The sequence below is a fragment of the Lactuca saligna genome, chromosome 4, assembly GCF_052625555.1.
Source record: "Lactuca saligna cultivar CGN05327 chromosome 4, ASM5262555v1, whole genome shotgun sequence".
Taxonomy (NCBI): Eukaryota; Viridiplantae; Streptophyta; class Magnoliopsida; order Asterales; family Asteraceae; genus Lactuca; species Lactuca saligna.
The window spans coordinates 294,262,072-294,334,160 of NC_136420.1; the positions used below are offsets into that span (position 1 = coordinate 294,262,072).

The 72,089-nt window shown below is 38.0% G+C and overlaps 3 protein-coding genes and 2 non-coding genes across 6 annotated transcripts; 4 read left to right on the forward strand and 1 right to left on the reverse strand.

The window, feature by feature from the left end:
- The first annotated feature begins 8,496 nt into the window (after positions 1-8,496).
- LOC145039209 (transcription factor bHLH18-like) lies at positions 8,497-10,660 on the forward strand. Of its 2 annotated transcripts, none has more exons than XM_078987301.1 (5): positions 8,497-8,551; positions 8,768-8,842; positions 8,951-9,376; positions 9,491-9,883; positions 10,202-10,660. In XM_078987301.1, the coding sequence occupies exons 2-5, from the start codon at positions 8,810-8,812 to the stop codon at positions 10,262-10,264; spliced, it is 915 nt and encodes a 304-aa protein (XP_078843427.1). In that variant the 5' UTR covers positions 8,497-8,551; positions 8,768-8,809; the 3' UTR covers positions 10,265-10,660. The 2 variants fall into 2 exon arrangements, with proteins under 2 accessions (XP_078843427.1, XP_078843428.1); XM_078987302.1 differs by having other exon boundaries at positions 8,527-8,667.
- Positions 10,661-11,298: 638 nt separating this feature from the next.
- On the forward strand, positions 11,299-11,401 carry LOC145044393 (U6 spliceosomal RNA). The gene has a single exon (XR_013681348.1). It is a non-coding gene; the product is annotated as a U6 spliceosomal RNA (small nuclear RNA).
- An 11,248-nt stretch (positions 11,402-22,649) lies between these two features.
- Positions 22,650-23,234, forward strand: LOC145040780 (uncharacterized). The gene has a single exon (XM_078988676.1). The coding sequence runs from the start codon at positions 22,650-22,652 to the stop codon at positions 23,232-23,234; it is 585 nt and encodes a 194-aa protein (XP_078844802.1).
- An 11,048-nt stretch (positions 23,235-34,282) lies between these two features.
- Positions 34,283-34,389, reverse strand: LOC145044446 (small nucleolar RNA R71). The gene has a single exon (XR_013681397.1). It is a non-coding gene; the product is annotated as a small nucleolar RNA R71 (small nucleolar RNA).
- A 15,337-nt stretch (positions 34,390-49,726) lies between these two features.
- Positions 49,727-51,650, forward strand: LOC145043813 (transcription factor bHLH18-like). Its single transcript, XM_078992572.1, has 5 exons — positions 49,727-49,807; positions 49,927-49,997; positions 50,104-50,532; positions 50,647-51,039; positions 51,231-51,650. Exons 2-5 carry the CDS (start codon positions 49,965-49,967, stop codon positions 51,291-51,293), a joined length of 918 nt encoding a protein of 305 aa, XP_078848698.1. The 5' UTR covers positions 49,727-49,807; positions 49,927-49,964; the 3' UTR covers positions 51,294-51,650.
- Positions 51,651-72,089: the final 20,439 nt, after the last annotated feature.

Here is a 72,089-nt window from a genome sequence, read left to right on the forward strand (position 1 = left end):
CACTAAAATTCTTGTGATCTCACCAGCTTTAAAGCGGATACTCACTTTCAAAATAACTTGTATCCTCAGGTCAACAATAGACAGGTACCGATGCAAGGTTCTGAGAAGATGATGCTCGTTCGAGACTCATCTTTCATTTTGATTTATACTTTAGTGTCTATTATAATTTGACAGAACACTCTTGTATTAAAATTATATTATTAATGCAATGGATGATGTTGTTGATTGTTTACTACTTTTCATTGTTGTGATATTGTACATGACGTCCTCCGCCCTAGAACGTTTCCACCGTTCATGGTTTTGGGGTGTGACAAACCTTGCCTGTAAAACCCCAACAAACAATTCATTGTGTGAATTATTCATAAATACAAGAAGAATCATCTTCTTGGTTAGAGTACATCAAAGACAAAAAAAAAAGGTCGCTCTCAATTCACCTCCCCCGGTCACCTAACAAATCAACAATCACCTGATCTAACTTAACTCACAGAAAACAGACAGATGATCTCATCTCAAGGAAATCATACCACAAAAATCCGCTTATGTATTCCCAAACTACCATACTTGCTGCTAAAAACCGAAACTATCTAGCCACATGATGGGTCTACATCTCAACTATGAAAATCACATGTATGCCCACTCTTTCATTCGAACACGAAAAACAGGAAGAACATAACCCCCGTAATTGATGGGGCATCCCAATTCATCTGTCAATCACTCAACCGCTGGGACATAACTGTCACTACATTGAGCAAGGCCCTAGAGACCTCCAAAATCAACTAACTCACCTAGGTATGGACCATTCAATCCCATAATAACATGGCCAACAAGGCCCAAACAATCAGTAGATCGATTCCTCCTTCTGAATAACCAAAACCAAAAGGTTGATAAAGACAGGAGCACACTTTAATGAACCATGGTAACGAACCATGCAATCTTCCCTCAAATAGCTCCATAGAATCCCAAAAATTTCCTTGATTCATGTACGGATCTTGGACTTTCAGCAGTATGGGCCAAATACTACCTTCTACAACTATTCGTACTTTCCTCAAGAATCGTTCTCGATCCTCTAAGTAACTACTCATGTCTACTACCACCCGATCCAACCAAAAATACCTGACCTCAAATGAGTACACACTAATAATCCTCCTACTTTATCATTCTAGTATCCATCTTCCAAGAATGCTCACACAAGCACATTCTAACATTCCTTATAGGTTTGTCCCACGGTTTCCTTCACACCACTTTCCTCCATCAGCTGCAAATGAGACTCCCTCTAATACCTTCTAATTACCTTACAAATATAATTACATGATAAATGCACTACAAAATTCTTCGACTGTAAAGTCTCACGCTACAACAGTTGGACTCAAAGAAGAGTTTCGCAATAGTGTGAAACCTAACCTACTAAAATTATCTAATCCGCACGACATGTAACCTAATGTATTCGCTTAATAGTTAGTCGATACTGTTGGAGGTCCCTACAAGAGAAACCAAATCAACATTCAAGCATCAAGTAATCTAACCAGTGCCTCACTTAATCAGGCAATTCTATCCAACAATCTGAGATCCTTACTAGCATGCATTTCTAAAAGCACAACCAACTTATATATAAATGCATCTCTCTTAGAATTCTATCATGCAATATTGAGCAGACCCTTAGCCTTAATCTAGCATGGAATTATCATATGCTCATATGATAATAATAAGTATAACACATGTATGGTAATTTTGGGAAATACTTACTCGAGCTCAGCTGATTACACGCATCGTACCCATTTTCTTAGAAAACCTTTTTATAAATTCATTTTTTTTAATATTTTAGAAATCTTTTGTTTGAGTTTATACACACCCGAGAGTGTGCCCGAATCCCTCAAACCAAGGCTCTAATACCAACTTGTAACGCCGGAAAAATACTAAGTAAATTTTCCATTTTAAAGTAATTCAAACCATTTGTTCATTATCTCAATGATAATCAAAATAAAACTATTCCGAAAACATCAGTGTAATTTGGAAACATTCGGTGCATAATAAATCTCCATTGGTTGCAGTGCGATCAAGTCGGGTCATTCCTTTTGGAACCAGAAGTACCTGAAAACATTTTAAACAAAAATCATAAGCACGAAGCTTAGTGAGTTCCCTAAAATACCACATACCATACATACATCGGACCCCACCAGACATTCATCGGGCCCCGACCGTTATTCATAATGAGTCGTACCCAACATGGTGTGATTTTAACCCCATAATCCTAACTAATTACTTTTTTCTTAAAACATACCGAACTAAAATCCTTATTTCATTAATGATGTCTGAAACATTAGTTTTCCCTTTTTACCCTTTCCCTCCAAAACACAAACCGAGGGCTTAAATCTTATAACCAATATTATTAACATCGAATAGGGTCTAAACCGTATTCCCTTGAAGCCTAATATAAATTCCATGTAATACATATCACCTAATTCCTATTAGGTTACAAGAAGTCACATAAATAAGGCAATTATATCATATAAGAAAATATTAATCATAATACTCAGGTATATGTATTTTGGGAATGACATACTTGAGCTCGACTGATTGCACGCATCCTACCCCTTTCTTTGTAAAATCTTTTTAGAAAAATTTTGTTTTCCTTTTTAGAAAATATTACATTTCCTCAATTTAAGTTTAGTTAGACCTAAAAGTGTGCGCAAATCCCTCAAACCAAGGCTATGATACCAACTTGTAACATCAGAAAAACAGTAACAAATTTTTTTATTTTTAAAACATTAAACAATATATCATGTTTTTGAAAACCAATCAGAGTACAACGTATCAAATTCATAAGAGTAAAGTAATCATCGACGCTGTAATCAGAAGGGGATGGTATGAAGTCAAGCCGGGCCATTCCCTCTTCAACTGGAAGTACCAAAAAATGTTTAAACCACAAAACCGTAAGCACAAATCCTAATAAGTTCCCAAAAATACCACATACCATATGTACATTGCAATGGGCTACCCCCATGGTTTTGCATATAAGTGATATGTACTACCCTATGGTCTTTCATACCATTGCGATGGGCTGCTCCTATAGACTTCCCTTGCAGTAGCTTGGTTACCCCAAGGTCTTATATCGAATTTCCATGGGCCACTCATATGGTCTTTCATACAAATGTCACGGGTGACAACTGGGGTCTTCCATGAAAGTATATAAAAAAAAAGACACCGAGAATCCTACATAGTATAGTGAGAAGACTCACTTTGCAAAAGCAATCAAAAGTCAATAGCTCAGACAATCAAGAAATTGGTGCTATGCACTGCCTAGATAACCACACAAGACGATTCCTTCGTCTACCCATCAAAACTAGCAATTTGATCAAAAGTCAACTAGGTCAAAGTTCAATCCACGAAGTAAATGGTCAAAGTTAGGGTTAATATTGTCAAAACCAAACGCCTATGTCATGGCCTTACATTGGCTATGTCGTGGGCATAAAATGAAACAATAGTCGATTAGTCCCTCACTCGCCACTTCGTGTCAACGAAGGGCCACGCTGTGGGAACCGATCTGAACAGCTTAATCTGGTTAAGCAGCTTCTACCCATTTCCAAGGGTTCCAAAGCCCAAGTTTGATCCCTCACAAGGTGTTGATGGATAAAGTTTCCAACTTTATCTATTAAGACATCTCAAGAAGACAAGATCTCTAAACCTATGTCCTTAAATGATTTAAGAAGCAAGCCCTATCCATAAAGCTCTTAATCACTAAAGATACTCCTCCAAACTTTCCATAAGGTTTTATTTCACCTAATGGATCATAAATATTAGTGCTTTATGGAGATTCGTGTCCAATGCATGTCACTTCTATTTTAGCTCAAAAATATGGATGAATAGGACTCAAATTTATGCATAATTTCCAAAAGACAAAAAACTCCTAGATCTATGAGATATAATGTTCTTGGGATTCATAGAAATCAGAAAGTTGCAAACTTTATTTTTTTGCTTCACTCAAAATCCACCAAAGGGTTATAACATGCAATACAACCTTAGATCCATTAAGAAGAAAGAAAAAAATTAGGTCAAGAATCCATATAAATGGTCAAGCAAGGTGCTTCCAGAGTTTGGGGAGTGTTGCTTGCTATCTTCCTGCTCCAAACCTTCCTCTAATTCCTTCAAAATGAAACAAAATACCAAAGAGAGCTTACAAATCACCAATATGAACTCAAAGATCACCAAAAGAAATTATGGTTAAGGTTCTGAGGTTTAAGGGTGATGGAGGTTGAGGGTAAACAAAACCCCATCCCATACTTTCTTTTAAATACCAAAAAATTAGTGTTTTCTCATCATATGATCGCCATGCCTTGGCCAACATGCGGCCACGCCATGGGAACCAGTTAAAAGCCGCAAATATTCCAGATATGACATGTCGTGGAAGTGCCTCCACCACGTTGTAGCATCTCAGGCTCAACATTTTGAAATACATTTATAAAAGAGAAATACCTCAAGAAATCCAGATATTACATTAAAATTAGGGACAAATGATGAAAAATATGTCAAAACCCTATGCAAGATTCAAAACTCCACCAATCTTCCAATATAGCACATTTAACTACAATAGGACTCTAATTATCTATAAAGTTGTCAACTTTATGGAATCCTAACATTCCAACTCACCTAAACATGGAGAATTATATATAGAAGTCTAGATCTAACAACAAGGAATCATAAAGCTTGATGTTTGAATACTCACAATGGTCTAGAGAAATTACTAGAAGATGAAAATGCAGCTTTCAAGATGGATTTAAGCACCAAGGATGATCTATTCTCCTTTTAGTCACCAAATCACCACCAAAAGCTCAAGCATTCATCAATAGAGGCAAGGGTTCGTTGAGAGGGGTTAAAGGTTGAATAGGATATCCTAGGTCACGAGTTAATGACTTTAAATACGGGAGAAACCCTAAAAATTCTTAGGTTTGGGCTGCAACTACAGTTATGTTGTGAAATTATATGTGTCACGTCATGACAACCATTCTGAAACACAAATCATCCAATTGGCACGTCACGTTGTGACACCGCATTCATCAGTCAGTGATACTAGGTGTTTCCCAAAAACCTTACCTTTAGTACTCCTGAACCCGCAATGAAAGTTATAATAGACTGAATACAAACCAATGGATATAAAGATATCTAAAATCCTTGATCATATGAAGAAGTTATGATGGTTAGAACACAAGACCTAAGCCAAACTACCAGATCATCGGAACCAAACAGTCGAGGTTGCAGTGACCATAAACATAAACAGTTCTGAACACCTTATTAATAATTGTACTAAATAGGATTTCATGAGAAAACCTAATGAAATCGGTCATAAATATTAATTGTATACAAAAAAACACAACAAGAATGTAACACCCCGAGTTCAGAAGTGCAAGTTCAGGGTTCTTAGTGTAAATGAGGAAGGTCGACTCGGCGAGTCGAGTCGCAATTCTGGTCAAGTGTTAAGTGACCGACTCGGCGAATCGGCGGCTGGACTCGGCGAGTTTGTGCTGAAGGAAGAAAACCTAATCCTGGGGTTGTGCCCTATATAAATCACCTTATAACCCACCCCAGCCTCTTTAGCACTCCCTTTAACGTCCATAAGCTTTCCCCATCGATTTCAATCCCTAATTTGAGAGTGAGAAGGATCTAAGTGTGTTTTGGAGCTTGGAAAAGAACGATACTTAAAGCAATAGTTGGTGGAATCATAGAGGAGAAAAGTGGATCTGGTTTCCTTGCTTGTTGGCATCAGATTGAAGGAAAAAAACTGTTTCCTTGACCTTGTTGTGCTTAGATTGTTCATGGATGAAGTTTAGGGCCAAATTGTCATATATGAGTCTCTTTTCGAGTATTGGGCTCAGATCTGTGGTTGCTACTACAGATCTAGATTGGTCTTGACTCATGAACCTGGGAAGTGATAGCTTTGGGGCTTGATTAAGAGTGTCCTTGCCTTAAACCTCCATTTTAGTTTGATTAGAGCTTGTTGAGCCTTGCATGCACCTAAAGTTGAAACTTTACGTGTGAATGTCTGGCCCTAGGAGTCTAGATCTATGTATTAGAAGCAATGGAATGCCCTGTGATTGTCTGAATGAAGATATTACGTATGGACTCGGCGAGTCTGGGAGATGACTCGGCGAGTCGGGCTTGATATCAATCTTGAGTCGGATAGTAACTCGGCGAGTCACATGGGTAGACGCGGCGAGTTGTATGAAGATGGGCATGAACTCAAAGAGTTGGAAGAACAACTCGGTGAGTCTGTTGAATATTGCTTTGGACTCAGCGAGTCTATTCTTGGACTCAGTGAGTCTGGTCGAGGAGTCCTAACCTTTTTCTGTTGAACGGTGAATCGGCAAGTTATGGGGCGACTCGGCGAGTTGAGTCGCGATATGGGAGTTTTCAGAGCATCGGGACTCGAAGAGTCAACGGGTGGATTCGGCGAGTAGAGGCAGTCAAGGAGTTTGACTTTGACTGAGGACTTTGACTTTGACCAAGAGTTGACCAGTTGATTTCCAAGGGTATTTTGGTAATTATTGATATTTATTGAGTTCAGTCATTTGGTATTGATCAGTGGTGGAGTTCGTGTCGGAGGTTGGAGCAGTGTAATCTTATCTTTTCAGTCAGCAGTTGTGAGGTGAGTTATCCTCACTATATCGACAGGGTCTAAGGCACTAAGGTCAGCCCTTTATCGGATGGAAATCCGGGTAGTTGTTATGTTATTGCTTTGCTATATGTTTCCATCCTGGTAGTTAGGATGGTATATGTTAGAGACCCGGTTAAGGTCGGAATCCTGGTATATAGGATGATGCTATGTTAGTGACCGGTTAGGTCAGTATCCTGGTTAGAGTTTGCTATATATGTGATCTGTTAGATCGGTTGATTAGTGATGAATTGCTATATGATTATATGTTTATGTGCACATGGTTGACTGGGGTTGGGTTGAGGCGGGTCCTGCTTTGTGCTGTAGGCCAACATACCCAGGGTGGACCGGATATCTCGAAGGCCCAGCGAGCGGTTCGGATAGGCTCTAGGCCCCATGAGGGCGGACCAGACGTGTCGAGGCTCGGAGAGTAGACCAGACCGACTGAAGGCCCGGTGCGGGCAGAGCAGTCATACTATAGACTCAGAGAGTGGACCAGGTGGGTTGAAGGCCCGGTGCGGGCAGACCAACCACACTGCAGACTCGATGTATATGGTTACACTCGGAAGGTGGACCATGTGGACTGAAGGCTCGGTCCGGCGGACCAGTCACGTAGTAGACACGAAGCGCATGGTTGTTCTGTTTATGATATGATATGTTATGTGTGTGGTATATGTGGTTGGTATTTTAGGGTAACTCACTAAGCTTTCGGGCTTACAGTTTTTAGTGTATTGTTTCAGGTACTTCAGGAGATCGTGGCAAGGCAAAGGCGTGATCGTACCGCTCCTCATGTTTTATGTATTTACGATGTGGTTCTGGGAAATACTCTGATAATAAATTAATTGAAAATCTTTTTGTAATGAATTAATGAATACGGGTTGTTTTTGAAAAGTTTAAATTGGTTGAAAAATTTTGGACGTTACAAAGAACTTATTTTGCAACAAAAATATATTACTAATTAAACGTGCAAAAAAATATTAAGGAGTAAATGTTCACAAACTGAGAAATATATTACCCTACTAAGTTATTTTTTCAGCTTACCTGGAGTACTCAACCGTAAGGACTGAATATGTACAATTTAAACAAATTTAATGGATAAATGTGAACCAAAAAAACCTTAGTTGTTGTTTGTTTTTCTAAAGCAAAATGTTTACAGTCTGCAGACCAAATCTGCACACATCTGTTGAAGAGGAATTGGACCAAACGGCTGCAATCTGAACCAAATGCGCATACCTTTTAAGGTTTGCAATCTTTAAAAAAAAAAAAAAAAAAAAAAAAAAAAAAAAAAAAAAAAAAAACAGTCTGTGAAAACTAATATCTGCGTGCTTGGTCTCCGTTGCATAAACACAAGAGGTCAACAAGATTGCGGATAAAAAACAAACATCTTAGTGACCAAATGTATAAGAATAGAAAAGTATATTACCATTTTTAAGTAATTATCCGCTTGTTGTGCCTGCCTTTATGTAATTAGCGAAGCTTGGTTTGGTTATTCCAAAAAAAAAGCATGAGTAACTTTAAGCTTTCGTTGCAGGTTTTAGTATTTAATAAACAAGTAATCATTTTTGGTTAAATATAAACCATGTTTCTAGTTCTTATGTCACCCAAGATAGCTACTCACGGCCATGTGCTTCAAAGTTATCACCCCCATAACGTGTGATTGGCTTTCTTTGACCGTAAATCTAAGGCATAGGATTAAAATATGTATATGGATATAGCACGTTTTTTTGGAATCAAGTGATCAGAGCTTCAGAAGAAATAATATTTTTAGCAAGACTGAGTTTGCCTTTGCACATGCCCGAGTTGAATAAACAACATTATCAAGGCTTCTAGCTACAATATAAAAGTAAATGAATTTCTTCTCTTTGTCACTGAATTGACAAGAAAATTAACTCGCTCCTTCTTCCAACGGTAAACCTTTCTCCCATCTGATCACTCTAGCTCACGAAATTAAGAATGATCCGTCAAGATCGTTCTTTTAACCAGCTCCGTACATGGGTGTTTCTTGAAGTTTTAAGAGCTTCAACGTATAGATCCATATCATCAAGTTCTTGATTAATTTTATATATAAGTAATTCATAGCTTTTGGGATAGATGTAAAAAGTTTGGTTGTATATGTAACTGCAGGTTATACACCTGGACTTCAACTTATTAATCTCGCAAGTATTAATGGATTCGTCACCGGCATGGTTATCAGAAATGGTAAGAAACTTAACACATTCATATCGTTTTGCGTATTGGAGAGTTGTCGTGAAATAAAATATAATCTTCATGAACATATACTAATGGAATTTCGGATTTCTATTGTAGGAAATGGAAGATTCAAGATTCTTGAAATATGATCACATGAGCACACTTTATGACACTATTGATAACTTCAGTGTTGATTCGTTGTCCTCTCAAAGCTATAAAGAAAACATGACGTCTGTCGTCCAATCTTTTCAGAAAATATCCACAACTAATAAGAAGCATTCTTCAAACCCAGAACCCCTTATTGCTACTAATCTTCCTTCATCCAACACTTTCACCATATCTTTTGGAGATCTAAAATGTAAAAATAAGATCCTCCAGATTAACGATTCACTTGCATATGAATCTGCTAATGCTACAAAGATTCCAACGATTGCCCGGAATCAGATTCAGGCACAAGATCATGTTTTGGCAGAGAGAAAAAGAAGAGAGAAGTTGAATAAACACTTCATTTCTTTATCTTCGCTACTCCCAAGCCTTAAGAAGGTGCTTATTTGTTTCTTATTTTTTCTACTTAAGTTTCTTAATCATCTTGAGTTTATCCATTTTACTACACTAGAAACTACTCTTAAATCATATTTGATGAAATGTCTTTTTTAGATGGATAAAGCATCTGTGCTAGAAGATGCATGCAATTACATAAAAGAACTTCATGGTCGGGTGAAGGAATTGGAGGGATTATCAAGCCCTAAGAGAAAGAATCTTCAATCATCTGTTATATCCATGAAAAGATCTAAGCTTAGTACTAGTGATGATGAATACTACTCAACTGATGACACGAATTCTTGTGATACTACTAATCCTTTCAAATTATCTCCTGAGATTGAAGTTCGGATGTCAGGAAGCAGTGTTCTTGTAAAAATCGAGTGCGAAAAAAACTTCTCTTCCTTTGTGAAAGCATTAAACCAGATGCAGAAGCTTGGATTGACGAACATCAGTAGCAGTGCCATGCCGTTTGCGAAGACCAGACTTCTAATCAATATCGTTTCTCAGGTACATAAATTCCGAAACCCTAATCAAGATTCTTGATACCATGAAAAAGATTAGTCTACACCTCTCGTTATCAATCATTCAGATTGAAGTAGTTGACTATTGTTATTACTTGTTGGGAAGTAATACCTATTTGATAATTTGAGATGTTAACACACCACTTGGATCTTTTAATATTGGAGTACTCTTTCGATTCTGATATTATATAATTTAGCTTTAAAGAATATTTCTACGTCAAGTTTTTGCACTCAAAAGTTATTGCAAATAGAATTTGTATCAACGTCTAAATCTCATCAGTTGCCTTTACTTCTATTTGTGCAGATTGAGGATGGTTTTTGCATGACGCCAACAGAACTTGTAAAGCACCTGCAACTAGCTATATGAACACTCATGAAACGCAATTAAAAGTTCAAAATTTCCGTGTAGTTGTGATGGTTAATTAGTCGGTTTCATGGTTTCCGTTTATAGTTCAGAAGGAGGAGGTTTATGGCAATCAAGAGACCATTCGTACCCATTGTTGGGTTTTTCAAGTACTCCTGAAGAATTAATAGCATACCTTACCTTGAAATGTGTGACAGTTTTTTCGTGGATTATTTCCTCTTTTTGATAGGTTGAAGCTAGGTTTCGTGAGTTTTCACAATGGGTTTTTGTTATCTTTTTTCGTGGTTTGTGTACCACGTTCATTAATTTACCCTTGTGATTATATGCATGTGAAACCGCCAGCTATTTTGCTTTTGTTTTACATGAATTTGATGATTTGTGTTTCTTGTGGAAGGTTGACGAAGATTTGCACTAGATCTCATACATTTTAATAAGTTTATTTAATAATGTACAGATAAAACATCACAACTTTAGGAAGGATTATATATATTAATCTCTCTCTCTCTCTCTCTCTCTCTCTCTCTCTCTCTCTCTCTCTCTCTCTCTCTCTCTCTCTCTCTCTCTCTCTCTCTCTCTCTCTCTATATATATATATATATATATATATATATATATATATATATATATATATTAAAAAAAGACATACAATCACTTTTTTAGAGCCCAAGTGTTGCCATAGGGATAATGATTTGGGAGGGTAATAAGGTTTCCAACTTGTTCGTATTAGGTCACTAAGGTTTTTTTTGTGCGTATTAAACCAATATGGTTGTTATTACCGTTTAGAAATAGTCCTTTTAACGGGTAAAAAGGACTATTTATAAACGGTAATAACAACCATATTGGTCTAATACGCACAAAAAAACCTTAGTGACCTAATACGGACAAATTGGAAACCTTATTACCCTCCTAAGTCATTAACCCTAATTTTAAAGACATTGAGAATATATGACCATCAACAGTAAACTACTTCGTTTAGAACTCGCGTCGTCCCATATAACCTGCTACTCCTCTATATGGCGAAACTCTTCATCTATAGTCGTCCCTTTGGGGACATCCGATAAAATTGGAACGATACAGAGAAGATTATCATGGCCCCTGCGCAATGATGACACACACAAATCAAGAAATGGTCCAAATTTTTTTTAACACTAATTCCCTTTTCAAATGCTAATAGAGTTCAATTGCAATTCTTACGTTTTAGTAGTTCATCTACTGAAGTCATAATCAGACAACATGTGGATTCTATGATCAGATTGATCTTCTTGTTGATGTCCTCAACCATTTGTGGCAAGTAAAAGTGATCTTTCTTTCTATAAAGTCTCCTTTAAGTTTTTTACTTTTCCTGTCATTAAGTTTCATGCTTTATAAACTTCTGTTTATGTGTTGTATATAGTCTGTATATGTTTGTTTATGTGTTGATTTTGATTAATTTTGCAACTTTAGTTTCTTAGTTCATGTTGTGGTTTTGCTTTTTATAAAATAATTGATAATAGACATCATCTGCAAGTCCCTGTTTGTTTTACATTTCCATTCGTTATCAAATGTAGACATTGATGGGAGGTATCAAAGTGAGATTTTGTTTTTGTACATATCGATGTGTTCATGTAAACATTTAAATGACAAAAAAGAAGTTATTGATAAAAATGTTGCATATTTATGTAATGAAGATCATCAATCATATGTGTTTCTGGACTTAGAAGTTCTGGAAGGGTTGTGAGATAAGTTTAAATGGAAGCAACTATTTTCAGTCAAACAAATCAGTCACATTGATTAGTAAGCATGTTTTCTAAATAATTAGGGTTAATGACTTAGGAGGGTAATAAGGTTTCCAGTTTGTCCGTATTAGGTCACTAAGGTTTTTTTGTGCGTATTAGACCAATATGGTTGTTATTACCGTTTATAAATAGTCCTTTTTACCCGTTAAAACCGGTAAAAGGACTATTTCTAAACGGTAATAACAACCATATTGGTCTAATACGCAAAAAAAAAACCTTAGTGACCTAATACGGACAAGCTGGAAACCTTATTACCCTCCCAAGTCATTATCCCGTTGCCATAGACATCTTGTGGTCACATGAAAATTTAGTATGGAAAAATAAGATCATAGCATAAAACAGTGTCAAGTTTTGTGTGGATTTTGGTTATTGTAATCAAGAATTCACTACAAGACTAACCGGAAATAGCAGCGACGGAGACTTTTAGCGGCGACAAAAACAAACGTGTTTTTTGTCGTTGCTAAAAGTCTTCATTGCCGCTAAATGCTTATTTTGGCGATCCGTGTCATTTAAATCTCATCCGTCGATTTAAGAGACGATCCAACGATGCAGAAAACCCCGTATTGTTTTCCCTCTCATGTGTCGCTGCTAACGAGTCCTTGTCGCCGTTAAAGGTCATCGATAATAAAACCCCTATCTGCTCCATTTTTCTGTGTTCTCCCTTCTTCTTTCTCACCATTGTCGAAGACCTCATCGGAATTTCACAAAAATCTTGGCAATTTCACCCATCTCTGTTTCATTATCTCCTTTATCTTTTCCTTTTCACTTTTTCTTACTAAATTTCTAGCATTGATGTATATTTATATGTTTTGTGTCTTTACATATGGATGTGTATTTGTATGTGCATTTGTATGTATATGTATATTTTGAATGTATTTTATGTATGTATATGTGTTTTTATATATGCAATCCTATGTATATATGTATTTTTATGTATAAGTATGTGTATTATGTATATGTATGTATTTTCGTATGTATATGTGTATTATGTATGTGTATGTATTTTCGTATGTATATGTGATTTTTGTATGTGTATTATATATGTATATATGTATTTGTATGAATAGAAATACATATTAATAGCAGTAACGCCTTTAGCAACGACAAATAAAACATCATCAGCGACGAATGAAGCATCTGCGACGACCCTTTAGCGGCAACATGTTGGACCTTTAACGGTAATACTCTTATTTCTTATAGTGATTTTATTGAATATGTAGCCATAATTATTTTTAAGATAAAAAAGTTTCATTATTTTAATGGATTTTGTTTTTGTTGAACGTATGACGACATGAAAGTATTTTTATTGTGACGTTTCCTATTATTTTGTGTAACATAAAATTGATAAACATAACTATAACATACATTTTACTGACATAGACATATATAAATTATAGCAAAAAGCAATTTAAAGTGACACAATGTTATTTTTAACCATGACTAAAAGGTTAGTGTTTAACGCAGAGTCACACAAATGGTAATTAGCATGATGGTTGGTATATGTGTAAAGATTTTATATATTTTTGACACCCAAAAAATAATTAAGCAATAAATGTAATTGATTTAGAGTAACTTTTATGTCTATAAATGTGGTAAATATTCACTTTAAGACCAAAAATTGTTTTTCAATGAGACCTACTATAAAATTTAGAAATGCATAAGTAAATGAGTGTGACTATTTGAAGAAAAATCTAGGTTTTTTCTGCCTAAAATGCAGAAAAACCCCAAAATACTATACCTAAAATTACATCCATATTCAACCATAAAAATAACATTCATTACAAAAATTGTCTAATACATTAAATAAGTCAAATACATTAAAGAAGTCAAATATATTTCAAACCTTTAACAAAAACCTAGAGCTAAGAATTATTTAGCAGATTATCTAGTGGTGTTCTCAAATGTCTCAAAATGGTGATCGTTTTTTCGTTTAGTTATGTTTGTTGCACATCTATTTTATGTTGTCTTATCTACAATCCACTACAAGAAGATTGGGCAACAGCGGCGACACGTGTCGCCACTAAATGTTAGGCGTGTCGCCGCTAATACCGTTAGCGGTGATATGTCGCTGCAAATGCGTGGCCAATATTGTTTCGTCGCTAATACGCTTAATGTCGCTGCTAATACAACGCATCGTCGCTAATACTACTCGTCGCCGCTAATAGATTGTCGCCGCTAATGATTTAGTGTTGCCACAAAAGCTCTCGCCGCTAATACTCTTTTGATTTTTTTTTAACATTAAATTTATAATCAATCCAACTATTAATCCATATAGCATTTGAAAAATCTGATAAGTTTTTCTAGAAATATTAATACATATTATACAATCAATCCAAAGTTGTAATGACCAACATTAAGTCACTAAAATTATATTGCTATTAAGTTGGACAAACATTAAGTCACTAACAAAATTAAGCACTTTGAAACCATATACAATACATTACTAGAAGTAAGTTGCTATTAATAACCTAATTAAGCCAAATGTATACATCCAGTTTGCATATTTCAATTTCATCCAGTTTCATACAATTAAGCCAAATGTATATATCCAATTTCATACAATTTGCATATTTCAATTTAATCCAATTTGCATATTCCAATTTCATACACTTAAGTCAAATGTATACATCCAATTTGCATATTCCAATTTCATCCAATTTCATACACTTAAGTCAAATGTATACATCCAATTTGAATATTCCAATTTCATCCAATTGCATACAAATATATACATCTAAATTTCATTTTAAGGCAATGTGGTATAAACATAAATTTCAATCCGACAAATGTATATATTCATGTCAATTTTTTTTTCTTTTATACATCAATGTAATCTAAACATAAATTTCAAAATATACGCAAAATGCATAATTAAATTCCCACAAATCTAAAAAAAGCACACAAACCAACAAAATAGTCCAACAAAATACATACAATCCAACAAATGCATAACCACTTCATATCTCAGAATACAAACATAATCACTCAATAAAATTGAAAAATACTCACAATTTATCATCTATATTAACACCAAAACAGAAAAATCATAAAAAAGATGAGAAATTCGACCTTGGTTGGGGCAATTTCGGAATTTGGCTAAATGTCTCCAATTTATGGTTGTCTTGGGGGAAGGAGGGGCTAGCACCGGTCCAAGAAGCACTTCCTAGTCCACCAAGTTGGAAAAAATTCGTGATATTGAAGAAAGAAAGAGAGAAAAACGAGAGGAATGTGGAAGGTAAGGGAAAAAATGGCAGAAAGGTAATCTGTGAAGGGGATATCTGCGTTTAGCATTAACGGCGACGCTAGGGCAATAGCGGTGACACTAGGGCATTAGCGGCGACAAGCGGAGGGAAAAGTCAGCGCGTCTTTCCGCTTTCCTCAACAGCCGTTAGATCGAAAACAAATCGGACGGATGGGGTGAAAATGATGCGAATCGCTAAATCAAAGCATTAGCGGCGACACGTAGCAATAGCGGCGACATGTAACGCGTCATTTACATGTCGCCGCTATTGCTAGGTGTCGCCAATAATGCTTTGTTTTCTTGTAGTAATCACTCATCCATTTCACCTTGTCTTTTCTTGTAATTGCAAATCAAATTAAGTTCTTCCATTTTATGAGATGATTCAACCCTAAAGGATGTAAATTTCGTCATGCTTTATATACATAATAATTAAGTAATAGAGGTCTTTGAATAATAAGCCTTTTAAAAAAGCGTATGTGTGATTATGATACCTAGTAAAATGTGTCATATGTTGGAGTTTTTAGAAAAGCCTTTTAAAAAAGCATATGTTATGACACATAAAATGTGTCGGTTGAAGATGAAAAACATAAAAACTATTGTTTCTTCTTTACCTAACGAAACAAAATTTATCATTCAACACTTTATCCCAACCAAGTACATATAGAGTTTTTAGAAGCCAAGACCTTTAGCAACGCCTTCACATCGATCTGAAATCCTGAAGAACCCATGATGCTTTTGTCTGTTCTATAAATAAAGAATTAAAGAATGATGATTTTCATTGAGAAAGTCGTTGAATATGTAAATATTTGATAAGTCTAAGCCCTAAAATGGATCAAACTACCACGGATTAACAGTTAATTAAGATATGGATTTGGATACCAAAGAAGTAGACATTTAAAAATATAATCATGTATGGAGAAAAAGGAAGATAATTTAGGGGATAACTAGAATACCATCCATTGTTGTCATAAGGATACCATTTTCCTTGTTCCTTTGATATGATTACCAAGACTGGGTAATCAACCTCTTCCCATCACCATTCCCTTTCATTCTTCTTTTCTTCAGATCGCCCTATCTCTTGGCACCAATCCTCTACTTTCTCTTAATTTTCATACTCTCATCGATCTCTCTTCCCACCATTTTTGATTCACAATCGAGGACTTACAAAGTAATTAGTTTCCTCCTCCTCATTTCCCGTTAGTCAGGGTGTTGGTTGTAAGAACCCAAAAGTCTGAGAAGGTGTAACTTCATGAAATGAGTCAATATAAGTTTAAGTCACTTTAATAAGATGAAATAAATGAGTTAAAGAGAAAAAATGCAAGAGATTGCACAATTAAGCCATAAAGGGTAAAATAAGAATTTTATGATTTTTTTGGCCGTGTTTGTGACTTAGTAGATTAAGACCCATATGTAGTCTGTCAAAAATGACTTAATAGATTTGTACAACTCATCCCCACCTTCGCATGAATAAATAGATTATTGAAAATGGGTTTAAAAAGAAGAAGTTGTCTGTGTTAGAAGACTGGAAGATTGGAAGAAAATTGTTCCCAACTTTACCACAACACGGTTTGTGAAGGAGTAATATCGAATGACATTTTATCATAAATTGAGGGAAATGTATGTTGCACTGCAACATGGTATATGGGTACCGTCACGTGGTAAAGAAAATAGGATGCTATAAAGGAAATGAATTGTGGCTCGGTCAGAGGGAGACCATAGCCTAATAGGATGCACTACAACCCATTAGGCATGTTGCCATGAAGCAGTTTTATAGATCAGTAAGCATATTTAATATCTTAAGGGTTCATTCTTGACCCAAAAAACTCCTCTAATCAATTTGGAGATGCAATATGGAGATTTTAAAAACTAGAGCATGCCAAGATGAGCTAGAGATGGAGGCTTGAAACATCCTCTTCCTCTCGAGGTAATGATTTTTCATTTTTTTTAAGCTTTGAGCTTTAATAGTGAAAGTTTCAGTTTGGTAGATTGTTTAAGTTAGTAGAATTATAACTCAATTTGTATGTTATTGAGAGCTTTTAGAAGCTTTGAATAAGCCTTGTATATGATTTTGGTTGTGAAATCCATATATGGAAAATTAGGGTTTGAAACCCTAACTAATTAGAGGGATGAATTAATGCAATAAATTTTAGAGTGTAGTGAATTATGTAGTGTGATATGCTTTAGCGTAAAATAGATTTAGAGGTAAAATATGACCTTGCCTCTCGGAATATCATATTTATCGACACATCATTTTTGGCGAGTTATTATTTTCGTTCAGATCCATGTCTCCCAGTTAGGATCCATCTTCTGAGTTTCTAGACCCTTCTGAGTCCACTTCTCAACTACTAGAAAAACATGAATTTGTTAGGGAAAGACGCTATGGAACGTATTTCTGTTATTAATCTGCAATGTATCATGCTATGGAATGTCGTTCCATAGCAAGGTTGCTACCACATTGTCTACGGATTTTTTTCCGGTAACGAGCATCGGAATTGCTATGGAAACTGCTACCGACTTCATATTTGTTGGTATTATGCTACCGATATTTCAATGGAAAAAATATTCTTAGAAATTTTCCAAAATTTTTTTTTACAAAATCACTTTCCATTGTACTGATGCTATGGAATTAAGGCTTAAATCATTTTTTACGAAATGTTTGATTCATAACTCTTTCCATTTTGACCAACTAAATTAAGGTTTAAATCATTCATGTTACACAATTTATGAAATACATAAATGTTTTGTAAATTGGAATTAAGTAACAAAACCTTAATATGTTCTTGGTAAAATTAAATTCAGTGTTAATCAAATATTAGCTACTTTAACACTCTTGAGCATGTGAGGAGTATTAAGTATTATTGGTAATATTTGCACAAAGATTAAAACAATCTATCTGATGATGTTCCTTAGCCAGCACAGAAGAGGCGCACCCGGCCAAGGAACCCGACACACTAGCTGAGCTAAGCCAAGCGGGCTCAGCGCCCGCCAGCGCCTTAAGAGCAAGGTGCCCCAGTAAAAGGCTCGCACCCACCAGAGCCACTCTCAGTGCCAAGACAAAAGATACGCTCAAGCGACAAGCTAAATGCTCAGGTAATTACCGTCGGAACCAATAGTAGTATTCTGACAGACATAGGCACATTATTCTCTAATCAGTGCCTGTCACCTTGTCCCCCAAAAGCGATCTTGTCTCGTACGGACGTGCAGGTTCACTAAGTATAAAAGGGCACGCTTAGGAGCCCGACAGGTAAGCAATTCTCTTCTAAATCAACACTTAAAACCCTAAAGAACTTCACATGACTTGACCGTTTGAGCGTTTTTCCAAGGGCCTCCTCCCGAGAAACGGCTGACGGTCCTTCTTTCTTGTGATCTTGCAGAACTCATCCACGAATCACCAGAAGAGCTCAGAAGGGATCAAAGCAAGGTCGCATCATTTGGCGCCATCTATTCGTGTGATGAATAACGAAACTAAAAGCATTGTTCAACGAAATCAATGGCGTTCAACGGCAATAACAGAGCCGACGGATTTCAGAACAGCCCCATATGCTTGATGACACCGTTTGACGAGGTACCACCACCCATGGCAAACAATAGAGAACCTATAGTTGAGGGAAGCTCTATGGTAACCATAGTATCTCCGAGGAGTCAGCAGCTAGCCCGACCGCCACTTGCATCACCGAAAACAACCGTGGGCACTACCGTTCAACCACCACCCCAACATCCATGGCCAACTGTGGCGACGGTACCATTGGTCACACCACTTCAGATGCCGGTATCATTATAGCCAATGATGACACAATTCTTAGTAACCCAAGCGTCATAAGTTTTCACTCCGATGGTGCAGCATCAACCGCCAATTCTCCCGACGATGTTGCTGGTAAGCCAAATGCCAAACGCTCAACCACCATCCCACATACCATCGCCAAGCCAAACACTGATGAGTATACCTCCGACGCTCCCACCACTCGCGCAAGCGATAATAACCCCATCATCGGCCTTCTGCCATTCCCACAACAAGCCTTCTATGGCCCAATCCCAAGATACCAAGCATTCTATGGTCCTCACGGGGCACAACCGTACAACATGTCTTACCAATATAACGCACAAGGATCGCTAGCCATCCCGAACCAAGGCTACCTATCGTGAAGCATCACATCTCTGTTCGCTAGGGAACTACTGGACTATGAAATCCCGAACACAGCAAAACTCCCAAACCTAAAAACTTACAATGGCACCACTGATCCAGATAGCCATATTGATACGTACGAATGGACGATGATGTCACTAAAGCTGGACGAGCGTTTTCAATGCACGTATTTCCCGACAACCGTTGATGGAAATGCAGGGACATGGTTCAAGACACTTCGACCGGGTAGCATTTACAACTTTGGCTAACTCAAATATTTATTTCTCACGAATTTCATGCAACTGCGAAAGTATAAAGGCGACTCCCACTCCATCATCGGATGCAAGCAAAAGGAAGGGGAAAGCGTAAGAGAATACTTCACAAGTTTCATAAGTGCCACGTTGGATGTACCAAGGCACGATGAGGGTCTCATAGCAGGAGCTTTCACGTGGGGACTCCTACCAGTTCCTTTGTTACAAAAACTCATGGGCAAAAAACCGCAGACGAGAGCGGGATTAAAGGAAAGGGTGGAACGCTATTTGAGGCAAGAGGTAGGCGAAGCAGCAAAACAGGCGTATCTGAACGCCATGAAGACCAATCACTATAGCCCAACCCACATAGAAATGTAAGGGGGGAGCATATACTTTAGGCGAGGGAAAAGACCACTGGTTCGCTTCAGGCCATTTGCTAAGAATGACAGGCGAGGCCGCCGACTGGATGTATGCATGGTCACAGATAAGCCACAACCGACAAAAAGCACCCAAAGGGCGATACTGTGACTACCACAAAAGCAAAACGTGTGACACTACCAATTACTCAGTTCTTAAGAATGAAATAGAGGAGAAAAAACTCAAAGGAGGCCTCGTGGAGATAGCATGCAGCATGCGCGCCAGGTTTAACGCCGAGAATGATAAAGGAGCATCACGGGAAGGCATCCAACCCAGAGAACTATTCATGATACGAGGCAAGAGGAGCAGACAAGAAGGGATAGTCGACCAAGGAAACCTCGTAGCCACGACGCAAGCGCTTACATTCTCAGCACAAGATCCCAGGCCAGAAGGATGGAGAGGTGATAACGTACTCATAATCCAAGCCTCTATCAAGAACCTGGTCATATACAGAGTGTACATCGACACAGTCAGCTCAGTGGACATCATCTTTGAGCATTGCTTTCGTCACCTTCCACATAAATGGAAGGATATCCTAAAACCCACTACGGGAAGGCTGGTAGGATTTACAGGGCGCAACCTATGGCCGCTAGGCATAATTCATTCGCCTCTTACACTGATCATCCACGACAAGAAACGAAATAAAATGGTCTTAGTCGATTTCTTCATAATTTGACACCCAGCTGAGCACAATATCATCCTGGGAAGGACGGCTCTGCTTTATCTAGGAACAATTCCATCAACAATGCACCAAATTGTGAAGTTCAGCACTAGAGAAGGCCTGGCTACGATCCTAGCAACACCACCGAAGCAATTGCAATGTTTCACGATCATGCAACCAAAAGAAATAACAAGTGAAAACAAAAAGGAATGGGACAAATTAGCAAATGAGAAGGAGGAGGTCAATGGAGAATACCCGGATCAGCCAATTAGCATTGGTCGTAACCTCCCGGAGCACACAAGACGGGCACTCATCGATCTCCTCAGGCAACACGAAAACATGTTTTCATGGGCTCCCATAGACATGGTTGGTATAGATCGACAAATTATAGAGCACAAACTCATGATTAAGCCGGGTACAAAGGAGGTCAAGTAGAAGAAAAGGGTCGAAGGAGGAGACCGTAACAGGGCAATCAATGCAGAGGTAGCCAAACTCATAAAGGCGGGAATCCTGATAAGAAGAAGTCTTCCCAACTTGGATAGCTAACCCCGTCATGGTACGAAAACATGATGGTTCATGGTGTATGTGCATTGATTTCTCTAATCTTAACAAGGCGTGCCCCAAAGACTACTATCCTCTACCGGAAATCGACCAGAAGGTGAAGTTACTACACGGTTTCAAGCTAAAATGCTTCCTGGATGCGTATAAGGGTTATCATCAGATCCAGATGAGCAAGGAGGACAAGGAAAAGACGAATTTTTACACCGACCATGGTATGTTTTGCTACACCAAAATGGCGTTTGGATTAAAGAATGCGGGCAACATATCAACGCCTAGTCGACTCGATATTCTCCCACCAAATTAGGAGGAATATCGAGGTGTATGTCGACGACATGGATATTAAAAGCGAAGACGGGGCAAAAATGTTGCGAGACATTGAGGAGACTCTTACGACGTTGGAGAAAGTGAAGATGGAGTTGAACCCAAATAAATGCACCTTCGGAGTAGAAGAAGGACAGTTTCTGGGATACTATGTTACCAGACAGGGCATCCAGTCAAGCCCAGTAAAAGTGGATGAGTTCATCGAAACCCCGCCTCCAAGCACCTTAAGGGATGCACAAGGACTGGATGGAAACTCACAACACTCAGTAGGTTCATATCAAAGTCAGATGACAAGGCCATGCCGCTGTTTCACACCTTAAAGGGTTGTGTCAAGAAAAGCAACTTCCAATGGACAGCGGCAGCAGAGTCAGCACTCCAAAATATCAAAGAAGCCCTACATAAGTTGCCCATAGTGGGTAGCCGCATTCCAGGCGAAATGCTGCAGGTATACCTCTTGACTTCAAACGAGGCCATATCCTCTGAGTTAGTTGTGGAAAGGGAGGGAGAGCAAAAGCCAATATACTTTGTTAGTCAAGTGCTATAGGGACCCAAACTTAACTACCCCAAGTTGGAGAAGCTGGTGCTAGCGCTCATATACGTCGTGCGACGGTTGAGATGATATTTTTAGGCTTACCAAATCAAGGTCTTGACAAAATTCCTGATCAAACAAATATTGCTCAAACCAAAGACATCATGCCGACTCGCAAAGTGGGCCATCGAGTTAGGCGAACATGACATTAGTTACCTCCCAAGGACAAGCATAAAGGGCCAAGCATTAGCAGATTTTCTGCTGGAAATGCCCGATGGAGGAGACGTAACCAAAGAAGGAACCATGGCAATGAAACAAATCCCAGAAAACAACCAAAGGTTGACATTATACACGGATGGGGCATCTAGCATGGAGGGCTCAAGAGCCGGACTAATATTAATCAGCCTAGAGGGATAAGAAGTTACGTACGCCCTTCGCTTCGATTTTCATACTTCAAACAATGAGTTGGAATACGAGGCATTGCTTGCTGGCCTGCGGCTGGCTAAATAGATGGGAGCGGAGGTCATAGCGGCGCTGACAGACTCAAGACTAGCTGCTAATCAGATCAACGGAAGCTTCGAGACAAAGGACAAAAGAATGGAGAGATACGTCAAAATAATGCAATATCTTACTAAGTCTTTCAAAGAGTTCACGATCAAGCAAATCCCAAGGAGCAAGAACAGAAGGGCGGATTCCCTAAGCAAGTTAGCGTCAACATGCTTTGATCACTTGTCAAAGAAAGTTTTGGTTGAGGTACTTAGAGAAAGAAGCGTAGAAGAGTGGCAGGTAAGCACTCTCATAACAGCCGGACCCATATGGATGACCCCACTGGTCGAATACTTACAACCAGGAATCCTACCTGATAGTCATGATGAATCCAAAAAGACACGCATAAAGGCGCCCTCATATGCATTAATAAATGGGGAGTTGTATCGGAAGGGGTTCACAACCCCGTGGCTAACGTGTATAGACGAAGCCAGAGGGAAAGAAGCACTACGAGATGCCCATGCGGGCCAAGCAGGCACACATGAGGGTGCACGTGCTTTAATAGGAAAGGTGTTGCGGATGGGGATCTACTGGCCCACCGTGTATTAGGATGCAATAGAGCTGACAAAAAGGTGTGGAGAATGTCAAGCATTTTCCCCAGTCCAAGCAAGCCTATCGGTGTCACACCTCGGGCGTCGGCGGAAACACCGGGCACTTTAATGTCATTTCTCGTATCATAGTTATCAACTTCCTAAAAACACATGCATTTAAAAAATATGTCAACATAAAGTTGGTGAGTTCACAGGTTTTGACTTCATTTAAAAATAACACTTTTTCTCAAGTTCAAAACTATAGTTTTCAAAGTATCATTTTGACTCTCCAACATTTAGTATATATATTATGTATAATTGTTTACTTACCAAATAATTAGTTTACCTATAAGTCTCATATACTATGAATATAAGTGTTTGTAATTCCATACAAACGAAAGTTACTACATATAAATCTTATTCCAATTCTATACGAGTAAAAACACTACGTATAAATCTATTTAAATTCTATACGAGTATGTGTGCTAGGTATAATTATCTACTTAATATAAGTAGTACCTAGGGTTATAAGTAGGGGAAACTTATACTTAACATTAATACTTGTATAACGACGAAATATAATGTTTCTAACAAGTTGCTACCATAAATCTGTAACCGCTGCTTGACAACAAAACCTCTGACAAAACACACTCATGATTTACCATGAGAAACAATACACTCATGATTTACCATGAGAAACAATATCGCGCGCTTCATCGACGCCGGAACAATAACAAATAAAAGGAACGGATCGTCACTCGCTTGTCTTGGGTTGTAATTAACAACCACAAGTGGGTTCGTCAACTCGTATCTTATTCATACACAACTTCCTCGCTCAGACGGGATTAATGGTTACAGAATAGAGGACTTCCACTAAGATCCCCAATCTTAGTTGATGAATGAGGTAGCTCATGTAGACTTTGACGGCGTTCTATAGTCCTAACAACAAAAGCATTTCCATGTCTAAAACCCTAAGTTATTAGACTATGCTTTTAACATTACTCCTAATATTTATACTACTTAGGTAGTACAACAGCTATAATTAGAATTAAAACTAGGTTTCATCTTGACATAAAATCAATAATAGCAACATATAACGTTCCTAGTTTTATCTTGACATAAAACGATCAATAACAATATAAACATACTAAGTTTTATCTTGACATAAAACTAACAATAACAACATATAACATACCAAGTTTTATCTTGAGATAAAACCAATAATAGCAACATACTTTATAACTTAACATATAGAACTTCCGAATATAACTTTGGAACTATATCACACCCATATATATATATATATATATATATATATATATATATATATATATATATATATATATATATATATATATATATATATATAATCCTAAGTATAACTCAAGATCTACATTAGTATACTACTGTGACAATAACATGCTAACAACTTTACGATAGTTGTATACTTTCAGATACGAAACAACTAAATCTCATTTATTATAACTATCTATGTTGAGACTAATATACTATCATATAGACATAATAGTAACGTATATACAATATTTAGCATGCGTTTTCCCCCAAAAATATTAGAAAGTGGGGCCGTGAAACTCACCTTAGTAACGTGATTTTATGTAATCTAAGCAGAAACGGTCGGCGGTACGAGGTCGTCGACGCTCGAGATGCAAGAGGGCTTCAGCAAATGAGAGAAAGGAAAGAAGTAAAGGTGTAAGAATGGCTGGGGTCAATCTTGCTATTTATAGTAAGATTTTTTTCCCTCAAGACATGAAAAACTCATTGTTCGCGTCGTGAGTTTGGATCTTATCTCTTCGTAGACTTGCCATCTGTCTTCTAGCTTCCGAAGGTGGCAAAATAACTCCTCATGTTGTGAAATATCATTGTTCACGTCGTGAGTTTGGATCTTATCCCCTCGCAGCCTCGACACACCTTCTAGATCCGAAATATTGCGGTTTGACTCCTCACGTTGTGAGTGTTTATGCTCACGTCGTGAGTTCCGTGAAATTAGGGTTTCTGACAGTGACATTTTCGGAAGGACATAACTTTTGCATACGAACTCCGTTTTTTGACGTTCTTTATATGCACGCATAGGTAATTCCGAGTACTATAACTCTCTAATAGATTACAATAGCTAACTCTAAGCCTATTTTAAATTCCTCTTGTTATAAAGATTTTATAGTGTTCATTTTATCATAACTTCTTCACGCGAAGTCAGATTTAGGCGTTCTCTATATTTTCGGAATCGTATGGATGTATACTTTAATTTAACTTATAAAGTATGTATCAAAGTTCATATTTATATTAGAATTATCATGAAATACATAGTGAGTTTACTACATTACTAGTTTAACAAAATCACATTAAATGATTGGTATAATCACATGTGATTGTTATTGACCTATTTTGACTAGTGTTACAGTCGGCATCCCTATCTAGCGTATCCATCCCCGGGCCATTTTATCAGTGGGAGATAGACATTGTGGGACCATTCCCAGAGGCACCAAGAAGATTGAAATTGGATCAATAAGTGGTATCACCAGGAAGGGGATTGGTCAGCAATTCACATTGGTATCACATCTACAAGTAAACGGACAGACGAGAGTATCTAACCGAACCATCGTGAATTGGATCAACAAGCGGTTAGGAAAGGCCAAAGGAAATTGGGCCGAAGAGATATCGGCAGTACTATGGTCATACAGGACCACCCCACGGACAAGCACACGGGATACCTCATTTAGCCTAACATACGGAGTGGAGGCGATGCTTCCAGTAGAGATGACGATAGGCACGATGAGGAAAACCCGCACCGACGAAGAAGCTAACTCTCATAACCTAAGGTTGAACCTAGATATCCTCGAAAAAAGATGAGAAAATTCAAGCATTCGCCAGGTTGCATATAAACACGCGGTGGAAAAGTATTACAACCAGACGGTCAGAGAGAAGGCATTCAGGATTAGACAATACGTGTTAAGAAAGAATGAGGCAAGTCGTGCCCATCCATAGGGCAAGTTGGGTCCCGTATGGGAAGGCCCATATAGGGATATCGAAGAACACCAAAGCGGGGTTTAGAGGATCAATTGCTCTTCTTAGCCATACAAGTGCACTTTAGAGGATCAATTGCGATATGGTTCCACAATCGCTAAGATGATCATAAAACACGATACTCAAGTACTCTCCTTTCGTTTCAGATTATAGAAACTTTTATCTTTCTGCCTAATTTGATTCATCTTATTCATTCTACTATCTATCGAAACCTTTTCAAGGATTTAGAATTATACTTAATTTTGTAAGTACAACCATGTTTACTAAAATTTTAGTAAACCATAAAGAATAGTCTTATCGTTCTTTGTAGTAGACCTGATCAGTGCATAACCAAGGGTACTGATCCCCTAATCCTTCACTTGACTCACATATACATGTGAAACAATGAATTAGTCTTAATTTCCCAAAGACGAATGTTCTAATATATCATACAATACAAGTTGCATGATTCCAACTTTTTATCTAACTGAAACTTAGGTGATGAGAATCTTTTCTTATTTGGTAAATCTTGAAACTACCACAAACGAAAGAATCAATTTCATTCTCAACATTGCTAACAAAAGAAACATACAAACATCAATTTTCACAAATGGCATTGCAAGGAAATATAAAATAAGATAAAATCAAATTTTTCTATGTTTATAACATGAGGAAAACCTTTCCATACAATGCAAGTACATATGAAAGCTATGTTTCTAAGTATTCCTAAGCAATCTATCATAACTCCTAAGTAGTTACTCAAAAATCCGATCATCGAACCATGCGACCGAAATCCATCTCTTCGCGATCAGACTCAGCATGCTTTTCATTTAAGCTTCCTTTGATCCTATAAAACAACATACTATAATTACATTAATGTATTAAGAATGTACAAATAGGGACTTAATAGAGTCAGATAGTTGACTTACCTGAAGTAGAACCATACAATTTCATTCTACCCTCTCTTAGATCTCTTAGGTAGTTAGGGCAGCTTCGCTTCTAATGTCCGTTTTCTTGGCAATAGAAACAAACAGACTATTTTGGAATGGTACACATGACAATCTCAGACTTAGCCTTTCCCTTTCCCTTGGAAAGAGAAATCTTTTCTGGACTTTGAATGTTTCTGTTGTCAATGTCCATGAAAGGTTAGGAAGTAGATCTTCCAATAAAATTTGCATTACCAGTACGCCAAATCATTGCAGATTCAACGGCAATAAGAAAATAGGTAAGAACAATAAAGGTTACGTCACAGTATGCCATATAGTAGTCTTTAACAAACTAACTATACGACTCGGGAAGTGACTGAAGAGCTAAGTCAACAGCCAACTTCCTTGACACAACGACTCCTAACATTCCTAGACTATCCATGTGTGACTTCATCTCCAAGACATGTGCACACACGGACCTTCTATCTTGGTGTTTGCTTGCCAATAGGATTGAGAGACCTTGAACTTTTCAAGTCTTTGAACTTGTGGGTTAGGGAGAATTATTACAGGAGGTGGAGGAAGTGAAGTATGATTTCCATTTCCACGATCCATCCGTGGGACGTCATCTTCCTAAGGAAAGCTTATTCCAAAAGATTTGGAAAGACCATAGTTGTCTGACCTAGACATCTATAATGGGAGAAATTCAATCTAGTTGATTTAAGTACTTAATATAACACCCAAAGTGAAATATTAAGGCTAGAACCCAATACAATATTCTACAATTCGGAAAGAAGGATGCCTTAATCCAATTGTAAAATATTTGAAGGTAGGTAAATGATGATTTACTAATTTCCACCATGAAAAACGAAATTGATTATTAAGTTTTAAATGAATTAAAATTCATAGATTCTTTGTGATTCATTGAACTTTTCAATGGCATGTTTTAATCTCGATTATACCCTTCAAGTTTGTTACTGGGATGCCGAGGACCACAAACAACGTGTGAATAACCATGCAAATTAACTTGGTACACTAAATGTTACAAATCACCTAATCAATGTGTCGGTTAACTACACACGCTCCATTGATCCATGATTAACATCGAGCTACCCATTGCCATCCTTAATTAGTCACAGATTAGTGTGTCGGTTAACCACACATGCTCCACTAACGACTAATAAGGTGCAATGTGCAATTTCATTGGTTAGCATCAAATTCACATTTTTCCTAATGTAACTAAGATTGGGAATTTATAAATGTTTAGTTACTTTATGTTTCATTATACTTTTAATGATGATTTAAATGTCTTGTCAAACCCATTCGGCTAATGACCCTCCATCAGTCAAGGAAGCGGTAGGTGAGAGTGGACACCCATTAAACCACGGTTTTATAGGAAGTAATCTTATACCCCCCCCCCCCCTTTTATAGATTGGCTTTGTGAATGAGGCCTACTAACGGTAAGACTGGCCTTTTACTTATACATATATAATATATTAAACTTTTAATTTTATATTGTACTTTTTAAACTTTTAAAATACTTGATGGTTTAGTCTATTAATAAATTAAACACTTTAATTAAGTTAATAAAGTCCATAAGGTGTTATTGAACTATTCAAAGCATCTAGGTTATTAAATATTCAAAATTAAAACTATTTAATTAATTTTTAAGTTATGAACTCAAGAGATACGTCTTTTCAAACCTTTTAATTACTAGATGTTTTAGAATTCAATATTATAAATTTAAAACTTTTTATTTAAACATTTCAAATTCCAAAACTTGAGGTCAAGTTTTGAAACTCTTCAAAACTCTTTGTTTCCATAACTTATGAGTTTAATGTTATTTTAATGGATGAGGCTTTTCATGTTCCATAACTTGAGGATAACTTATGGAATTCATTAAAAAAACATTTAGATAAATTTCAACAAATAAAATTATCATATAATTAATGATTGATCTAACTAAACTTATATGGCAAGATAATATCAAATCAATAATTTACAAGTAACCTTGTTTATCATATAAAGCAACAATTATCTTAAAACTTTGACAATTATCTTTTTATTGGATACGTATAATCACTACCATATCAGAAAAAATAGATTTTATGATACAAAATAGTTTGTGGTAGTGATTCCAATCCAAATCCAGGCCAAAAATCCCAAAAATCAGCCATCTGCAAGTGCAACTCATCGAGCCAGACTTTATACTCGTCAAGTTCATCAATGCACTCGGCGAGTTCAGTCTGGCTGAAGGGAATTTTCATTTTGCTTCAACTTTAAACAATGAACAACGCAACTACATAACAGAAAACTATCCATGGCTCTGATACAACTATTGGTTTTTGTGTAATATAACACTCTTATGGTGTACATACAACCATAATTGCTTTTGGATCTAAGTTTTCTCTCGTTATACATGCAATAAAATTTCCAAAGCATGAAGCCTACAACAAGCATACAATTTTGGTACATGAATCATAAAATAATATTAGAAGAATACCTCTTTGTTGTCGCTTGTAGTTTTGGCCTTTCAAGAGCTTAGCACAAGTGTGATGCTTTAAATGGTTCACAAACACCATGAACAAAGGATGACTTTGAGAGAGAGGTTAAGCATCACTAAACTCGGCTAGGGTTCTCTTAGAAATCATTAGGACCGATTTTTAGCCTTAGGGAAATACATATATAGTGTAGGATTCCAAGATTCATGGGTAAACCCTAATCCATACACTTAGGTTATGATCCATATCTCATGTGGGCTAACTCTTCATGGATACTTACATAAACTTAGTCCAACATGGATCAATAGCTCAAACTATATACACACACACACACACACACACACACATATATATATATATATATATATATATATATAATTTACATAATGAATCCCTATTAATTTAATTAGTCTCTTTTGATCACTAAATTAATTCCAAATTAATTCTTGATCAATACTAATTAAATAACTTGATTTCACAATTAATATATTATACTTATAATATATTAATAAATAATAAATAACCTCTTTCTCAAATATCTATCCTATCAGACTGTTCTGGTGAAGGTAACCTAAATGGACCATGATACTTTCGGGTCAAGTATATACTAATTATAGTTATGGGCTTAGACACCTAATCCAACAATCTTGGTGTATTCCAAGACCAAAGAGCAGCTTAAGGAGCACCTCTAAGAGCTTTCAAGAGTGTTGAGACAAGAACGACTGTATGTCAAGTTCTCGAAGTGTGAGTTTTGGTTACGATAGGTGTAGTTACCGGGACATCTCATTAACCAAAATGGAGATTTTATCGATACGGCCAAGCTTGATGCTATAATGCAGTGGGAGGTTCCGAAATCTCCCTTGGACATCTGGAGTTTCTTGGGTTTCCCAAGATATTATCGGATGTTTATGCAAGATTTATTCAAGATTACTATCCCATCACTCATCTGACGGCGAAGGGAGTGGATTTTTGATGGGGCACAGAGTAGCAGATGGTATTTGAGACACTACAGCAAAGGTTATTAAAGACCCCAGTATTAACCCTTCCAAAGGGTGTCGAGGATTTTGTCATATTTTGTGATGCATCCATCACTGGTTTGGGGGCAGTCCTTATTCAGAGGGGACTAGTGATTGTTTATGCTTCTTGGCAGCTGAATCCGCATGAGGCAAGATATCCTACTCATGACCTGGAGTTGGGGCCAATGCTATTTCCCTTAATATTTCGAAACATTATCTGTATGGGGTTTGTTGTATCGTTTACACGGATCACAAGAGTTTACGATATCTTATGGACCAGCCAAACCTAGACATGAGGCAGCATAGGTAGCTTGACATGGTCAAGGATTAATACTATGACATCCTATACCATCCAGGTAAAGCGAATGTAGTCGCAAACGCTTTGAGCCGCGAGTCAGCGGGATCCTCAGTCGGAGAGATATGTATGAGGATATCTATTGATTCCCCACTTTTGGATTTAATAAAAGGGGATCAGAAAGAAGGGGTCAACAAGGAGAAATGGAAATAAGATAGGATTACGGGCGAGATCGGTAGGTTTGTCATCGATAGTCAGAGATTGTTGACCTAGTGTGGTCGGGTTTGTGTTCTAGTTTTTGGTCGGATCAGTAAGATAGTTATAGAGGAGGCTCATAACTCTATCTTTTTAATACACCTGGGAGCCACCAAGATGTATAGGGATTTGTGGCTAAGTTACTGGTGGTCATGTATGAAGGGGGAGATAGCCTAGTATGTTGAGAGGTGATTGACCTGTAGAATGTTCAAGGCTGAGCATCTGAGGCCACATGGCAAGCTAAAGCCCTTTGAGGTTCTCATGTGGAACTGGGAATAGATTCCCATGGATTTCATCACCAAGCTACCGAAGACTGCCAAGGGTTTTGAGGCTATCTGGGTCATCGTGGATCGATTGAAAAAGAGTGGCCACTTTTTAGCCATCAGGGAGAGCTCATCACCCAAAAAGTTGGTCGATATGTATGTTCAGGAGATTGTTGCTCATCATGGAGTTTTGTCTCCATTATATCAGACCTACATGTGCGGTTCACTTCCCTATTCTGGCAGAAGTTACACGAGGAACTGGGTACGAAACTGTATTTCAGTACTGCTTATCATCCGCAGACCGATGACCAGAGTGAGCAGACCATTCAGACGCTTAAGGATATGTTAGGAGCTTGTGTTCTAAGCTATCAATTTTGCGCTATAGCGTTTTGCAGAGGTCAAGAACCGCTATTTTCAATTTAGCGTTTTCATTTAGTGGTATCGTTATTAGCAGCGCTATTCATCGCTGATATGTGCATAATTAGTTAATTATTTAGCATATATTCTTAGTTATTTTTGATTAATTATGTGAATAATATGGACAAAAGGTACTTAAAATGTTGTGAATTTTGTTTTCAGTCCAAAAGATATGCTTGGAAGCAAAAAGGAGAAAAGGAAAGCAATTGAAGATTAAAGAGTGAAAGAAGGTGATACTCGGCGAGTAGATCGACCCTACTCGGTGAGTACACGAGGATATTCCAGAAGATAAATACGACTACTGATTCAAGACGGATATGTATGGATCTACTCGGCGAGTTGATTCTGCTACTCGCCGAGTACACCCTGTTTTGGGATATCTATAAAAGACGAATCCTTATCTCATGGGAGGGGACTCCTGGCGATTTTTGAAGAATTAGCTACGATTAAGAGATTCAGAAGGCGCTAAGGAACCCTAGGCTTCAATAGTTGGAAGAATTCAAGCAATTAGGTTAATTCTACCACTTAGACTTAGGAATTGAACATATTTGCTTTAGTAAACTTTGTTCTATGTTTGTTTCTACTGCAATTATGAGCTAAATTCGTTTTTGTTTTTGTTTGGGGAATACCAAAGAACTCCTATGGTTTAATTATTGATTCTTTCTTAATTGTCTATTGGTGATCTATTAAATTAAGTTTGTTAAAGAACCTTATGTATTAATCACTACTATTTTCTGTTAATTGGAAGGCAATTAGGTTGCATGAACATCACTTAATTGTTAACCTCATATGTCTATGTGAATGCTAAACCATATGCTTAGAAGTAATGATTATGAAACTAAGATTAATGAGAAAATAGGAAGATTAATGTGTGAGCTTGTTTGAGAAACCATCAACAAGAGTTTAATTGAATTAATAACTTAATTGACCATTACAAATCTTATTTAATCCAAATAATTAATCTAAGGAATTAATTAGTTTAAACACTTGATCAACGCTTAAATTAGTTAATTGTCTAAGGGTTAGGAGTAATGAATATGAACCTAACTATTATAATTGGTAACCAATAGCAATTAATCTACCTTAAACTTAAATAACCATATGAGTGAATTGGTTGAACCTAAATAGAAACATCTTTATCAAATATGGTGAATAGTTGTTGCTTTAGTTAATTAGTTAATTTAGTTTGTCTAAGTTTCTAGTCCTGCAAAACTAGAGAAAAACCCTTTACTTTTATTATTTTTTTTAGTTAAAATTAGCTATTAGTTTAATTTTCCGTTCCCTGAGTTCGATACCTTACTTATCAATCTATACCACTTAAAGACAGGTTCACTGCCTTTGTGTGCTCAATTTATTAATAAAAAGTAGGGATAAAACTAGTTGATTTTACACACATCAAGTTTTTTGGCGCCGTTGTCGGGTAACGGTTCTAAATAATTAAGCTAATTCCTAATTTTTTCGATCCTTTGTGTGAGTTTACTTGCATAAAGTTCATTTATTGCAATTTAGTAATTAGTAATTAGGTTTTAGTATCTGTTTTAGTTAGTTTAAAACTTAGAATTTTTTTTTGAAATATCACTGATACTCGCCGAGTGCAATCGCACCTACTCGGCGAGTAGCAGTTTACTCAGCAGTAGATTTTCTTTATTTTTACAATTTTTTTGTTCTTTTTACGCTTTTTATTTGATTGATTTCAGGAGTTTCATGACCAGAGGAGCAAACACACCACTGGTACCCCCGTTTGAAGACCCCAAATCCTCATTGAAAAGAAACAAAGGGAAGGACGTGGAGAGTTCAAGCACACCAAAGAAATCACCATTGTCCAACTTGAAGACTGTTTTTGGGAAAAAGAAGAGTAGTAAATCAGGAGCTTCTAGCGCTTCTTTGATAAGTAAGGAGCCAATTCAAGAAGATATTGGATACGAGATCGAGGAAGAAGAGGAGGCAACGTACGAGCAAGAAACCGAGTTGGAGGAAGAGTTAGCGTTCACTATGGCTAACATTGATGAAATCCCCATGGGAGAATGGAAGAAGAGGATGCGCGACAACCATGGCCCGGGACTTGTGCAACCCGCAATTCCCGCGACTGCTACCTTCGAGCTAAAAGGTCATATCCTAGCTTCACTCAAGGAAATACCTTTCTATGGGAAAGATCATGAAGATGCCTACAAACATTTGGATGAAGTAAATGATGTTGCTGATTACATCAATATTCCAAATGTAACCCGCGAAACGCAACTACTTCGTATGCTTCCGGTAACCTTCAAGGGTGCTGCTAAAGACTGACTCAAGTCACTTCCTCCCGGATCAGTCACTACTTGGGCCAGAATGAAGGAAGAATTTATTGATCACTTTTGCCCACCATCCAAGATAGCCAAACTGAGGAAGGCCATTGCAAACTTTGAACAACAAGCTGGAGAGTCTTTATATGAAGCATGGGAGAGGTACAAAGGTCTGCTCAGAAACTACCCACACCATGATCTAAACAGCCAGCAAGAAGTTTCCATCTTCTATGATGGAGTCAATGTTACAACCCGACAGTTGCTAGACTCACAAGGCCCACTTACAAAGAAGCCACCCCCGGTGATTAAAGAATTGATTGAAGAATTCTCTAAACACTCTAGAGAATACCACAACCCTAGGAATGATGTCACGAGGGGAGCCACGTACGCTGCTACTGAAGATTTATCCGCGGTTATGGCCATGTTAAAAACCATGGATAGGAGAATGGACAAAATGGATCAAACTATCCATGCTAATCGGGTGGGTTGTGAAAACTGCAATGGACCTCACCTCACTAGAGATTGCGATTTGGATGAGAATGGCAACAAAAAGGCACAAGCATGTTATTCGAGCGGTGACCGGTATGATGAGGACTGGCGCAAACAAAAGAAAGAGTGGCTGCCTTACGAAGAGTACAAGAAGGCCAAGGAGGAGAAGTATAGACAAAAAGGGAGAGGCTTTTATCAAAAGGAGGAGCCGGTGCAAGAGAGGAAGCCAAGCTTGGAAGATATGCTTACTAAATTTGTGGCCGCTTCCGAGAAAAGACATAGTGACCATGATGTTGCTATCCAAGAAACAAGAACAATGCTCAGGAACCAGCAAGCATCCATCCACAACATAGAAACGCAACTTGGGCAACTTGCTCAACAACTAAACCAAAGGTCACCGGGCGAGCTTCCTAGCAAAACCGAGAACAACCCACGAGGCGCGCAAGTAAACATTGTCACAACAAGAAGTGGGAAGATCATTACTCCCCTAGCCCCCATTCGAACTGAAGCAACCAGGGACTCACAGAAGGAAGGAACGGAAGAACAAGTAGAAAACCAAGATTCACAATCTGAGAGTTCTACTCGCCGAGTAGGGCCGATGGACTCGGCGAGTACCCCTGCTAAAACGAATGAACAGCCTCCCTTGAAGCCATACCAGCTTCCAATGCCATACCCAGCCCGAGCCAAGAAAGAGAAGCAGGAAGAGGAATATCAGAAGTTTCTAGACCACATTAAAACTCTTCAAATCAACATTCCTTTCATTGAAGCCGTCATGCAAATGCCCAAGTATGCTAAGTTCCTTAAGGAACTCCTCACCAACAGAAGAAAGATGGAGGAAGTGCAGAAGATAGTGCTTAATGAGAACTGCTCTGCCACAATGCTAAACAAGTTACCAAAGAAGAAGGGTGATCCGGGGAGCTTAACTTTACCTTGCCAATTTGGCAACTTGGCTGTAATTCATGCCTTAGCTGATTCTGGAGCAAGTGTGAACCTTATGCCAATTCGAATGGCAATTCATTTGGCAAACAAGACTTTCACCTTCCCAAGAGGCATTTGTGAAGATTTGCTAGTGAAAGTGGACAAATTTGTTTTTCCGGCTGATTTCACCATTCTAGACATGGAGGCGGATCCGCAAGTGCCAATTATCCTTGGAAGGCCCTTCCTCAACACAGCTAGCGCTATCGTAGACATGAGAGATTCTAAGCTCACATTGCGAGTTGGAGACGATTCAGTGACATTCGGGGTAGACCAAGCCATGAAGTACTCAAGGAGTAGTGACGACACGGCTTTCTCAATCGACATGCTCGAAGAACTATTGGAAGAAGACATACCTGAAGATTCCAGCAAGTTTGCAGCTTTGGATGAAGCATTTGACCCAGAAAAGGACTTACTAGAGATTGAAAGACTGTTGGAAGAAGCGGAGTATGAAGAAATAAAGAAGCAATCTGAGAGCCCTACTCGCCGAGTAGACCCGATCTACTCGCCGAGTACAACTGAAGAAAAGCCAGAAGTCGTGAATGCAGCTACCAACTCGCCGAGTACCAAACCTGCACTCGGCGAGTCCGTCACTAAGCACAACCAATTAGAGCTTAAAACACTACCTGACCATCTGGAATATGCCTTTCTGGAAGAAGGAAATCAGAAGCCTGTGATCATAGCCTCGGACCTATCCAAGACGGAAAAGGCAGAACTTGTACACGTGTTGAAGAAAAGGAAAAGAGCCATCGCATGGAGCATCTCCGACATCAAGGGAATAAGCCCATCCTATTGCTCTCACAAAATCAATTTAGAAGAAGGAGCAAGGCCGGTGGTGCAACATCAAAGATGATTGAACCCGAACATGCAAGAAGTCGTCAAGAAGGAGGTGCTCAAGCTTTTAGATGCAGGAATCATCTACTCCATTTCCGATAGTCCATGGGTGAGTCTGGTCCAAGTGGTGCCCAAGAAAGGAGGAATGACGGTCATCACCAACGAAAAGAATGAGTTAATTCCAACGCGAACGGTAACCGGTTGGTGAGTGTGCATCGATTATCGAAAGCTAAACGATGCCACTCGCAAAGACCATTTCCCCCTTCCTTTCATAGATCAAATGTTAGAGAGACTATCGGGCCATAGCTATTACTGCTTTCTAGATGGGTTTTCAGGGTATTTTCAAATACCCATAGACCCAATGGACCAAGAAAAGACCACCTTTACATGCCCAAGTGGGACTTTCGCCTATAGACACATGCCATTTGGACTATGCAATGCACCTGCGACATTTCAAAGGTGCATGACCGCCATATTCCATGATATGGTGGAAACGTTCATGGAGGTCTTTATGGATGACTTTTCTGTATTCGGATCTTCTTTCCATGACTGCCTCACAAATCTTGACTCAATGCTTGCTAGGTGTGAGAAAACCGACTTGGTCCTAAATTGGGAAAAGTGTCACTTCATGGTCAAGGAGGGTATAGTTTTGGGACACAAAGTCTCTAAAAAGGGAATTGAGGTGGATCGGGCAAAAATAGACACCATTGCCAAATTACCCCCACCAACTAATGTGAAGGGCATTAGAAGTTTTTTGGGACACGCAGGTTTTTACCGGCGTTTTATAAAGGATTTTTCCAAAATCACGAAACCTCTAACACAATTATTACTAAAAGATGCACCCTTTAATTTTACTAAAGAGTGTTTAGAGGCATCTGAATTTCTAAAGGAAAAATTAACTAATGCCCCGATCATTATAGCACCAAATTGGAACTTACCCTTTGAGATCATGTGTGATGCTAGTGACTATGCACTAGGAGCGGTCCTTGGTCAAAGGGTTGATAAGCACTTTCAACCCATCTATTATGCAAGAAAGACCTTAAACCCCGCCCAAGAGAATTATACTACTACTGAAAAAGAATTTTTAGCCGTGGTTTATGCTTTTGACAAGTTTCGCCCTTACTTGGTTTTATCTAAAACCACTGTTTTTACTGACCACTCGGCTATCAAGTATTTGTTTTCCAAACAGGATGTCAAGCCAAGACTAATACGATGGGTGCTGCTTCTTCAAGAATTCGATATAGAGATACGAGACAAGAAAGGAATGGAGAATGTAACGGCCGATCATTTATCTAGGCTCGAGAACCCGCAATTGCAAGAAGATAAGGATGGAGACGACTTTCCGGATGAATACATTATGGTGTCCGTGGGAGAGGAGCCATGGTTCGCAGACATAGCTAACTATTTAGCTACAAATTACGTCCCGAAGGATTATAGTAGTCAACAAAAGAAGAAATTCTTTGCGGAGATCAAATATTACTTTTGGGACGATCCATACCTCTTTCGAAGTTGTGCGGATGGAATTATAAGAAGATGTGTGTTCGGGAAGGAAAGCCGAAGAATACTAGAACATTGCCATAGCGGGCCCACGGGAGGACATCATGGAGCACACTATACCGCAAAGAAGATCTTTGACATTGGGTTCTATTGGCCTACAATCTTCAAAGATGCGGCCCAATATGTCAAAGAATGTGATGCTTGTCAAAGGGTGGGAAACATTTCATCTCGAAATGAAATGCCACAACATAGCATTCAAGTGTGCGAGGTGTTCGACGTATGGGGCATTGACTTCATGGGACCTTTTCCCACATCCAAAGGAAACAAGTACATACTAGTGGCGGTAGATTATGTCTCGAAATGGGCGGAGGCGCAGGCTTTACCTACAAATGACGGACGGGTAGTGGTACGATTCTTAAAGAAACTATTCTCCCGGTTTGGTGTTCCGAAGGCCCTAATTAGTGACCGAGGCACACACTTTGCCAATGATCAATTGGAAAAGGTGCTCAAGAAATATGGGGTGACCCATAAGTTCTCCACGTCATACCATCCACAAACGAGTGGACAAACTGAAGTGACCAATCAAGCCTTGAAGCGTATTTTAGAGAAGTCGGTGGGAAGCAACCGCAAGGAATGGTCGGATAAATTGGATGACGCGCTATGGGCATTTCGTACCGCTTTCAAAACACCTATTAGTACTACACCATATAAGTTAGTTTATGGAAAGCAATGCCATTTACCGGTTGAGATCAAGCATAAGGCATATTGGGATTTAAAGAGGTGCAACTTTGATATAGAAGAATTGAAGACCAACCGTTTAATGCAAATGAATGCCCTTGAAGAACTCTGAAATGAGGCTTATTCTAGTTCGTGGCTCTATAAAGAAAAGACCAAGAGATGGCATGATAAAAGAATCAAGAGCAAAGACATCCATGAAGTCCAAAAAGTATTACTTTTCAATTCCTGATTAAAACTTTTCTCGGGCAAACATAAATCAAGGTGGGATGGTCCCTTTTTGGTCAAGACGGTGTTTCCTCACGGGGCTATAGAATTGATATCAAGAGACGGCACACCATTCAATGTCAATGGTCATAGGGTGAATAAATATGAAGAAGGTGTCCCCCGAAATGAAGGATTGGAGGAGCTGCTACTGTGCGGAATTGCAAACACGTAGACGGGGCGGAGTCCAGCTAATGACTCCATCAAAAGAAGCGCTTCTCGGGAGGCAACCCGAGTTTCAAGTTTGCATTTTCTTTCCTTTTCTTTATTTTTCATATTGTTTTTTTTTCATTCTTCTTCGTTTATTCTATGTCTCTAAGTGCTTGAGGACAAGCTATGCTTTGAGTGTGGGTGGAAGGGCTAAACAAATGAATTCGTACAGTAAAATTGGCAAATTTACAAATTTTTTCAACCTGTAACATCTACTCGGCGAGTATATCGACTATACTCGGTGAGTAAATGCCCACTTACAGCCAAAAGTTGATAACACGCGTGTCTACTCGGCGAGTAGACCCATTCTACTCGGCGAGTAGCCGGTTCAAACCCAGTAAAATAAAACCTGTAAAAATTGTTATTATTCACCAATTCATCCCAACACTCGCCGAGCACTTCCTCTCAGCCGCCTCTCTAAGCATTTTTCAAGATCTCTCCAAATTTCTTATTCTTTCTCTTCATTCAAGCAACAAGGTAACATCTTTACCCTTTAATTTCATGAAAGGTTCAATCTTTATCACATATCTTCCCATATTTGATGTGATTTCGGATTTGGGGAGTTTTTCCCAATTTTTAGGGTTTTGATTTACTCATGAATTAGATGTTGTTAGGATTAATTTCTTCAAGATCTATGGTTAGATAAGTAATTACAACAAAACCCTATGAATAATTTGGACTATTGCACAGATTACACAGATCCGATCTCGATCTGTCAAGAAGTTCATACTACTCGGCGAGTATGTTCGTGTACTCGGCGAGTAGGTCACAATCAGATCATAAATTTTCCTGTTTTAATTACAGGGTGTTGTTTGTTGCTGTGTTTTTGATTGGTGTATGCAGATAGCATGGCAAGAAGAGGTCAATCCTCACGTGGGGGAGGCCATGGTGATATGCCATGGTTAGCCTTTCAACAAATCACCTCCAAATCCTCCAAAACTCGAGCCCTAAACAGGTTGGAAGCACTTCGACAGAAAGAAATCCACTTACCGAATGCAGTGGATTGGGGATGGATGGGCAATGTTGGCTTGGAAGAGGAACTCACTCCATATTTGGTGAAAGATTGTAACTTGGGTTATGCCAACATCACTTGTGATGGTTGGTTGCAATTGTTCAAAATCCAAGAGCCAGTATACGCGGAGTTGTGCTAGGAATTCTTTGCTACCATTTCATTCCGAGGTGGTAGTGAGGTTTACAATCCTAACATGATCTCGTTTTCTTTGGGTGGGGAGCTGCGACAATGCAGCATAGTTGAGTTCTCTTGGCGATTGGGCATCTACGATCAAGACATGGCGATGATGGATTACTTTGGAGCCTTCTTGGAGAATACCTACAAAGAACTTCCCGAGGAGGTGGTGGCATCGACATGGTGGAGTACAATTGCTAACCGAGTCTACATACCTTCCACTGCTCAAGAAGGTCATATCCGTTCTCCGATCCACCGACTCATTCACCGGTTCGTTGCAAGCACGATCAATGTGCGGAAGGATGGGGACAAAGTTCCCACCCTTGATATCTTTTACTTGTGGAGTATCATCACTCCCGACGTCTTCTGCAACCTTCCGTACTGCATTGCTAAATTTCTTGCGGAGGGGGCGGTCAAGGAGAAGATAAACTCGAAGATAAATGGGGGCATGTTCATTACTCGGCTTGCGAAATCATTTGGGATCTTGGATTTGCTGCAAGCTCAAGCGCTAACGATTATCCACCCTCCTCTGTTCAACACTACACTTTATAGGAGGGCTCAAATAGTTGAAAATTTTGGTGATTCCTTTACTATCCCGAATGAAAATGAGCCGGCGGTCCCCGAGGAACCGGGAAGGCAGGTTAGGCCAAGGAGCGAGCGGGTACGGGAAGACCCACCGGTTATTCCGGTGGAGGATAACGAGGGTTGGAACCAAGTGGAGTACCGACACTACTTGGATGATATTGGGCGAGGGGTTAATTACACCAATCAATCCTTCGAGTATCTTTTCCAACAAATGCACATTGCCCCGCGACCTGGACCCGGCTACCCTTATATTATGGATTGGGACGAGAGGATGCGAAGAAGGGGTGGAGAAGGAGGTAGTGGAGCTGGAGGAGCCGGAATGGAAGAGGAAGATTGAAGATTTTATTTTGTTTTGTTTTGTTTATGATGTTTGTTTTAAGACAATTGTGGACATGTTGGATTTGGCTATGTGGTTGAAATATAAGTGTTACTTTTAGTTTTCTTTTCAGGTATTGAAGCTAGGAAGCATGCTAATTAGGAAGGGTCAAGAGAGGAATGAGAGTCTTTATGAGTGATTATGGAGTCTTGTTCCTAGGATTGAGTCCGTACGAGTCAAGAGTTTTATGGAGTGTTGCTGCTTAGGAAATTTACGTGAGAGAGGAATGAGAGTCTTTATGAGTGATTATGGAGTCTTGTTCCTAGGATTGAGTCCGTACGAGTCAAGAGTTTTATGGAGTGTTGCTGCTTAGGAAATTTACGTGAGAGTACATTTATATTTCCATGTCAACACCAAAGTAAAGAGAGACAGCGGTTCAAAGAATTCTGGAAATATAAGCTCTACTCGCTGAGTGCACTAACACTACTCGACGAGTACATCTGCTTTTGCACGAACTACTTTGCCATCGAGTTCTACTCGCCGAGTTTGCTCACCTACTCGCCGAGTAGCCTGCTGCAGGAGGAGTTTCTGATTTCCTCTAGCTAATTTTTCTGCACCATTCATATACTCTTTATGAATTATTACTGAAGATTGTTCAATAACCCTTATCCTTGGAGTTTTTCGAGCTATCAACCACACGAGACGTATGACGCCCGTGCCATGGATGAGCTGTTCCCATGGTTAAAGTCACTAGAAGAAGGAGTTGAAGAAGAGAGTGTCAACCTAGCGACTGCTACCCTAGGGGAGTTTGTTCCAACTTTCTCTCTATTTGCATTTTTAGTTGGTATAATATGCAATGAGGGCATTGCATAAAATAAATGTGGGGTAGGGGGTTAGTCACATCTTAGAATACTTAGAATCTTAATTTAGGCTAATTTTTTTTTAAAAAAAATTGTTGCATACCAAAAATGCTTAGGTCTTAAATTAGAAAATTTTGGTAAAAAATTAGGATTCCATATTAGAATTGTGTTAATAATTGCATGAAAACCCAAATGTTTAGTTGAGCCTATATACGTTCTAGTGCATTTGTGGCTTCCTTATTTCAGTGAAATCATGAGACAAAAACACGACCTTGCTCAGCCTGAGGGATGCAATATGTTTAGCAGCCTAAACCTGAAATGTATCTAGGAAAGTTTTTATCATTAGCCAATAAAGGTTGAGATTGAGCGCCCCTGCTTAAGCATGTAGGGATTTGAGTGAGAAAAAAAAAATTGAGAAATACATGAAAAAAGAAAGAGAAGAATTACTAGAAAAGGTTATAGGAATTTTGGAGCAAATGAAGTGAAGGTCTAAAGATCAAAATTCCAAGAAATCCAAAAAGTTGAAGATACCAAAAGTCAATACAAGTTGGTGAATTCAAAGATATCAAAGATCAAATGTCAAGAAAATGAAGAATTCGAAGAGCTCCATAGTGGTATCGAAAAGATGTAATTCTAGAATATGTGTGCTTGGGTTGCTCAATTAAAAATACCTTGAGGATAAAGAGATTTTCTGAGGATGGATTCGGAGGGTTGCATAAAATGAGCATAGTTCGGGGTGAGTGGGCGAATGTTTATGAGGATTGTGAGTATTTGAAGTATGGGGGGTTTTAGGAAATTTTAGACACAAATGCATGCGTTGCGGTCTTGGCATAATGGTTGGGTTGGATTGGAGTTATTACATGTGATTTTAATATGTTTAAAATTTAGTTTTGCTTGGGGGCAAGCAAAAGTCAAGTGTGGGGTATTTTGATATGTGCATAATTAGTTAATTATTTAGCATTCTTTCTTAGTTATTTTTGATTAATTATGTGAATAATGTGGACAAAAGGTACTTAAAATGTTATGAATTTTGTTTTCAGTCCAAAAGATATGCTTGGAAGCAAAAAGGAGAAAAGGAAAGCAATTGAAGATTAAAGAGTGAAAGAAGGTGATATACTCGGCGAGTAGATCGACCCTACTCGGCGAGTACACGAGGATATTCCAGAAGATAAATATGACTGCTGATTCAAGACAGATAAGTATGGATCTACTCGGCGAGTCGATTCTGCTACTCGCCAAGTACACCCTGTTTTGGGATATCTATAAAAGACGAATCCTTATCTCATGGGAGGGGACTCCTGGCGATTTTTGAAGAATTAGCTGCGATTAAGAGATTCAGAAGGCGCTAAGGAACCCTAGGCTTCAATAGTTGGAAGAATTCAAGCAATTAGGTTAATTCTACCACTTAGACTTAGGAATTGAACATGTTTGCTTTAGTAAACTTTGTTTCTATGTTTGTTTCTACTGCAATTATGAGCTAAATTCGTTTTTGTTTTTGTTTGGGGAATACCAAAGAACTCCTATGGTTTAATTATTGATTCTTGCTTAATTGTCTATTGGTGATCTATTAAATTAAGTTTGTTAAAGAACCTTATGTATTAATCACTACTATTTTCTGTTAATTGGAAGGCAATTAGGTTGCATGAACATCACTTAATTGTTAACCTCATATGTCTATGTGAATGCTAAACCATATGCTTAGAAGTAATGATTATGAAACTAAGATTAATGAGAAAATAGGAAGATTAATGTGTGAGCTTGTTTGAGAAACCATCAACAAGAGGTTAATTGAATTAATAACTTAATTGACCATTACAAATCTTATTTAATCCAAATAATTAATCTAGGGAATTAATTAGTTTAAACACTTGATCAACGCTTAAATTAGTTAATTGTCTAAGGGTTAGGAGTAATGAATATGAACCTAACTATTATAATTGGTAACCAATAGCAATTAATCTACCTTAAACTCAAATAACCATAGGAGTGAATTGGTTGAACCTAAATAGAAACATCTTTATCAAATATGGTGAATAGTTGTTGCTTTAGTTAATTAGTTAATTTAGTTTGTCTAAGTTTCTAGTCTTGCAAAACTAGAGAAAAACCCTCTACTTTTATTATTTGTTTTAGTTAAAATTAGCTATTAGTTTAATTTTCCGTTCCCTGAGTTCGATACCTTACTTATCAATCTATACCACTTAAAGATAGGTTCACTGCCTTTGTGTGCTCAATTTATTAATAAAAAGTAGGGATAAAACTAGTTGATTTTACACACATCAATCGCTATTTCAATAACCGCTATAGCGGCGCTACGGGCGCTATTCCATTTTCGTCTCATTTTGGGCCATTTGTTACTTTGTCAATGAAAAGCTAGTTTTAATAATCTCACTACAGTTTCATTTTAAAAAGCCCGAACAACTAACATAATTGAAAGCATTCAAAGCAACTATGTCTACCGATAACTCTTTTTCTCACCTCTTTCTGTACTCATGAAGACTTGAGGTGCAATGGTCGGACTCTATTAATGCTTTTTCTAAATCGACCCACACCTATGATGTTGCGATATGGGATTTAACTCCTTAAATAAACCAATACCTAATAATACGATATTGAACCCATGAAATGCAATTAAACTCTATTTTGGCACTACTTAGTTTCCATATTACTATAATAGAATATTATGTTATGTTTTAATATGACTTTTTACATTTGATGATATTAATTCTATATAGACTTATAGTATTAATACTCAAATATATAAATTCTGTATAAATATAATATAAAATTATAAACTATAAGTAATATTTAAAAAAAGCTATATCACCGCTATACCACCATGATAACCGCGATCTCAAATAGCGGCATGTGACCGCTATTGAAATTTTAACCGCGATAACTGCATAGCTTGTGTTATAGATTTTGGTGGGAGTTTGGATTCCTACTTACCTCTTGTGGAGTTTTCCTATAACAACAACTATCACTCCAACGTTGGTATCCTGCCTTTTAAGCTCATGTATGGTCGAAGATGTCGTACCCCATGGAGCTTATTTAGCAGATCAGTAAGAGACTACTAACATCTCAGAGTCAACAGAAGAGTTATGCCGACGTGTGCCGATCATCATTGAAATTTCAGGTCAACGATATGGTTCTACTGAAGGTCTCACACTAGAATGTTTTGATACGCTTTAGGAAGAGGGGGGAAATTAGGTCCTTAATATATTGGAACGTTCTGTGTGATCGTTAGGTAGGTAGGGTAGCTTAACGATTAAATTTACAAAGGGAGCTCAACTAGATTCACAACACTTTCCATGTTTCTTAATTGTGAAAATATGCGTTGGACGATGAGGTAGTGGTCCCTTTGGATGATATTTAGGTCGATGAGCTCCTGAATTATATTGAGATACCGGTAGCGTTAGTGGAGAGAAAGATGAAGGTTCCACGCAACAAAGAGATATATTTGGTGAAGGTGATGTGGCAACATCGGAAATACTCCGAATGGACCTAGGAATCAGAGACGGAGATGCGAGAGCATTACCCTGAGTTATTCGTGACAACCGACCTCTAGAACAAAGTCTAGCTCAAGTAGGGGAGAATTGTAACACCCCGATGATAAGGTATTTTCATTTTTTAACCTTGAGTATGAAAGAACATTGCATTTTAGCCCTTATGTTTGATAAGAACGAAAGAATGGCCCACAGTGGCATTTGAGTAATTTTTGCGAGGAAGTAGTACGTTAAGCGTATGTTGTGTGTGCTAGGTGTACTGGGCAGACCCTAGTACGCTAGGCATACACCGCGTATGTAGGGCGTATGTAATGAAACCTCAAACCCTAATTTTTAGGTTTTAGTTCATATATAAGCATCATTATAGCCTCATTAATCATTTCTTCAGCAGCTTCCAACTGATAATTTGACCCTCTAGCTAACCCTAAGTGAGAAGAGATCTTTTTAGCTTATTTTTTGTGCTTTGTCCGTGTTCTTGAAGAAGAACAAGAAGTTGGTGCAACGACCTTGAAACTTGGAAGCAACTTAGATCTTGGATTCTTCACTTGTTAGCTACCTCCAGAAGGTAAAAATATCCTTGATTGATTAGTATCTCTTGTAGATCTAGTCATTTCTTCATTTAGGGCACTTTTGGTCCCAGGTATGGTAATTCGTGAGTATGGGATGATTTTGACCTAATAAGTCATCCTTTCACACCTTATGAGGGATCTTAAGTCATAAAAATGTGGTCTCAGTGACTAGTTTTCCTCCATGCATGCTATAGAAAGTGTTAAGGCATTAAGATGTTAAGATTTTGTGTATTAAGCACTTAATAGACATGCAAAGTAATAAAGTTGGAAATTGTATGACTCTTGATGGTATTTTAGCCTTGGATCTGCAATTGGACTTGTTAATCGGATAAACAAGCTCTTCATATGTTAAGAAGGGGACTTTTGCGTACACTGGGCGTACCAAAGGGTACGTTGCACGTACGCAGATCTGGCCCCAACTCCTCGGACAGCTTGTACGCCCCGCATACCTCCGGAGTATGCCCTACATATGAAGACTGAGTCGACTCGGATGAGTTGACTCGGTTGGGTTGAACCAGTTGACTTGTTGATTTTGACCAGTTTAACTTAAGGGTGTTTTGAGTATTAGAGATATAGTAAAGCCTTGGTCTCTATCTATTGATTAGGTGACATGTAGAGCCGGTATTTGGAAAAGTATCTTGTTCAACTATTTGTTAGAATGTGAGTTGAGTTTTCCTCACTATTCTTGTGGATCGTAGGCACCAATGCCGGCTCCTATTGGTTATGTATCCTAGTAACCATGATGTTGCTATACAATAGTAATTTGTGGATCTTCCTGCTAGACTGTTAACTGGTTATATGATTGTTTGGTTTTTGATTATATGTTAATTGTTATGTGCATGTCGACATGGTATGGTGGGGTTGAGACTGTACTAGGTATTCCATCCAAAAAGTTTGTGGGTTGGGGGTATTCCAGCCAGGTAGTTATGGACCCGTTATGTATTAGGAATTCCTACTGTAGGGTTGTGGGTCCAGGCATTCCAACTGTAAGGTTGTAGGCCATGGATAATCCAAGCAGGAGGTTGTAGACCCATTATTTGATTGATTGTACATTGTGTAGTGGTATTTTAGGGAAACTCAGTATGCCTTGGCTTACCATTATTAGTTGTGGTTTCAGGTACTTCTAAGGACTGTGGCAAGGCGAAGACATATCCGAACACATCCTTGGTTTTATGTTGTTAATCTTGGGATACTCTGATTTTGAATAATGTTTTAGAAACAATGATTATGTAAACACTTGTTTTTATTAAATGGGTTGTTTTGAAAAGTTTAAATTTGTTGTGATTTTTGAGAAGTTATACCTCCCATTCAATTTCTTATGGGTTCCACTTACCCAATGGTCACTAGATCTCGCCATGGTATCCATAAACCCATTCATCACCTTAATCTTCATGTCACCACTGACTGCCCAATGCTCAAATGTTATTCTGTGGCCTCACAGAGCTAACGAGGTTTGTTTAAGAAGTTTAACAATGTTGGCAAATTTGACACATACAGAGTTCGCCCCGTTGCCAACGGGAAGAGCCAACGTCCTAACATCGATAGTGATGAGACGTTTAGTCGGATTGTTAAACCGACAACTACCATTCAGACGTGAAGACTGCTTTTCTTCACGGACATCTTCATGAGACTTTCTACATGCATTAGCGCCTAGGATTTCGATACTCCAAAAATCAAGATTATATCTGCAACCTTGATTTCAATGATTTACAGAGTACATCTCCAAAATCAGCTTTGGTTATAGCAAAATTGATTCATCCCTTTTCATTTTAAAGATAGAGGATGTAATTGCTTATTTGTTATTGTACATTGATGACATTATATTGACAATCTCCTCATCAGATTTCCATCAGAGCACCATTTACAGGATGTCTACTGAGTTTGTCATGACTGGCCTAATGTACCTTTTTTTTCTCTATTTCAGCCACCCAAAGACGATTATGTATTTTTCATTCTCGGTGGAAATATTCATTGGAATTATTAGATCATGCTCACATGGAAACGTGCAACCCTATCACACCCCAATTAAGTCTCAAACGAAGCTAACTCATGATGATCCTCTTGTTGCTGACACGACTCTTTACCATAACCTTACGTGCAACCTTCAATACCTCACATTCACTCGCCCGAACATCTCTTTTGTTGTTCGGTAAATCTATCTATACATGCACGATCCCCGAGAGCCACACTTCCATGCTCTTAAGCGCATCCTCAAATACACACAAGAGACCATTGACTCCGACTTACATATTCACCCATCTTCCACCATGGGTGGCATTGCCTACTCAAACGGCGATTAGAGAGATGTCATGTCTCACGTCATTCCACTAGGGGTTATTGTGTTTACCTTGGCGAGAACATTGTCTCATGGTCCTCCAAATGCCAAACCACAGTTTCCATATCAGCGGCAGAAGCTAAATGTCGAACTATTATAAATGTTGTTGAAGTGACCTTTTGGCTCCGAATTTAGATCTAGTTTGAGCATTCTTTCGTCTACTACCCTTCAAAATGGAGGGACGTATTAGTGAATATTTTATTATGTATATTAGCTCATTTTAGTTAGCCCATTGCATTTGTATAGATAGGCTCATTTATATTATCTTTGTATATATGTATATATGGATTATGTGAATGTAGGGATGTCAACAAGAGTAAACGGGACGGGGGTTGCACCCCCATCTCCCATCGCCAAAATTTTCCTGTTCCCCCGGCCACACCCCCGCCCCCGCCTCCGCCCCTGAAATCTCCACTCTCCCCACCCCCATCCCGCTCCTAAATTCCTTGATTAACCACGGGTTCGGGATATCACCATACTTTTTGATATCCCTACGTGAATAGAATGGAAGGCATGGGGGAGTATTAACCCTAATTAATCAACATGCTACCATGTGGGATTTGAGAGTCAAAGACATAATTCATTGATTGTACCAAAAGGGATATTTAAATACCAAGTCTGAAATAAATAAACACATAATTCAAACTATCAAGTACATAAAGACATAGAAAAACCTTGAACATAACGACGTAAGGTTTCCTTCAACGTGTTATATAATATGTATTTTACTTATATGTGAAACTGATTATATAGTAACTATGTTCTAGATATAGTAAGACCTGAATATTCATATATTTTCTTTATGTTGTTCAAAAGTCAATTGACATAATCAATTGCTTGCGCCTGCCTTTATGAAAGATAATCTTCTTCCTGATCTTTCGGAGAGGTTTATAACGACGCAATAAACTTTTGAAGCAAAAGCAAAAGAATACCTACTCACTCCCGTTTTCCATATATGACTCAAATAGGTAATAGGTGATCGCCCATAAGGTCATAGCGTGTTATTGGCTTACTTTGACCATACATCTAAGCATGGGATTAAAATATATACATATATAAAAAAAAAAAAAAAGCACGTTTTCTGGAAGCAAGTGACAAGAAATATTAATACCATTTATCGAGACACGGAGTTTACATTTGCACATGCCTGGGTTGAATAAACAAACCTTAAACAAGTCTTTTAGCTACAATATAAAAACAAAGGAATTTCTCCTCATCCTCAATTGAATTGACAAAAAGCAGACTTCTCCTTCATTGAAAGGTAAAAACTTTATCCCCTCTCATCACTCTCACTCCAACGAAAATTTTCTTCTATATCATCCGTTTTTAAATCAACTTTGTTGTTAAATTTAAAGAAATTTGATGTACATATTATTGCAGATTACCTAGAGTTGAACATATTAAGATCGCAAGTAGTAATGGATTTGTCACCAGTATGGTTATCAGAAATGGTAAGCAACACATTCAGATTGCCTTGCGTATATTCAAGCCTTATCAGTAAAAATATATATAGTCTTCATGAACTTATTTTAATGGAATTTTGGATCTCTACTACAGGAAACGGAAGATATAGGATTCATGAATGGTGATGAAATAAGCCAACTTTATGACACCATTATTGATAACTTCAGCGTTGATTCATTTTCCTCAGAATGCTATACTGAAAACATGACGCCTATCGACCAATCTTTTCAGAAAAGATGCAGTACTTTTAAGAAAGAATCTCCAACCCCAGAACCCCTTGTTGCTACTAGTCTTCCTTCATCCAACACTTTCACCATATCATTCGGAGATCTAAAACCTAAAAACGAGATGCGACAAATTGATGATTCACTTGGATATGAAGCTACTGGTGCCACAAAGACTCCAATAATACCCAGGAATCCGATTCAAGCACAAGATCATGTTTTGGCAGAGAGGAAGAGAAGAGAAAAGTTGAATCGACACTTCATTTCCTTATCTTCCCTCATCCCTAAGCTTAAGAAGGTACTTGTTTCTTTTTTACGATAAAACTCTGTCTTAAGAACTTGTTAACAGACTCAAATCACATAAATAATTAACAAAATATAGATGAAGTAATTGATGTTTGAACTTTTGTAGATGGACAAGGCATCTGTGCTTGAAGACGCATCTACTTACATAAAAGAACTTCAAGATCGGGTGAAGGAACTGGAGAGATTATCAGGAACGAAGAGAAAGAACGTTCAAGAATCCGTTATTTCCATAACGAGGTCTAGGCTTAGTACTAGCGATGATGAATACTACTCATCTGATGAAACGAACTCTGAAGACAATACTCATCTTTGCAAATTGTCACCTGAGATTGAAGTTCGAATGTCAGGAAGTAGTGTTCTTGTAAGAATTGAGTGCCAGAAAAACTTTTCTTCCTTGATGAAATCATTAACCCATTTGCAAAAGCTTGGATTGTCGATCATTAGTAGCAGTGCCATGCCTTTTGCTAAGGACACACTTGTAATCAATATTGTTGCTCAGGTATACATTTTCTGAAACCCTAATCGCGATTAATGATAACAATAGTGAAATTATCCCCCACCTTTAATAATTAATCATTCGAATTAATGTATTGGAGTGTGGTGATGATTAATATTTTTTCTGTGTCATGATTGGAAAATAATATTTGTATCGGCATCTAAATCGGAAGTTCTATTTTTTTATTTATGCAGATTGAGGATGACTTTTGTATGACTGCAGCTGAACTTGTAAAGAACCTGAAGCTAGCTATATGAACATTTGATGAAACACAATTAGTAGTTCAAGATTTCCATGTACTTAGACGATTGTTCATTACTTGGTTTTCTGTTTTTATATCATAGTTTAGAAGGAGGAAATTTGAGAAGATTCTCATCCCCATCGTTGGGTTTTTTTCGAGTACTCCAGAAGAAGTATAGGAGGCCATAACTCGAACTGCGTGTAGGATTTTTTTTCATGGATTATTTCCTCCTCTTTGTGATAGATGGAATGGTTTCATGAGTTGTCCACAATAGGATTTGTAAGCTTTTTGCGTGGTTGACCACGTTCATTAATTTACCTTTGTGATCATATGCGAATAAAATCACCAGCTCATTCTCATTATTTTACTTGAATTTGATGATGTATGTATTGTGGAAGGCTAATATATATGTGCACATGATGCCGTGTTGTCTCTTTTGGTTTATTCACTTAACAAATTGTATTTACATGACTAAATGATAATTAAATTAGTGTAATTTTACCTTATGTGATTTCAATCAATGTACTTACATGAGAAAAGTGTAAAATGGAAAGAAGAGCCAAAAGTGAGGTTACATCGACACTTTAACACCTTAAGTGGTGTTGGAGGGATCAAAGTGGAATTGAAAAATTATTAATATTTACCTATCTTATTGTCTTTACACCATGAAGAAAATTATTTAATGGTAACTAGCAATGGTGCCAACCACCCAAAGAGAAATGTAAAGTTGGGACACCCAACTCCGACACCAATCCCAAGGACAAGATGAAGGCTCACTTTGAGATATATCTTACAAGTAATCCTCAAGAAGCTATTTTCTTCTATAACGTACTAAAGGAACACTAATAGCGTAGCTATCCTAAATACCAAGAATATAAAGAAGAAAAAAGTCAACTGGTGCGACACTCCAGGTATCTACATGGTTGTTGTCAAGAGGATTGGGGACTACGAGCATATGTTTTCTACTAGATTTTCTATCGTGTTATAAGATTGATTCGATTCACTAGAAATGGGTACAAAAATTATTTTTATTCATGTATTGTATTGAGATGGTTTTGATTTTGAATATGAAAATAGTACTATTTCCGTTTACAAGAATAATGAACATTATTTTTAAGCAAATCCATGTAATGGTATTTATGAAACAGTTATATGCATTAGAAAAAATCATAGCACAATATTAAACAATGATTAAAATTTATCCAAAGATAGTTTGCATACATCATGTATATGAGATTATCATCTTGATCATATAAATAGGAAAAACATCACCAAGCTCCAAGTAAATGGGATCTTGAAATCATTTGCTCAAAGATGATGTATGTGAGTATTGTTTATTAGGAATGAGGATAAATGCATCATTCATAGGAAACTATGAATGATACAGGTGGAGAATATCTTAGTCAATATTTCAGCAATCATCTAAAGAATTATGGAATAGTTTCAAAGATCACTCCTCCACGAACACCATTGCATAATAGTGTGCCTAAGAATAGGAACCATGGATTAATTGATATGGTTTTGTCCGTGATGGGTCGCGTCACGCTTCTAAACATTTTCTGGGCTACAACTTAAAGATCGGTGCTAAAGTATTGTGTCTCGTACCAACTAAGAAAGTTTCCAACAGGCTCCCTATAATATGGGGTAAGATTAAGCTTGGTTGTGAGGATTTTTTCCCACAAAGACACATAATGGAAGCATTCAAAACAAAAAAATAATAACTTATAAACCTAAGAATCAGCTCCATGTTCAACCAATCTAAGCAAAAAAAAATCAATCAACAAAACAAACTATAACCCCTCTAATGTAGTCGTACTTAAGAAGCAAATAAACAACACTTGAGTTGATTGAATCAACCACCAAGTGAAAACCTAAGCAATTAGGGCTTTTGTTCTTCATTCGCAGAATAAGGAGAAGAAGGACGAGGCATGATAACAATGACGATCAAGTTTTTAGAGAAGGAAGAGGACAACCGAATACTTAGATATATCTAGGAGAATCATTGGATTGAGATAAGGTAGATACATAGATATAGTCTTGAAGAAATTCAAAATGTATGAATCTAAAAAAGGGTCCATGCCCACACAACATGGTGTGACATTGATCAAAGCTTACTATTATATATCTAGGGACTGACTGGAGAAAATTATTCAGGTTACATACATTTTGGATGTATGATCGATCGTGTACGAAATCATATATGTATAACACCTCATGTCTCGTATGCTTTCAGTTTGATGTTTCGTTATCAAGATACACCTTGGTAAAAATATTTTGATTGTAGTCAAGAACATTCTTAACTATCTTAGGATGACAAAGGACGTGTTTTTCATTTATAAAGGTGTGAAGGAGCTTAATATAAAGGGTTATACTAATATTGTTGGAAATAATGCATACAGACACAACAATTTGTATATTCCTGTTAATGGCAGACTTCTTTTAACTTACATGCAAGGACAAATTTAAGCATTTATTGTGTGACATCTCTCAATTCATATCATAGACTGTGAACGGTTAAATTATAGTAAAACTCTTTTTAATTTGATCCATTGAGTTTTAGTGCATCTAATGTAAAATAAAGTGGTTCATTTCAAATATTATAAGATACTAGATGATATCTTAATTCCAAATGTGTTAACTATCAAACGAATCAAACAGCTCAAACTATAGCATTAGTTAATGCGTCTGAAAAAACTGAAAATTTGTATTACGCAGTTATGAGTAAAAGAAACACTAAAACCTTATATTATATGCTCATTTGTTTCCGAAAATATAAAGAACGTCCAAAACTGAGTTCATGTTCAAAAGATATGATAGTTTTAAGAAAACAAGCAGGAAAACACTAACATTCTTTAATTACGTAAAATTGAATCGATCCGTTAAGATACTTACAAACCTCTTATGGAAATTCTAAGAGCTTTTTTGTACTCAGACTATGGCCTAATATTTAATTTCATAATCAAAATTTTTGCAAAAATCGAAAAATCAAGCATTCGGGTCATTTAGACGCGAAACTTTAAACATGATTTCCCAGAATTCCGTAACTTGAATTAATCCTTGAACCTGAATCTATCAAAGGACACAGTAGAAATAATATTAGATGACCCGAACCCGGTACACAAATCAAGGAGCATTTTAGGGCATGTAATATTAGATTTGGTCACTATGGTGGGCCCCACTTATCAGCCAGGAGGCACTGTCCAAACCCCTCCCTTCCTTCCTCCCATCCCTCTTTGCCCAACACTCCACCATAAGTATTAAGCATGGGTTTGATGAAGTGTTTGGCCTTCCTAGAAGGCATGGACTTGCAAGCTTAAGAGAGGAACCTTACTGGTATAAATAAAGGGTCTTGGAGACCCTCAATCACACACCAAAACTCAGCACTTCTCCTTCTTTGTCTCTATTTCTGTTGCTCTCGGATCACCTACCAAACCTAGTTTTGACCCCTCCTTGAAAAACCACCTTGTTCCACCACTGAAACCCACCTTGTACAACCCTCTATTGATCGAAACCACCACCTCAACCCTTCCCTGACCATCCCCTCTCCTCCCCTCATCAAATTCCGCTAAGAAAAATAAAGAGGAAAGTGGCAGCCACCTTGCTGCCACCCCATTGCCACCACCAAGAAAAACACACCAGTGTCGGAATTGCTACTGTTTTGCTGTCGTGGACGAACCCCCCCCCCCACCCCCCCACCCCCCCACACACACACAACACCTCTATCCCTCCCCATTTATTGATCACCACCAGAAGAAGAAGACGAAGGCAGCAATAGGCTGCCGAAAGCCTCACACCACCCCACTTCTGCCCTTCACTACCAACGTGTACCACCATCTTCAACCCTCATCACCACCATCGTAAGTCTACTCTACCGCCACCATTGTTAATTTGTTTTCTATTGATCAAAATTTCAAGCCAAAACAACTTATTTATTTATTGGTTTATTATTTACTATTCATTTGCATAGATGACGAGCAGGAGGATAAAAGCTTATGTTCCAAACTTTATTTTAAAATATTCATAAACCTCACTCCCAAAAAAAAAACAAAAAACAAAAAAACCTTTGCCAAAATAAGACTCAAACTACCCAAACTTCGTTTTTTAATGTCCCAGATCCACCCTTTTTCAAAATGTCTTTACAAACCAAATCCAAACCTTACAAACTTCATATTAAAATTTTCAAAATCTACCCCTACACAAAAATTCTTTCAAAATAGGTCTACATCAATTAAAATAAGTCTAAATCAATTAAACCTCATCTTGAGATTTATTTTCAAAATAGGTCCAAAACTTAAACATAGAATTTAAATAAATCATTTAGTCCCTCATTTGGAAATTATTAACTAATTTAGTCCCATTTAATTTGTTTTAATTAATAAATGGGCCATATGCTTTGGTTAAATTACCAAATAACCCTCAACATATTAATTTATATTAAAATTTCCTATGAAAGTAAATTAGTCTCGTTGGTTCGTGTTTAAGGCAACACATCTCGGTTTCTCGCTTCCAATACTCGAAACGACCCGACAACCATACTTTAAGGTTATTGTTACGGCCCTTCTTTTATATTTTTACATATTTTTTAGGAGAATACATTTACAATATTATATAAATTCATACATAATAAACATAATATATTATTATTTTATGCAAATACTATATTAGTTATGAAACAATAGTTTGATATTTACATGTCATAAACTAGTTTTCAACATCAATATGTTCATATGTTATGTTACTAGAATAATACAACTACTAAAATAACATAGGCCTTGTCACTACAAAGTTTATACAAGAAACATACTTAGTTATAAAAGATAGTTTCTTATACTATAAATGCATACAAATTATGCTTGGCTTTTATAAACTTTGTAAAAATTTATTATGCCTAATAACTTATCCACTTATAAGTTAGGGCTGAGAGCTTTTCACATTCCTTAGTTATGGGCTTTTTAGTGAGACTCTATTCATTTGCAAAGTCTAAAAACTTAGCATACTCACACTACTATAACTATTGATCTTCGAAGTGAGACATATATGTGTGTGTGTGTATATATATATATATATATATATATATATATATATATATATATATATATATATATATATAGGGTTGACTTCCCTACATGCGGTTGTTAGCTACAATAACAACCGATCAATCGAAGCAGGTGATAAGTTTCTACAATCATTACTACGGCGTATAATGAAGTGACATAAGGGGGTATATATAGTCACATAGCTTGGTTATAGGATTCACAATAAACATTAAATAGAAACTCTCTCTCTTACTACAAACTGTGGGCTTGGTTGTTTTCAAATCTATTTTTAAGTATGGAATTACTTATGCAAGTTCTAAAGTTTGTTCTTTATCGAAAAAAAAAATTAAAAATATATAAATTCATAACTTCACATTGTGAATGTTAATTATATTTTTCGGATTCAGCGTGTGAATTTAGATTCACTTTGTGAATTTTCAACTATTCACATTCTGAATTTGACGAAATAAAAATTATCAAATTTGATATCATTGGAAAAATGATAAAAAGTTATAAATTTCTGTATTTTTTGTTTTTTTATTTTTTTTATAAAAATATCATTTCTAAAAGTTGAATAAAAGATGGTTCATTGGTTCATTGGTTAATTATGGTTCTCGATTGAACATCACCATATATAATTTATATATATATATATATATATATATATATATATATATATATATATATATATATATATATATATATATGTATGTATGTAGCATCCCATGTATTGAATAAATAAATAGACAAGGGTTAATGTGAATAATAACCCAAAAGTAAATAATATCTAGCAGGGTTTGGTGTTGGGGAGCTAATTGATATAATTTTGGATTTTGAGGGTTAAAAGAGTAAGTTTTGGATTTAAACTGAGAAGTGTTTCAAAAATCAGGGTGTGAATGGTAAGTTTTGGACCTACATTGTAATGAATTATGGAATCAAGGGTTAAAAGGTAACTATTGGATTTAATTTGAAAAAGAAATGTTGGGTAGGGGCTACAAGTGAACAAAACGACTTAAGTTGAATGGAGGCGGGATTAAACCCGTTCATTCATTTGCTGCATTGTGAACCCTGGCCTAAGAATTCAGCCGCCATCTCTTTCTATTGCCCGTTTTCCGATCAGGCACACCTGAGTCGACCGCCACCTTCCTACCTGTTGCATCGTCGAGCACCACCACGTCATTGTTGTCGGATATTGTGGGCAACCGGAAGCTCTCATCAGGAAGCTCTCATCACAGGTATATGCGACCATTCTCTCTCTCTCTCTCTCTCCCCCGTATTTTTTCACTCCGGCTAGCGATGTGGGTACGCCCTAGTTGCCGTTTCTGGCCTCAGCAGCCGGTTTTGTTGATTGTGACGCTACCAACCTTCAACAGTGGCTAATGGTTATGTTTATCATCGCATTTTTCATATGATGTTATTGGACTCATGATTATTATTGGTCGGAGGATTAGGCGCTCACCATGGCAGCCAACCATGGTAGCTGCCATTTCAGCCATGTCTTGCCATCACCAGCCAATGTGCGAGGTGGTTGTGGGTGTCTTTATGAGTTTGGTTTTGAGTGTAATTGATGATTTCGGAAATTATGAGGTTGAATGAGTGTTTGTATGTCCGGAAGCCCCCCGCCACCACCGTGAGGTGGGGGCTACCGCCGTAAGCCACCACCGACCACCACTGCCCGAGGTGGCAGTATATGGTGTCCGATCTAGTGGAGCCTTAATGGGCCTAAATAGTTAATCTTCGACTGGGCTACTTTGTGATTAGGTTAGAAAACCCTAATTTTGGGTTTTTTGGTTTGGACCTATTAGGACCCGCGTTTGGACCATTGGACTGAAGTCATGACTCATGTTGATTTCGTTGTATGTTGGTTTAGTAGAGTAATGAACTTAATGAGTTAAGTCCTTAATAGGTTAAGTGAGAACACTTAACCCTAATTGTCATTTTATGTGAAAACTCTAATTTTGCTTGGGCCTTGAGTTGGGCCTTTTCTTAGGTTTTGGTGAATGGGCTACTGATGGGCCATCCAAGAACAAGCATATAGACTAGAATATTTAGATGGGCTTCATGGTAAGGCCCATATAATTTTTGGGCCCAATTTGGAAAATTGGGCCATAGTTGGGCCATTAGTGGACTCTTATGGACCCATTTGGTATTGGGCCTTGGTGGGCCCATTGCACTTGGGTTATTTCTGGATCGGATTGGTGGACCATATTTGGACCTAATGTGTGAAGGTTTGGTCTTAGATTCTAATGGGGTTAATTGTGGGTTTGGCTCAGTGTTAGATGTCGGAGTACAACAGTAGCATTTATAGCATCTGTCCGCCATCTGAGGTGAGTCTTCTCACTATACTTACATGTGTGGTAATTTATGTGTGACCGGAGGGTCTAATTCGTGTTATTGACCGGAGGGTCTTAATTACATTATTGACTGGAGGGTCTTAGTACATTGTAGACGGAGGGTCTTAGTACATTATCGACCGGAGGGTCTTATTTGTTTATAAGGTGTTATGTGTTATCGTACATACTGCCTTTGTGACTTATGTTGTTATAGTAATCTGTGTGTATGTTGATCTTATGTGCTTACTTGAGTTGTGTATTTGTCTGTGTGATGCATGTATGCTATATTATGTGATACTGAGACCAGACAGGAGGGTCTAACGAGTTGTGAGACCGGAGGGTTCTCACTGAGATCAGACCAGGGGGTCGAACAAGTTGTGAGACTGGAGGGTCCTCACTAAGACCGGACCAAAGGGGCCAACGAGCTATGGGAGTGTAGGGTCCCACTGAGACATATAGACGGGAGGGTCTTACCGAGTTATAGCCTCGAATGGCTAATGTGTTGCATGTGGTATTTTCGGGAACTCACTAAGCTTCGTGTTTACCGTGTTATGTGTTATGTGTTTCAGGTACTTCTCAAATTCACGGGAAGGTGCCGGCTTGATTGTACACACGAGATGGAGTTGTGTTTGAGGATCCTGGATTTTATTTAAATAATTATGAACACATGTTTTTGATAATTGATATATTTAGATTTTGTGATATGTGTTGATGATATTTATGTGATTTTAAAAATGAAAATTTTGTATGAAAATTAACGGTGTTACAAGTTGGTATCAGAGTCTTGGTTTGAGGGATTCAGATGTGCTCTCAGGTATCTCTGAACTCAAACTAAGGATTTTAGAAATTTTTCTAAAAAGAAATGATTTTTATAAAACAAGTAAGAGTTTTAAAGAGAAAACGAGATGGATCAGTGTGTACAATTAGCCAGAGCCCGAATGGTGATTTCCTAAAACTGTCATTATTTGTTTGTATTATAAGATATTAGAGCTGCATGCGAGATGATAGGCTATGTAGTTTATAAATTAGGGCTAGAATTGCCTGATGCATGATGCCTTAGCCTAGGGGATGCTATTAATTGATATTATCTACTATTTGCTTTGTATGTATTAAGTAGAAGCACCTAGCAGGAATCTTTTAGAGGGAGTCTTGAGTAGAGGAGTAATTTAGAGAGGCACCTAGACGAGCATCTGAGGAATTTACTGAGAGAGTAGCTAGAGATCCACGAGAGGTAGAATTGCCTAAGTTCAGTGATGCCTTTTGAGTTATGAGAGGAGCGAGTGGAGTGGTATGCTAGATTGGTTTCATGTGCTGGTTATTCGATGCCCGAATTTTGCTTGCTTTGTGCTTTGTGGAACTCTCGAATGATGGGAGTCAGCTATTAAGTGAATATGACAATATTCAGGAGGTAGATGGTTGGCGTCACGAGGAGTTCTTTGGCAGCTGATGGCAAAGAAGTGTGAGAATCTATAGAGTAATCCTAGTCCGATGAATATGCTATTTAGAGGTGAGTATTCGCTAGAGAGTGAGCATGTGTAATGGGAATGGTGATCGAGACAGTTGAGCAGATGCTCCGTATGGAAAGTATGGGTAGATGTGGCAGGTAGTATGGGCCTGTACTACTGAAAGCAGAGGACCCATACTCGAAACAGGGAAAATTCTAGAGGTTCTGAGTAGCAGGATGAGGAGAAATAACATGGTTCGGGTATCATGATTCGCAGCAGAGTGTGTTTTCGCCTTTATCAGTTATCGAATTAGGATTATTCAGACTGGGAGTGGATATGGGAAATTATGGGGCTCGGGGGCCATGTCAGTTGAGCTTAAATGGAGTATGCCTTGAGTAGGAAGATTTTGAGTTTAGATCTCGAGGGTTTTGACTGGTGAGGTGCTAGTTAGAGTTACAAGACTCAAACATGGGTAAAGATGATGCATCATGGAGGATTGCAGTCTGGAGCTGAGTGGTTGGGCGATGGCATGTGATGTCAAAGTTTTATATTAATAATGATACTATTCCTATTTCTGATTTTGAGAGGAGGAGTGAGTGAACTTCTGATGTCGGGGATTAGAAGAAGACCCTGTGGTGCACCAGGTAGTTGCGATGTTGGCACCAAGAGTATTTTGTTGTATGAGAGCATTGGATTGCATTCCATTGTCAGGAAGGAGTCATCTGTGGGGATTATAACCAGCGAGGGATCAGGTATGCCTTGTTTGAGTTTGTTAAGTCGAATATCAGTAACTGCTGTGGGAAAACGAGGGGAGTGTATCGAGATGACGACTTTCGTGGTTATGCAGTGGATCGACTGTGAGAGTGAGGTCTCATATGCTATGTCAATTCTTGCAGTAGGGTGATGCTTGAGAATTCAGAGAATGAAGTGTGTGCTAGCCCATTATTTCCAGAAAATGAGAAAGTGATATTCTAGGACCGTCGGAAGAATTGCATGTGCAGCCGGACGAGATTCTGGGTGACTGGAGACAGTCACATTGGGAAGTTTTGAGGATTTCATATGAGTTTCGGGATATGTGGAGTTGTTTGGTCCTTCTTTGGAAGATTATTAAGTGTTATGTAGTACGCTCCGAGAGTCAAGTGGGGAGTAACTGGTGAAAACAGTTTGTGGAGTAGACTGTTGATATGTCAATTGGTGATGGTTGAACCCTAAGTGGGGGAGAACTAGGTATTTTGTCAAGGAAATCAACAATCTGTTAAAGTTGTTAAAGATTTGGTTATGGGAATCTGTGGTACGGACATATGAGCCTTGGGTTTATTGTTGGACGAGGCAAGGTGTAGAGCGAGATGAGGCATATTGTACGTGTATAGGAAAGAACGAGTGTACCCATGGCGAGTAGCCGTGAGTCATGGATCTTATTGTGGTGAGGGACTCTTCAGGTTTGCAATGGTTGAGTTCGAGGCAGTTTTTTCGTTGTGGTCCAGTTTTGATTGTTGAGATTTGTTAGCTCAATGTATAGATTATTATCTATACTCCGGGAGGGGCAACAGTGATTTACCAATTAACTTCAGCATCAGTATGAGTAGATTCGCATGGGATTGATCAGTAGGGTATAGGGTCTCAGATTGTCGTCGACGCATTCTCAGTCACCGACGATTCCTCCGTACTTCAAGTATGAGATAAAGTGCTTCAAGGGTTTCGTGGGGACAGAAGCGGAAGATCCGAGGTAGTGGCAAGCTAGCGTGGGATTCTGTGAGTATGAATCAAGGTATCTGAGTATGGTGTCCTAAATTGTTAGATTATTTTGGGACTCGGGTTTGTGAGGCTGCAAGTGGAGTATCGAGTGATTATTGTTCCAATGGGAACCCATCAGCTAATTGTCATCAGATAGGGGTTGTCCAAGAATGTGAAATGTATTAATTGAATGAGTTTTGTAGTGGCGATTGATGTTAAGGGTAGTGATGCTTAATCTAGGTGGATTTGTGCACCTATTCATGATGGACTATGGGGCATAAGTTTAGCGAACGCAATATGGTGATGCTTAATGATGAGATTGTGGGAAGGTAAGAGAGTGGGAGGATCCAGGTAGGAGTAATCACTTTGTATTATCAGGGAAAAACATGAGGAGAGCTCATGGAGAGTGAGTGAATGATGTAAGCCTGCGGGGAGCCGTAGCATTCATGAATCAGTGAGTAAGTGATGTAAGCCTGCAGGGAGCCATAGCATTCACGAGTCAGTATGAGAGTGTCGCAAGTCAGCGGGGAGCCATAACACTCATTAGCCAATTAGAGAGTGTTACAACACTGTGGAGAACCGTGGTGTTCACTAGTCAGGGCATGACGCATAGGAGTTTTTAGGCTTAGGTAGCCTTGACAACTGAGTCTTTAAGAACCTGGTGGCCAGTCCAGGGACGAGACTGGGGTCTCCATGATGGTCGGGATCCGTTAAATCTCGAATTGGGGAGACGTTGTCGCAAATCAGAAGGAATTGGAGAAGTAATGTATGCATAGATTCGCAGATCACGGGTCGCGAGTTGAGTATCGGATTGGATATGAGTGGTTCCAATTTTGCTGTCGAACCAGACTCTCGAGCTTGAGTTTGGCCTTATCTGTGTAAAGGATAGATCAGTTGAGATTTCAGATTCCTGATGGATTTCATTTTTAGTGGTTTAGGTTTGCATCTGATGTTCTAGATCTGAGATGATCGGTTCGATTGGCTTGAGAAAGATCGCAACATCCAATGGAGTTAGTGAGTATTAGGCGAAAGAGGTCGGAAATGATCTGTGACTGCAGATCGGTTGTAAAATTAATTGTAGTAAAGCGAATTTAGTGGTTGCATTTATACGTGCTTAGTCGAGATAACTCTATTGGATTAAATGGTTGGGGTTATGCTCAGGGTTATGGTCATGTCGTTCAAGTTGCCAGGCGTGTGACGGATGGTGAAGAAAGATTTCGAGGACGAAATATAATTTAAGTGGGGAAGAGTTGTAACATCCCGTGTATTAAATAAATAAATAGACAAGGGTTAATGTGAATAATAATCGTAAAGTAGATAATATCCAGCGGGGTTTGGTGTTGGGGAGCTAATTGATATAATTTTGGATTTTGAGGGTTAAAAAAGTATGTTTTGGATTTATATAGAGAAGGGTTTCAGAAGTCAAGGTGTGAATGGTAAGTTTTGGACCTAAATTGTAATGAATTATGGAATCAAGGGTTAAAAGGGAACTATTGGATTTAATTTGAAAAAGAAATGTTGGGGAGGAGCCAGAAGTGAACAAAAGGGCATAAGTTGAATGGAGGCGGGATTAAACCCGTTCATTCCTTCGCTGCATCGTGAACCCTAGCCTAAGAATTCTGCCTCCATCTCTTTCTATTGCCCGTTTTCCAATCAGGCACACCCGAGTTGACTGTCACCTTCCTACCTGTTGCATCGTCGAGCACCACCATAGCATTGCTATCGGGTATCGTGGGCAACCGGAGAACCACCGAGGGCCATGGAACTCGCTGTGGCATTGATGTGTGGGTTACGAACATCGAGAACATCTCATCACAGGTATCTACGACCATTCTCTCTCTCTCTCTCTCCCGTATTTTTTCACTCCGGCTAGCGGCATGGGTATGCCCAAGCTGCCATTTCCAGCCTCAGCAACCGGTACCATCGATTGTGATGCAGAAAGCCTTCAGCGTTGGCTAATGGTTGTGTTTATCATCTTATTTTTCATATGATATTTCTTGACTCATGATTATTGCTGGTCGGAGGATTAGGCGCACCACCATGGCAGCCAACCATGGTGGCTGCCGTTTTAGCTATGTCTTGCCGCCACCAGCCACCGTGGGAAGTGGCTATGGGTGTGTTTATAAGTTTGGTTTTGAGTGTAATTGCAGATTTTGGAAATTATGAGGTTGAATGAGTGTTTGTATGGCTGGAAGCCCCCCACCACCACCGTGAGGTGGTGGCTGCCGCCGTGATCCGCCACCGACCACCACCGCCCGTGGTCGTAGTTTGTGGTGCCCAATCTAGTGGAACCTTCATGGGCCTAAACAGTCAATCTTGGATTGGGCTACTTTGTGAACGGGTTAGAAAACCCTAAATTTGGTTTTTTTTTATTTGGACCTATTGGGACCTGTGTTTTGGACCAGTGTACTGAAGTCATGACTCATGCTGATTCCATTGTATGTCGATTTAGTAGAGTAATAAACTTAATGAGTTAAGTCCTTAATGGGTTAAGTGAGAACACTTAACCCTAGTTGTCATTTTATGTGAAAACTAAAATTTTGAGTTGGGCCTTTTATTGGGCTTTGGTGACTGGGCTACTGATGGGCCATCCAAGAACAATCATGTGGACTAGAATATTTAGATGGGATTTAGGGTAAGGCCCATATGAGATTTAGGCCCAATTTAGAAAATTTGGCCATAGCTGGGCTATTAGTGGACTCTTATGGACCCATTTGGTATTGGGCCTTGGTGGGCCCATTGGGCTTGGGTTATTTCTGGACTGGATTGGCGAGCCATATTTGGACCTAATGTGTGAAGGTTTGGTCTTAGATTCTAATGGGGTTATTTTTGGGTTTTTCTCAGTGTTAGAAGTCGGAGTACAACAGCAGCATTTATAGGATCTGTTCGCCATCTGAGGTGAGTCTTTTCACTATACTTACTTGTGTAGTAATTTATGTGTGAGCGAAGGGTCTTATTCATGTTATTGACCGGAGGCTCTTAATTACATTATTGACTGGAGGGTCTTAGTACATTGTAGACCGGAGGGTCTTAGTACATTATCGACCGGAGGGTCTTATTTGTTTATAATGTGTTATGTGTTATCATGCATACTGTCTTTGTGACTTATGTTGTAATAGTATGTGACATCCCCATTTTCACGGCCGAAAAAGACCGATTTTTATGCTTTGTTTTATAAAATTAGAGTAATCTTTTGATTAAAAGAGTTGCGGAATTTGTTCCCAAAACAAAATATGATAAGAATTTATCAAAACGTTTCTCAAAGAGAATGTATTTTCATTATATAATAAAATCTCGGGATGTCATGTTCCGATACAGACACATAAGCATAAACAGAACTTACATTTAATTACACTAATGATTTACATCACCTTTAATCTCTCAGTGAAAGAAGTCTTCGTATTGATACCTGTGATACAAAGAAAACTGAGAGGGTCAAGCTTGGTTGCCTGGTGAGCATATAGGGTTTTCAACCCACAATAATACATCTATTATATTCAATTATCAAACAATCAACCCAATTACCCATCTCCATTATCTTCTTTATTTCTTAAGGGTTTACCCTAAGAATCAATTATCCTTTATTCATTCGTTCCTAAGGATTTACCTAAGGAATTGACACGAAGTCTATTGCTGCCAAAGTTTATCTATCAGGTACTAAATCCATAGTTATCAGGCGCTAACTCCATAGTTGTGACAACCCGAAATTTCCATTCTATACAAACAGTATCACTTCAATAGAAGGTATAACAGTCATAGTCGATTTTTAGACTTTTCGTATAAGTTGGAGTAATTTGGGGTTTACACTTCAGTAAACATCAGGAGAGTCGATGCGCTACGGTTTTGTGCAACACTGTTATTCCAACACTCGGATATATTAGAAATCATTTCCGGAATAAAAAAAATATTTTCTGTCAAAATATTTCAGGACTATAAATAGATTTCTGAACTAAATTCATTCATTATTCACATTTCCAACTAGAGAAAAGCCATTTTCTCTCTCACGGATCTTCGGGTTTTCATCCCAAATTGTGAGTCTACTTTCCTAAATGTGTTTTAATGCTTGTTATATGCTTTATAACATTGTTTATATGACAAATTTGTAAGATCCGGGAGTTTACCGCCCAAGAACGTTCTTGGGGAGTAAACTCCAAAACAAAGCCTAAAAGCTATCTAGTCCTGTTTCCTTGTTAGGTAGCTAGTTAAGCACATTGTGTATAAACATTTGAGGCTAGAAATCATTCAAGAACACTTAGCTTTTGGAGTTTACGGCCCAAGAGTTTCTTGGACCGTAAACACCATTTTCTAGGGCCAAAATGTGCCCTAAACACCCCTAAGGCTTTAAGACAATTACCCTCTAATGCTTGTAGCTAATTTGGAGACCAAAACACATCAAAATCATCCCTAAAAGGGAGTTTACGGTCAAGAAATACTCTTGGGCCGTAAACTCCAAGAAAAGGGCACAAAAGTGTGCCTAAAGTCTCCTTTAGCCTTAAACAAAACCCTAGAAGCTATCTTACTTGTGCAAGACGCCTAAAAGAATTAAAACAAACACCCCATAGGAGTTTACGGCCGTAAACTATAGGGGTTATAGTCTTTAGGCCGTAAACTCCTCAAAGGAGCATTCTAGGGCCCTAAACTACCTAAAGGATTAATCTACCAATGCTAGGCTTATTCTAGAATTCATTTAGCACACTTAGACACCCAAAACCACCAAGACAAGAGTTCACGGCCGTAAACTCAAGGGTTTACGACCGTAAACTCCTTGTGTGGAGTTTATTGGGTGGTAAACTCTTATAGAAGGTCCTTGGAAGCTTTTCAACCCTTTTGCCTTGTCCCATATCAACTTAGATGCAACCATTAGGACCTATAACACTTATACAAAGTGTTTACATGTTCCTAAGTGTCCCAACTTATTTTGTTAAGTTATTATTTGGCTAATTAGTTATATATATGCTCATTATATGATAACTAGGCTCGTGCATGTGAACAAGTCTCCATTTGCCACCTAGCACGGTATCCAATACTTCAATCCAATCCACTCACCACAAGTGAGTTCATACCCCTTTAATTAACCTTTGAAATGCTTTTAAATGTTTTAAATACTTTATGGGGGGATACAAGTTAAATACTTATAGTTATTACATCAATCACATGTGATTACATTAATCACATGTGATTAATAACTAGAAAACCAATGATTTTATCACTGTTCAAACTGTTTATCAAACTGTTTCACTTCAAAATGTTTTACAAACTCTTTTACTTATCAAATGCTTTTATTAAACTTTGTTTTACTTCTTATAAATTGCATGCCCATATATGTATAGATATATAAGAAATGTTTAAAGGGCTTAGGAAGGCTATCCACCCTATTTCCTTTTCGCGCATTGAGATGTGGGATTTTGGGTAACCGTCCGAAGGTCGTTTCAATATTAATTATATATCAAATATACATCTATAGACATAAAAGTACTTCTATATTCATACTTATCAGTACATCATCAGTAAGTTACCATCGGGGTAACATAGGATCATACTACTACAATTTCTAGATAAATGAGTCAGTTCATTCATGAGTTAATACTTATTATTACGAGTACTTATACAACTATACTAGAAAGAAAACATATAACTATACTAGAAAGAGAACGTATACAACTATACTAGAAAGAGAGCATATACAACTATACTAGACAGTGAACATATACAACTATACTAGAGGAAGAACATATACAACTATACTAGGACAGTTCATTTCATTACATATACAAGAATACGTTAACAATTGTGATCCACTGTATCGGAGCATGCCTTAATTGTCATGGCCCGAGTTGTAGCCATAATTCTCTTGGAGGGAGAGCGTGAGTTTGCGTATAGATTTATACTGGATTGACTGTAACGCCCGTAGAATAGGGCTAGTCAATTCAGAGACGATAGGCGTCAAAAAAAAATGAATTTTTGATGAAATATTATTTAGAATGATTAATCCTAACTAAGTTATAATATATGTTATAAGGTTTCCGTACATATAAAGAACGCCGAAATCCGAGTTATAACGAAGAAGTTATGACTTGTCGAAGTTTCGCGACAGAACCGGCATGACGCTGAATGACGTAAAAAGTGAATTTACGTTAGAGTGATATTTAGCCTTAGTGATCTAAATGAAAGTTGTAGAGTTCGTTAAACTGTGAGTGTGCATAAAAAGAACGCCAAAATCTGACTTCGTATGAGGAAGTGATGATTTTCTGAAGTTTCAACGTGGCAGTATGCAGCCTGAATACTCGATTTGAGATCGAGCGGTTTTTAGCCGAAACAATCTAAATGAGAATCGAAGATCTCGTTGTTAGTAGCGAAACGATGAAAAGTTAGGCGAGAACGGACGTCAGACGAAGAAGTTATGAATTTATAACGAAGTTTTTCTGTCCCGGCCTTCTAAAAATAAATAATAAAACTAAAAGTCAAAATTAGCCAACGGAGTCTAAATAAAAGTTGTAGAGCATGGTCTTAACTTCGCGTGGATATAAAGAACGTCGAAAACGGAGTTCGTATGCGAAAGTTATGCAATTTAGAAGTTTGACGAGTCAATTACGCCCCGCGTAATTTGAGTACGCCCAGCGTACTCAGTCGGATGCAACTTGTCTGACCGATACTCGAGTGCCACCAGTCGACGCATGCAGTGACGTCAAAGTACGCCCCGCGTAACCTGAGTACGCCCTGCGTACTGAGTATGCCCTGCATAATTTGAGATTACGCCCCGCGTAATCCCAGACCCTCAGCATATAAATAGAACTCGAAATCAGCCATTTTCTCTTGTTGAAACTCTTCCCTCTCTCTAAGTTTTCCCTCGATTTGCATGCCAATCATACCCCAAAGCCCCGGTAATATTCCCGAGCCCCGAAGTAAGATCCAAAGCCCTGAGGATCCCGAAGAGCGTTATTCCCGAGCCGAAGCGCTGCCCGCGAGGAGCCCGGTTTTTGTGAAGATCTTCTAGATCTACGGAGAAACACTACTTCTGCAAGCCGTAGTGTTGCCCGATCATCTTCTGATCAAGTGAGTGTATAGTCACTTTCATATTACACATAAATATGAAGTATTTTATAAAATATGTGTTATGTGTATAAATATATATATATATTGTTGTTTATATGCGTGAGTGTATAGTCACTTTCATCTTACACATAAATATGAAGTATTTTATAAAATATGTGTTATGTGTATAAATATATATATTGTTGTTTATATGCGTGAGTGCATAGTACTTTCTTCTAATACATAAATATAAAGTATTAGCTATGAAATATGTGCTATGTGTTATATATTAATTATCTATTTGAGATGGATTTGGAATTGATGTTTTTATACGGGTGTTAAATGATTTAAATGGTGTTTGTATTTATATCTACAAAAATGTTGGGTAGAACATGGGTAGATGGAATAGTTGGTGATGATGCGACTTCATGCCTATTGAGTAAGCCTTGGTGACGATGCGACTCCGTGTCTATTTGATAAACCTTGGTGACGATGTGACTTCGTGCCTTTTGTGTAAACCCAGGTGACTATGAGACGTAGTGCCTATTGTGTAAACTGTGGTGACTATGAGACGTAGTGCCAATTGTATAAACCCAGGTGACTATGAGACGTAGTGCCTATTGTGTAAACTGTGGTGACTATGAGACGTAGTGCCAATTGTATAAACCCGTGTGACTATGAGACGTAGTGCCTATTGTGTAAACCGTGGTGACTATGAGACGTAGTGCCAGTTGTATGAACTCTGGTGACTATGCGACGTAGTGCCTGTTGTATAAACCGTGGTAGCAAATGGACTGTGTGCCAATTCCTTAGGTGAATCCTTAGGAATGAATGAAGAAAGTATAATCGATTCTTAGGATAAAACCTTAATAAATAAAGAAGATAATGGGGATGGGTATTTGGGTTGATTGTTGATAATTGAATATAACAAATGTATTATTGTGGATTGAAAACCCTATATGCTCACCAAGCTCCCAAGCCTGACCCACTCAGTTTTCTTTGTATCACATGTATCAATACGAAGACATATTTTACTGAGAGATTAAAGGAGACGTAAATCATTTAGTGTAAATAAATGTAAGTTATGTTTATGCTTATGTGTCTGTATCGGAACATCACATCCCGAGATTTGTTATATAATAAAAAAATACTCTTCTTTAAGAAATGCTTTGATAAATTCTTATCATATCTTGTTTTGGGGACAAATTCCGCAACAGTTTTCTTTAAACGATTACTCTGATTTTAAAAACAAAGCATAAACAAATCGGTCTTTTCTGGCCGTGAAATTGGGGATGTCACAGTTGGTATCAGAGCATTAGTTTAAGCGAACTAGGAATTTGTAGGAAATTTCTAGACTTAAACTTAGAATGGTAAGTAATGATTGTGAGGAGTTTGTCTAAAATATGTTAGGTAGTACACCTAAATTGACACAAGCACTAATTTATTTTAGGAAAGTTGCCTAAAATGCTTTTATGTGCTAAATGTTATATGTCGCCATATATGATATTATTTGTTCGGATCTATGGTCTGTTGCCGACCGGATCTGGAGACCTTACGTGTTTAGGATTCTAAGCGTATGGCTACGATATTAGAACTAGCATGTAAACGTTTCGGGGTGATAAGGAGATTTATACGTTTATCATAATTAAAGCTTTCTTATCTTAAAATTCTCGATGGGTACACCGAATGTCTGCTTGGATGTACAAGGGGTCATGGTGAAGACTTGTAGAGAAATTGAGTAAATGGAGGAAATGAATAAGGTTTATGATAGTGGATGACACCTATCAGAAGATATCGTAAGAGTGGTATCTTTCCTTTAGAGTATGTCTTATGAAATAAAAGTATGTTTAGAGGAGTATGGTACGTCTAAAGTACACCTTCGATTGGCAGGATGATGGAACGATTGGTGAAATTCTTGAAGTTGTCTCATCGTCTGATATTTGCATCACTAATCGAGTTGAAGTAGAGTTGATGATTGAAGATTGAGCAATGAAGAAGTCCTAGTAGAGTCTACGGAAATTGTTTATGATTACTTGGACACATTCGTATGTGTTAAACTGTTTTGTGATTTTCTTGTATAGGTGACTTGGTCGACTGCGGGACAATACTTGGTACGAGTATGAGTAGGTGTGAAAGGTAGTAGATGCATATACTACCGGAAGCACATGACTCGCACTTGGATCAGGGAAGGTCACAAGGTTACCAAGAAGCTGGTGATTGATTCCATTTTATTCGGGTATGTCATTACCATTGTTTCGGTAAAGACTAGTAAGATGGTTCTTGTTCCGACCCTAGTGCTCATATTTAAATTTGAGTTCGACTACGAGGAGTATGTTACGTGGTCTAGAGGACCAAGTTAGATGTAACATCTGACTTAAGTCAGAAGGTTGAAGTGAATGTGATTGATAGTGTCGCGCTCGTTGTTAAAAGAAGTTTGCAGGTAGAAATGCTACATGCTGAAATGTGATTATATCACATTAGAATATGAAGGAAGGTATATTCCATTATGGAATTTAACTTTATTAAAGACCGAGTCTAAGCGTTGCATCGTGCGATGAGAGGTCAGTAGAGCACGACCCATCGGTTTGTTACAATAGATAAATGAAAGTATTTATCCTGAGAAGAAGAAGGAGTCCATAATAAGGACTTATTTTGTAACTAGGAAGTTATGATTGAAAGTACATCTTAGTACGATAAGCAGATGCAAGATTGGGCATCGTCTGCGGTCAAGAAAGCCATATAGTTAAATACTATATCAAGGAAACATAGAGGTTACGGTTAGTAACTAGGATGAAGAGATAACGTGTGGAATCATTATGCAAGTCCTATTTCGTTGATGATTCCGGGACGTAATCATCCTAAGGAGAAGATAATTGTAAACCCCGTAGAACAGGGCTAGTCAATTTAGAGACGATAGGCATCAAAAAAAATGAATTTTTGATGAAAGATTATTTAGAATGATTAATCCTAACTAAGTTATAATATATGTTACAAGGTTTCCGTACATATAAAGAACGCTGAAATCCAAGTTATAACGAAGAAGTTATGACTTGTCGAAGTTTCGCGACAGAACCGGCATGACGCTGAATGACGTAAAAAGTGAATTTACGTTATACCTATATTTAGCCTTAGTGATCTAAATGAAAGTTGTAGAGTTCGTTAAACCATGAGTGTGCATAAAAAGAACGCCAAAATCTGACTTCGTATGAGGAAGTGATGATTTTCTGAAGTT

Coding starts and splice junctions, on each gene's coding strand:
- LOC145039209 (XM_078987301.1), top strand. CDS start 8,810: ATGGATTCGTCACCGGCATGGTTATCAGAAATG. Junction 8,843..8,950: donor CGGCATGGTTATCAGAAATG/GTAAGAAACTTA, acceptor TTTCTATTGTAG/GAAATGGAAGATTCAAGATT. Junction 9,377..9,490: donor TACTCCCAAGCCTTAAGAAG/GTGCTTATTTGT, acceptor TGTCTTTTTTAG/ATGGATAAAGCATCTGTGCT.
- LOC145040780 (XM_078988676.1), top strand. CDS start 22,650: ATGGGAGCGGAGGTCATAGCGGCGCTGACAGACTCAAGACTAGCTGCT.
- LOC145043813 (XM_078992572.1), top strand. CDS start 49,965: ATGGATTTGTCACCAGTATGGTTATCAGAAATG. Junction 49,998..50,103: donor CAGTATGGTTATCAGAAATG/GTAAGCAACACA, acceptor TCTCTACTACAG/GAAACGGAAGATATAGGATT. Junction 51,040..51,230: donor TAATCAATATTGTTGCTCAG/GTATACATTTTC, acceptor TTATTTATGCAG/ATTGAGGATGACTTTTGTAT.